Source organism: Mytilus galloprovincialis, chromosome 12 (genome assembly GCF_965363235.1).
Source record: "Mytilus galloprovincialis chromosome 12, xbMytGall1.hap1.1, whole genome shotgun sequence".
Lineage (NCBI taxonomy): Eukaryota > Metazoa > Mollusca > Bivalvia > Mytilida > Mytilidae > Mytilus > Mytilus galloprovincialis.
In genome coordinates, this window is record NC_134849.1 from 5,002,629 (window position 1) to 5,074,717 (window position 72,089).

At 33.2% G+C, this 72,089-nt stretch overlaps 4 protein-coding genes across 4 annotated transcripts; all 4 read left to right on the top strand.

Annotated features, from left to right (window-relative positions):
• Positions 1-9,485: 9,485 nt before the first annotated feature.
• Positions 9,486-11,732, top strand: LOC143053516 (uncharacterized). Its single transcript, XM_076226309.1, has one exon. The coding sequence runs from the start codon at positions 9,533-9,535 to the stop codon at positions 11,477-11,479; it is 1,947 nt and encodes a 648-aa protein (XP_076082424.1). The 5' UTR covers positions 9,486-9,532; the 3' UTR covers positions 11,480-11,732.
• A 9,389-nt stretch (positions 11,733-21,121) lies between these two features.
• Positions 21,122-23,336, top strand: LOC143054591 (uncharacterized). The gene has a single exon (XM_076227606.1). The coding sequence runs from the start codon at positions 21,142-21,144 to the stop codon at positions 23,080-23,082; it is 1,941 nt and encodes a 646-aa protein (XP_076083721.1). The 5' UTR covers positions 21,122-21,141; the 3' UTR covers positions 23,083-23,336.
• A 15,801-nt stretch (positions 23,337-39,137) lies between these two features.
• On the top strand, positions 39,138-41,390 carry LOC143054105 (uncharacterized). Its single transcript, XM_076227002.1, has one exon. It carries the CDS (start codon positions 39,144-39,146, stop codon positions 41,088-41,090), a length of 1,947 nt encoding a protein of 648 aa, XP_076083117.1. The 5' UTR covers positions 39,138-39,143; the 3' UTR covers positions 41,091-41,390.
• Positions 41,391-55,706: 14,316 nt separating this feature from the next.
• Positions 55,707-58,518, top strand: LOC143054106 (uncharacterized). Its single transcript, XM_076227003.1, has one exon. It carries the CDS (start codon positions 55,707-55,709, stop codon positions 57,633-57,635), a length of 1,929 nt encoding a protein of 642 aa, XP_076083118.1. The 3' UTR covers positions 57,636-58,518.
• The last annotated feature ends 13,571 nt before the right edge of the window (positions 58,519-72,089 follow it).

Consider the following 72,089-nt stretch of genomic DNA (forward strand, 5'->3'; position numbering starts at 1 on the left):
TCAATATTTTCAATATCAGGTATGTTTAAATTATTTTCATATGGTTGTAATTTTTACAAAGGTATACCAAGAATAGGTTCCTGCTTCATCCAATAGTTTAGTTGTGCAATATACATCATATAACAACGGATTAATTTCTTGCCATATATTTTAGTGGATATTGTGCTAACTCTGCCCTTGATGCAATGTTTACTGCTTTTTTCACTAAAACCTTTTCAAAATGTTAAATTCACCTTTTCAATAAAGCTATCAATGGATGTTAGTAAATCAAAATCTTTATCATTATTTACTGCTCTATTCTGATATCTTATTATGCTATAGTTATTGACCAAGCAAGTCGGTATATTGGATTTAATTTGCACAGCTTGTGTGACCCTGATTAACCCGAACGACGTAGACAAGACAAGACAAGACAAGACAAGACAATATTTTATTTAAGTCTCACCTCTTCATTATATAAAACATACAAACAGTTGATAAAACAACATCATAAAACATACAAGAGCCACTCTAAAAAGAGTAATGAGAGACTATCTAAAATGTATATACAATATTTACACTAAAATTAGCTATATAAAATACATTTTCTTTTCAATAAAATGTCATTGCAGATTTTGGCAGTATAAAAGTACATATTTTCATTTGTGAATAAAAATATAAATTTATCGTCATCATACAATTGCATAAAATTAACATTAAATAGAGATGCTTGATAAAACAAATAACAACGCAAATCTTCATACACAGGACAATTCATTAAAACATGTTTTTCATCTTCAATTAAAAGATTTTCATTACAAATACTGTTATAACAAATTCTATTTTCAACTAAAAGACCTTCATACCTTCCGGTCTCAAAGGAGCCGTACCACTTCTAAATTTGGCATATGCACTCCTATATTTACCAGGTATAATTTTTAATAAGTAATTTTCTTCACCAAATTCATTTTTGAACAGTCTGTAAGTACGTAGTTTACTACGCTCGTTTGACATTAAATCAATATACCACGTATGAGAACTGTGCAGTTATCTGAGGTAGTTAATGCACACCTTAGCTGTGCATTATTAAGATTATAGCACAGTAAGAACGAAGAGATTTTATCCATGTCATGTGTTAATTTTTCATAGTAGTCACCATATACCAAATTTCTGAGTTATACATTAACATTGGTTTTATTAAAGATTCAAATAGTTTTTTATGTATATTTATAGGTATATTTTCTATATTATTCAAATATTTAAACAAACTGAATAGAACTTTTGTGCTTTTTTTGATAGTTCCATATGGGATGTATGGCATATATATATATATACATAAACGAGTCTAAATTGAAAACTACGTTCAAACCTATGATTGCGTTGGATAAAAACCGCAATTTTTATACGTGTGCTTAAGATACTTTTAAGAATGTTTTTACTCTTTTGAAATTCATCATCTATTTTTGCAGTTGCTTACACTCATTTTACCCATTTTACTGTGGTATTTTTTTATTCTTGTGTTTCTCTGTCCTATATGTTCTCCCATTAATTTGTATTGTAGTCCTGTCATATAATGATGTCATTTTAATGTTATAATTAACATTGCCATAAAAGCGGGAGGCTTGGCTAGCCACAAAACCAGGTTCAACCCACCATTTGTTTTCTTAAACTGTCCTGTACCAAATTATAGGAAAATATCCATTGTTATATCATAGTTTGCTTCTGTGTGTGTTACATTTTAATGATGTGTTTCTGTTGTGTCGTGGTTCTCCTCTTGTATTTGATGTGTTGGCTATGGCAAGCCGTTCTCGTCAAAACTATGTTTAAACCATTTTTCGAAAAAATTACACACTGAGAATTACAACAAAGCACACTGAGATTTAAAAACTTCAAAACGCACACTGAGAATTGAGAATTACACACTGAGAATTGAAAATTACACACTGAGAATTAAAAATTACACACTGAGATTTCATAAAGACGAACTGAGATTACAAAAATGAAAAACGCACACTGAGAATTGAAAATTACACACTGAGAATTGAAAATTACACACTGAGTTTTTAAAAAGACACACTGAGAATAAATAAACTGAAAACACACACTGAGAATTTGAAATTACACACTGAGAATTTAAAATTACACACTGAGAATTTAAAATTACACACTGAGATTTGTGCGCACTTTTTATGCGCACATATCTAATTAGCATACTTAATCTGAATCTATTACAAGCTTAAAACAACAAGGGGACATAACTCGTTAGTCCTTCGATTTGGTTCCAAATTATTAATAAAAAAAACTTTAGAAATACAAGAACAAGAAAAATACCCACTTACTCTTATTACAAAATATAACCAAATGGTGAAAAACTTTATTAAAATTATAAGAAAACATTGGAACAATCTGCAAAAGAATGCAGTGAAATTTTTACTCAAGTGTCTATTATAGCATATAAACGTAACAAAAATATAAAAGATTAACTAGCGAAATCAGGGAAACAGTTGGAAGACTTTGAAAAGGGACACATGTTTAATTACTGGTAGTAATGATCTGAATTATAAGCAACAGACTTATGAATATGAGCGATGTTAAGTCTTGAAATTTATTACGAATGTTAGTTGAAGGAATTGCATTTCATTATAATGACAAGAGTTCTTGAGATCAAGATATAAATCTATTGAATTATTCATCTCATGAATATTCATTAGTAATTTGCATATTAATCTCAGTGCGTATTTTTGAAATCTCAGTGTGTAATTAACAATTCTCAGTGTGTGTTTTTTATTTTTTTAAATCTCAGTGTGTAATTTCGATTTCTCAGTGTGTTATTTTAGGTTTTTAATTCTCAGTGTGTATTTTTTTCGAAAAAAGGGTTTAAACATAGTTTTGACGAGAACGGCTTGCCATAGTTGGCCTCAGTTTTGGTTTGGAGCCCGGATTTTTCTCAGTCGATTTGTGAATTTCGAACAGCGGTATACTGCTGTTGCCTTTATTAACATCCATAAGTTGAAGTTGAAATAGTAATACAATTTACTAAATATACACCGAAAAGAAAATGAAAACCCCCCGAAAAGTTGCAAATAAACTCATCACAGATACCAGGACTAAAATTTTACACTTACGCCAGACGCGTGTTTCGTCTACAAAAGACTCATCAGTGACGCTCAAATCAAAAATCTTTAAAAGGCCAAATGAATTACAAACTAAGTTGAAGACCATTGAGGACCAAAAATTCCAAAAAGTTTTGCCAAATACAGCTAAGGTAATCTATGCCTGAGGTAGAAAAACCTTAGTATTTCAAAAATTCAAAGTTTTGTTAACAGTTGATTTATTATTATGAACATATCAATGATAACTCAAATCAACACAGTCTTGACTACTGGACAAATGGAGCATAAAGCTAGCCTCAATCATTGACGTTACCTTGGAATATCTATATATTTACGCACACGGACGCTGTTCCAAATCTTTTATCTGTTTGTGTTGTTCACGCATCGGTATAAATATAATGGAATTTGATGCGACTGTCATACAAGTGGGAGGTTTAGCTAACTATAAAACCAGGTTCAATCCACCATTTTCTACATAAGAAAATGCCTGTACCAAGTTGTTATCCATTCGTTTGATGTGTTTGAACTTTTGATTTTGACATTTGATTGGGGACTTTCCTTTTTATACGACCGCAAAAATTTTAATTTTTTGGTCGTATATTGCTATCACGTTGGCGTCGTCGTCGTCGTCGTCCGAATACTTTTAGTTTTCGCACTCTAACTTTAGTAAAAGTGAATAGAAATCAATGAAATTTTAACACAAGGTTTATGACCACAAAAGGAAGGTTGGGATTGATTTTGGGAGTTTTTGTCCCAATATTTTAGGAATTAGGGGCCAAAAAGGGCCCAAATAAGCATTTTCTTGGTTGTCGCACTATAACTTTAGTTTAAGTGAATAGAAATCTATGAAATTTTGACACAAGGTTTATGACCACAAAAGAACGGTTGGGATTGATTTTGGGAGTTTTGGTTCCAACAGTTTAGGAATTAAGGGCCAAAAAAGGGCCCAAATAAGCATTATTCTTGGTTTTCGCACAATAACTTTAGTATAAGTAAATAGAAATCAATGAAATTTAAACACAAGGTTTATGACCACAAAAGGAAGGTTGGGATTGATGTTTGGAGTTGAGGTCACAACAGTTTATGAATTAGGGGCCAAAAAGGGGCCCAAATAAGCATTATTTTTGGTTTTTGCACCATAACTTTAGTATAAGTAAATAGAAATCTATGAAATTTAAACACAAGGTTTATGACCATAAAAGAAGGTTGGGTTTGATTTTGGGAGTTTTGGTCCCAACAGTTTAGGAATAAGGGGCCCAAAGGGTCCAAAATTGAACTTTGTGTGATTTCATCAAAAATTGAATAATTGGGGTTCTTTGATATGCCGAATCTAACTATGTATGTATATTCTTAATTTTTGGTCCCGTTTTCAAATTGGTCTACATTAAGGTCCAAAGGGTCCAAAATTAAACTTAGTTTGATTTTAACAAAAATTGAATCTTTGGGGTTCTTTGATATGCTGAATTTAAAAATGTACTTAGATTTTTAATTATTAGCCTAGTTTTCAAGTTGGTCCAAATGGGGGTCCAAAATTAAACTTTGTTTGATTTCATCAAAAATTGAATAAATGGGTTCTTTGATATGCCAAATCTAACTCTGTGGATGTAGATTCTTAATTTTTGGTCCAGTTTTCAAATTGGTCTACATTAAGGTCCAAAGGGTCCAAAATTAAACTAAGTTTGATTTTAGCAACAATTAAATTCTTGGGCTTATTTGATATGCTTTATCTAAACATGTACTTTGATTTTTGATTATGGGCCCAGTTTTCAAGTTGGTCCAAATCAGGATTCCATATCAAGTATTGTGCAATAGCAAGAAATTTTCAATTGCACAGTATTGCACAATAGCAAGAAATATCTAATTGCACAATATTGTGCAATAGCAATTAATTTTCAATTGGAGTTATCTTTCTTTGTATAGAATAGTAGTTGATGATATATGTTGGAAATTTGCCAGACATGACTATGATGTCATTTTCTATTTTTATTTGCCAATAACTTTATGTAAATAACTTCATTGGAAATTTGCCAATATAAAATGTTGCTGATGAAGCTTTTTTTCCTTATCTTATCTAAAATGTTTTTAGATAATGTATGTTGGACATTTGCCAGACATGACTATGATGTCATTTTCTATTTTTATTTGCCAATAACTTTATGTAAATAACTTCATTGGAAATTTGCCAATATTAAATGTTGCTGATGAAGTTTTTTTTATTGTTTTATACAATAAACAATGTATATTCACTTTTACTACCAACCAATCTTTACCATTCAGTGATAACAAGCACTTTATTTTACATTTTAATATTTTATGATGTATTTAAAAGAGTAGTTATTGTTGCAAACTCCATTAGAAATTTGAATTGATATCAGTTTTGGAAAAAGGGAAACGGGGATGTGAAAAAAAAAATGGGGGGGGGGGTTAAATTTTTCTCATTTCAGATTTCATACATAAAAAGAAAATTTCTTCAAACATTTTTTTTAGAGGATTAATATTTAACAGCATAGTGAATTGCTCAAAGGCAAAAAAAAATTTTTAAGTTCATAAGACCACATTCTTTCTGTGTCAGAAACCTATGCTGTGTCAACTATTTAATTTTAGATTTAAATAAGTTTGAAGAAGAAATCTTTAATTGATTTGCAAAATCTTGACATTTGTTTTGTGTAAAAAAAACCCATGTAATGTCAAAAATTTGATCACAATCCAAATTCAGAGCTGTATCACGCTTGAATGTTTTGTCCATACTTGCCCCAACTGTTCAGGGTTCGACCTCTGCGGTCGTATAAAGCTGCGCCCTGCGGAGCACCTGGTTGAATTTTCCTTGGAGTTCAGTATTTTTGTGATTTTACTTTTTATAAACCTCTGGTGATTTTTTTCCCGCGGTGAATATAAAAAAAAATACTGAACTCCGAGACTGAAAATTCAAAAAGGAAAGTCAGTAATGAAATGACAAAATGTTTAATATAGGTGGATTGGGAATTTCCCTATGATTTTAGCCAATGATAAAGCAGAAAAGTTATATAGAAAATAACTGTTTAGTGTCTTTAAATATCAGCTGTATTTGTACTCGGCTCGAAACAGGATCGAGTAATAGCTCGCTAAAGCTCGCATTACACATGTTTCTTAACCCTGTACAAATACAGCTGATATTTAAAGACACTTAACAGTTATTGTCTTTATCCTGCAATTGATATTGTTTGTGTTTTGAAAGACACAAAAAAATCACATTTTTTGCATTTGTTTTCGATTTGAAATTACTTGAGGTCCGCGTAGTAATATTAAAATCACATATTCAGCTGAAGACGGGTTCGCAAAAACAAAAAAATTAGAATCTCAAATGGTCAACGATAATACATCTCTGAAGGTGAATTATTATCTATTTTAACATAACAACTAATTTCAACAGTAAAAACAAAAAAATAAAACATTGTCCAATTTGAAACATAAGTGCACCAGTTGTCCTACGCTTCCGACTTGACATTCACTAAACCTGCATGCTGAAATTGACATGGTTGATTTTGTTACACAATCATACACATCCAAGTTTTGAAATCGACAATTGTCGTGGTAGAAAAGACTGCTGTTCGTATGTTATCAGAACATTGATGTAATTCTTATTGCTCTAAAGAAATGATTGAAAACAAACAGAAAGTATAAAAGTAATCGTTAATTCGCATAAGGCCAACTAAAATTAATTAGTAGATTTTCATCCAAATTTTTTTTAAAAATGGGGCGGGTGGGAGGATTTTATTTTTTAAATTTTATTTCATAAGAAACCCTCTAGTGACGAGTTCTTTATACCGCAGGGGTATAAACAAGTGTAAAATAAGCTAATATATCATGTATATTGTATATACATGTATATATATATAAGGAATCGTTCATAAATTTTCAAACTCTTTAAAAATAAATATCTCTGATAGGTAACCACAATTGACTGTTTTACATGTAATTGCTACTTTAAAAACCTATTTATAGTAAACATCAAAAACATGGAGAAAATTAATGCTCTCTTCAGTTGGACTATTCCTACACCAAATTTATTTTGCTTTCTAAGCGATGGTTTGAAGTTCCCATAAAATTAAGTAAACTTGTACAAATATATGCAATACAAGTATTATGAGTACAGAATTAAATGAAAACTCCAACAATGTTGAAAGCAATAGGGTTGGTGCTAATTGCATTACAATTATGATGTAAAACATGAACTGAACTAAAAAGAAGTTGTTGTTTAATGACTATATTGAGGGTATTGGGACAGAGGGTGTTTGCAGTTTGTCAACAAAAAACAACAGCCATGGGTATTAAAGTCTAAGGAATTGCTATAATATTAATGTTTTTCGACCCTTGTTTTAGCTCAATATACGGTCATCAATCTAACAAATTCGTGCTGGTGTCAATTCCTTATAATTTCTATAATCCTGACATGTTTTTTGTACCAATGTGTTCAACGATTCTTGCGCTTTCGATATCCTTGAATTCATAGTCCAAATTTCCTGACACAAAGTCATTGTATAAATGATCATAAATAAAAAAAAAACGGTTTTAGCTTTTAGGTTTAGCTAGCTATAACACCAGGTTCAATCCACCATTTTCTACATTAGAAAATGCCTGTACCAAGTCAGGAATATGACAGTTATTATCCATTCGTTTGATGTGTTTGGACTTTTGATTTTGCCTTTTGATTTTTGATTTTCCTTTTTGAATTTTCCTCGGAGTTCAGTATTTTTGTGTTTTTACTTTTTTCTAATGTGACATATCGCGATTTGCGTTCTTGGACACAGCGTTCAACTCGTATAAACCTGAATATTTCATGCCCTTCTCGTAAACTATATCTATTCTCGGTACATGATGTTGACATCATAGAGCTGCAGAATATGTCGACTTAATCATTTTCGTTAGATAACTCGAAGAAATACAAAACCGAAATATGAAACAGGAAGTTTTGAATGAAACGAACATATCGATGTTTACCGGTAACAGACATGAACAAAATCCGGAAATCGTAATTTTTCCCCAAAAAAAAAAAAAATCGGGGCGGGACGATTTCAGAGGGGCGGGCGGGGATGAAAATCTATCAATTAATTTTAATTGGCCTAAGGTCTAACAATATGTCCACGATTGGAATGCGACTGCAATACACGTTCTGAGGTCACGCAGGTTCATACAATACTCAGTCCGGCAGTGAGCGGGGCTTTAAATCAATATCTGTATAGTATACAGATACAGCATAGCGATATCTGTAGGGCTGTATCTGTAAAGTAGGACACCCAATTGCAGGATAAAGTCATATAACATATAATATGAACATTGTAGTAGTGATTACAACATAATGATACAATTTTCGTCATAACTCATGTGATCACATCTTAAAATGCCCAGTGAAATATTTACATAATGTGATCACATCCTAAAGTGGCGATCACTCAGTGAAATATTTACATCTTATTATCGCATTCTGAAGTACCACATCCTGAATTGTCGAGTGATATATTTACATCCAGAGACATCAGAAAAGTGTTTCCGATCTAAATTGTGATCTACCAGAGACCAAACGACATGGATGGAAGTAGCAAAATAACTGTAAGTCACTGTAAAGCCTTCAATACATAATAATACTCCGAAATGCTGAAATATGATGGGTTGACGCTATTTGAATTGCCTCTTTGATCACACTGATGTGTGATAGTGGCAATGTGCCGCTATACTATTGATAGCTATACCGATGTCAGTTGGTGGTAACACTGTATAGTAGTGCGATGGATTAAATAAACTATATTTTTATTGCTTTTTATGCATGTTCTCTGGAAGACGTAGAAGTCAATATGTTTGTTAGAAGCAGGTCTTTAGGTTTATCGAAATAAGTGAATCATTTATGATTAGAGTATACAGCAGGATAAAGTTGGTCAATCTCTCATTTAGTATGAAACTGCATGCAACTCATTATATGATTATGCGCCAGTCGCATTTTAACTGTACAATTTGAAGGACTCATTAAAATCGAAGTTCAAGATCCTCAGTAAAAAAACACGAATTTTTACAGAAGAATTTCCATCATGCACTTGCACTGCACTATCATTAGAATATTAGAATAGAATGATATATAAAAGGATGAGAATAATATATTACATCAAACCAGAGTATACTGATAAAAATAATTAATATCACTACAATATTATAATTATTACGATTAGGTTGAATTCCCTGCCATTTGTTCATCATTTACACTCGAATTTGTCTATGATTTTTGTATTGTAAGAAGGCCTTATAACTATACAAATCCTTATTGCGATCTTCCACCAGAACATGAGGTCATCCGATGTTCAGTACCTCAGTACTTTGATTTAAGTAATCAACGTCACAACCAGGTAAATCAATATTATTAACTGTCTCTTTTCACACACAAGGAAGTATTAAAGTCCTAGTTTAAACTGATAATGGCGACGCCCACTAAGGATACGGAACATTTCGATGATTTGTTAACTTGCACGATTTGTTTGGAAACTTTTAAAGTTCCGAAATATCTACCATGTCTTCATACGTTCTGTGAATCGTGTATTAATACCTACATTGTGTCATCTGTCGAAAAGGGAAAGATAACCGAGGGATTTACATGTCCTGTATGTCGAAAAATCGTATCAGGAGGTGACAAACTAGAAAAGCCAGAATTATGGGCGCCATCGCTCCCAACCAATCATTTTGTTACCTCAATGTTGGACAAACGAGCAATAAAAAAGGCCGAAAAAATGTGCGATTCTTGTCTATTGAACAAAGAAAAAACAAAAGCGAAAAGCTGGTGTACAATTTGTGAGGAAGCATTCTGTAAAGAGTGCGAAAAATGTCACAAAAATTTTAAGATGTCAGCAAGACATAAACTTCTAAACCTTCAAGAAATGGAGTCAGGTAGAACACCTTTCGAAGTATGCGAGGTACAAAGCTGTGACGAGCATCCAGGAAAGATCATAGAATTTTATTGTTTGGATCATTCTCAACCTTGTTGTACGTCGTGCGCTACACTTTCACACCGTAAATGTGAAAATGTTACTTCAATCCAAAAAGCTGCTTCCGGTATCAAACAGTCAACCAAAGCGTCTGGTTTATCACAAAAACTAAGAGAGCACGTGATTCAGTTAGGTGAAATTATTGATGATCGAAATAAGAATTTAGCTGGTGTTGCGAATTCAACAGGAGAGATTAAGACAAGAGTGGCTGATATAAAAACTAAAATTTTAAAGCATTTAGATCGAATAGAAGAAACCCTGTTAACCGAGTTGACCTCAATCAAGAAGCAAGTTGGAATAGAATTAAAAGACGAAGTCGGTATGATTTCGTCTTATAGTAGCGCTGTTAAAAAATGGAAAACAGTGATAGACAGTGTTCTTGAACATGGATCCGAGCAGCAATGTCTGATGGAAATTAATAAAATCGAACCTAAAATCTCAGAACTTGAACAAGAAATTGAAGATTTGGTGAAAAATATAAAGAGTGTAAAAGTTGTTTTTAGTCCTTCCTCACCTATTACAGATTTTATCAGGAATACCAAGAGTTTTGGAAACATTAAAATTGATAAATCCTCTGTTAGTTCTTTAAGTTGTAACCTTGAGATAGACAAAGTCGACTTCCGCACTGGAAGTATTAACATTCTACAAGTTATCGACGTGTGTAATGGTGCCGGATCAACGTCTGGAATATTCGTACAAAATCTTCTACTTTTTACAGTTTGTGAGAAGAACAAAGTAGTGAAGTATAACAATGACGGACAAAGTTTGCTATCAGAATTGGCACTTTCAGGTGCACCTGCGGATATTGCTGTTGTGACACAATTCAAAGTTGCAGTATCGTCTCGTGGGCAAGGAGTATGTGTAGTAGATAGTGATAAGATGACATTGTTACAAACCTTGAATTTACCAGGTATACCAGTGTATGGAATAAGCTTTGTCAATGAAGAACTATTTATTACTTGTGATAGTTACACACTTACATGGATAAACCTTTCATCGGGAAAAACAATTAACCAAAAGAGGGCTGGTAATAATTCGTACTTTGTGTTATCATTATCGCAGACCGATTACATGTATGCCGATAGTCTCACTTCTGTCGATTATGTAGTCGGCAACACGAAAAAGTTTACTTATACAAACTCTGATTTATCTTATCCTAGAGGGATAGGAATAGACTGTATGGGAAATTTATATATTGCAGCAAATGGTTCTAGAAATATCCACCAAATAACGAATGGAGGTGAATTAATAAGAAAAATTCCGGCTTCAACCGTAGGAATCAAAAAACCATGGACAATACGTTTTGCACCAAGAAGCAACAAATTTATCGTCACATGCAATAGTTCTGGAAAAGCAGCATTGTGTGAAATTGTTAGCAAGTAATTTTACTCGAAGACAAAATATCAAATTTGCCGATATAACATGTCAATGGCGAAACTGAGGTTCGGTTCTGCAATTAATGATGGACAGTTCGTTTGCAACGACCATAAACGCTTGAGTTCTGGCAAAACAACAGTATGTGAATATGTTTAAAAACCATTTATAGATTAAAAAAGTCTTTTTTTTTTCAACTTATCACCTTTAGTACCAAACGTGTATTATATATGTGATTGACCAATAAAACGATTCAAACACATAGTTTAATGGGAACAGTCAAGTAAATCATCACATTAAGAAACGACATTAAAATAAAAACACTTTACGAACGTTTATGATAAACATATATTTACCTGAAGTGTCTTGTGAAACACTGCGGGTAAATTTTAATTAAGTTTGTTAAAGATCAAAAGAGCTGTTTATAAATATCATTTGATTATTTTTGACCTTGAATTGTCGTATTCCCACATTGCCATTTCTTCATACCCATTTTAGGGGCGTCGGTTGACGAGTTGTACAATGTACATCCACTGTATCAATATCATGTCAGTACTGAGGTTGTGAGTTAGTGACCGCAAGTGTCAGATGCGTTCGACTTCCATCTTAAATTACTAGGATTGTCAGTTTTCCTCCCGACTGTCGACAGTTCACCCTGAACATTTTAGCTTCTTCCACCTATAAAAGCTGACCACCACAATATAGTCCATAATGTTTGAATTGACGTTTAAAATAAACAATCAAGTGTTAGTTTTGATGTTATGAAGTAGAGTGCAGAGCGGAGTTTTTCTCTAGCCTCCTCATAATTTTCAAATTCCAGTAGGTAATGGTCAACTGTTTCTATTTGTCCACAGCTGCATTTGGCGATGAGTGCTGGGCATATCATTGATTTGTACGAGTTTAAATTACCATATCCTGTTCTTAAACTAGTAGTTATTCGATATATTTCAGTTGACGGCTTGTCTTTTGGAAGTGTATTTTTCACATTTTGTTGAAATGCATAATATCTTCTTCCTTTATCACTGGTGTCCCATCGGTTTTGCCATTTTAACATAACACTGTCTTGCTCCTTTTTGTATATCTTGTTTTGTAAATATTGGAATGCTTTGTATTTTTTCTGCCTCCTGTGCTGCTTTTTTAGCTAGTTGGTCTGCTAGTTCATTACCTTGTATGTCAGCGTGTCAAGGGTCCATTCAATGGAAACAATGATTCCTTCAGATTTTAGTGCCAATATACCGATTTTAATATCATGAATAGTTTTGCCGTAATTATCTGATTTCCAATTTAAAGTTAAAATTCCAATTGTTGATTGGCTGTCTGAGAAAATTTTGATGGATTCAGTGTTTTTTCTGTTGTTTGGAATTATAAGAAAATCTATTACTAGCTTGATAGCTACTAGTTCCCCTAATAAAATTGATCCTCTATTGGAAACTGGCTGTGTTAACTCCACATGTTCTGTGCTGTTTGATATTAAAATAGCTGCCTCAGCCCCGCATGGACCTGGATTTCCTTTGCAGGAGCCATCAGTGAAAGCTAATGTTGTATTCTTTTTAAGTTGATGTATTTTATCCAAAATAATCGTCTTTCCCTGAAATGCTTGTTCCTCTGATCTAGACTTTGAACTTCCGAGATTTTTCCAATACTCTGGTGGTGATTTTGAGGCTGCTTACCCTCGGAATTCAAATTGAGACTCTATACAATCAGAATCAATATGTGTTGAGCTCTTCATGTCTTCAGACTGTAATACCATTTTTCCAATTGGTGAGATTATTTTTTCAGGTTCATTTATATTTTTCCAATCTTTAAAAATTTGTTTAATAGCACGGCCGACACTCGGCTAACCGAGAGATTGGTCGGTTAATCTATATTGAGTATGAGGCTATATCGGCGGTTGGTCTGTTAATCGGGTTGGCTAAAGTCTGTTAATCAGGTGTTATCGAGAAAATCATTGAAAGTTCAGCATGTTTCATTGTATAACTTTCTAAATATATTTTCATCATAAAAAGTATTCATGTCTAACAAAACAATTCAATGTACTGAATTCAGTGGTGTAATTATTATTTTTCTAGCTTCGATGTACGATCTATAAAATGAAAAGGCGGGTTACTCATCAATAAATTTAAACACATTTTACACACATAAAATGTACACAAAATGACACATTGGTTAAATTTACTTGCATTCAACATTTTGAACATCGAAAAAACAAAGGCATTATGTTTGTTAACCATATTGATATCATTGTGTGAAAAATCTACACGAAAATCTATATTTTGGTGACATAAATCAATCTTTATTTCAAACCTGGTCTGTTAATGGGTCGGATGTATAAAACCCGGTCTGTTAATTGGTCTGTTAAGAGTTATGAATGGTAATACAAGTATAATTTTATTGCTACATGGGGTGTCATTGGATCAAATGAGTAGACTCAAGACTAAAATATACGAAAACAACACATGAGCAATGAAACAACACATGGTTAAAAATGGTTTCAAAAAGTGTAATATTAAAGTAATATTAATTTTATCCAAGAATGATCGCATATATCATGTTGATTCTGTTTAATTGTCATGGATTGACACAAATGTGTCAACTTCTTTGGTAACCAGTATATAAATCAGAGATAAACGTCGTAATGTAACTAAACACCAGTAAGTAAAATATATTGGGATGATAAAATATGAAAAATAAAGAAAGAATAAGGAGTAAGATAAATAAAATGTAGAAAAAAATGACATAACAATTTAAAGAATAAAAAAATAAATAATACCCCCAATCCGGACCCTCATAGTATACACGAGAATCTGGATGGAAACGCAGAATATAGAATAATATATAAGGACAGTAGATAGTGATACATTGCGAAAAACGAGAGAAAAATAATACGTGTTTAGGAATACACACATGAAACACCGATGGCTGTTGAAACAGTAACGGATTGCGATGTACTTATATTGGTGACAAATTTTAGAAGTTTATATGCAGACAACTATGGTGGCAGGTTAATGCCATTTTCCGTTTTAGCGCTTTAGCGTTTTCGTCATACATATTCTATATGGCGAAAACGCGAAATTGTGAAGTCGAAAACGCGAAAACGCGAAACCGATTTCTCGTTTTCGACTTCGCGATTTCGCCTTTTCGAGATGTCGCGTTTTCGCCCTGTAGAACATGAAAGGCGAAATCGCGAAAAAGCGAAATGGACTTCACCGGCCACCATAGAAAACTGTAGTTCTCCTCTGCACTTGTGTGGAAAGGAACTAAACGGAATAAAATGAATTGAAACTTAAAATAACCAAATGTAGCTGCATTCGCTCCTTTCCGTCTACTTCTTTAGAGTGATTTGTAAACAACATATGATTAAGTAATAGAAGAAAAGAACCAATTGAATGATGCTGACGAATTAGGGTTTAACGTCCAGTGACAAATATCATGTTTATATGTGAACGAGAACACGTTATATGTACCCTGTGTTGTATTAGGAAGACACTTTCAGTCGGAATTGAGAACGTACTACTTCGAACAGACACAAAAATTAAGGCTAATTGAAAACGTCAATAAAATATTCATGCATATTCCAAAGGCCAATCCATATCACGTTATATTGAAGTGACACACCCTTCAATAAAATTCAAAGAAAGTCAAAATTAAAATGCTCTTTCTAGGATAATGTGGCACCGTATTGTCATTTTTGTTTACTCAGGAACATCTCATCCTTAAATTTTTCAAAGGGAAAATATAAAGGTAGCAAAATTATTGTCGTGGCTAAATAACTCTTAACTGACATAATTTCAATTGTCCAACCCATTAACAGACTTTATTCCCATAATTTTCACTAAAACGTGGTATTATTCACGTTATTTTACAATTATGAAATATTTACTGATGTCAATTTATTTTTTAGAACCACAGTACTTTTTTTTGTCCTTTAAATGATATCTAAATTTGTTTGTTTCGCCTTTTATTAAAAATATTGCATTGCGTATAAGCATAAATACTACATACTTGCGCGACACCTTTTAGTTTTACTGAAAACTGCGCAGACTAAAAAATGTTTTTACAAGTGCAAAATGTTCTATGATAGATATCATTTTGTCAGACACTTTTCTTTTTTTGATTTGGTTCTTATAACATGCCAAAAATCTGTATATTTAATAGAGTTTAACATTAAATTAAGCGTTTTACTCTTAACAGACGTATAACCAACCCGATTAACAGACCAATCGCCCATATAGCCGCATACTCAGTATAGATTAACCGACCAATCTCTCGGTTAGCCGAGTGTCGGCCGTGAATAGGGATAGTGATTTTATATGATTTTGCAATTTGTCTTATACCGGCTTCTTCTCTTTTGAGGTTCAGTGGTAGTATTCCAGCCACTACTTCTAAGGCTTCTATACTAGCTGTTGTTGGTTGGTTGAGACATAAGGCTAGTCCTTTCCTTTGAATAGCATTTAATTTATTTATATGCGTGTTGTTGTTGATTTGCCATACACTGGTAGCAGATAACATTGTAAACAGCACTATACTTTGATATTTGTATTAAAATTTTTGTAGATACCTTTGCTATTCCCTTGATGTTTCTGATTATACCTAAGGATTTTTGGTGCTTTTTGCTCAACAGTGTCTATGTGTTTATTGAAATTACATTTTTCATCTTAAGTAAGGCCTACAATTTTGGGGTTTGGATTGTATTTTAATTCCTCTCCTTGTAACATTATCTTGATGTGCTCCTTTGTCATACCATTTCTGGAAAATACACAAAATTCTGTTTTTTCTATACTGAGGTTTATTCTCCATTTTGTTGACCATTCATGGATAGAGTTAAAATTGAGAATGGAAATGGGGAATGTGCCAAAGAGACAACAACCCGACCATAGAAAAAAACAGCAGAAGGTCACCAACAGGTCTTCAATGTAGCGAGAAATTCCCGCACCCGGAGGCGTCCTTCAACCGGCCCCTAAACAAATATATACTAGTTCAGTGATAATGAACGCCATACTAATTTCCAAATTGTACACAAGAAACTAAAATTAAAATAATACAAGACTAACAAAGGCCAGAGGCTCCTGACTTGGGACAGGCGCAAAAATGCGGCGGGGTTAAACATGTTTGTGAGATCTATTTTTGTAACTCCTTCACTAATTCATGTTTGTCTTTGCCTGTTTTCCAGATTGTCCCATCATCAGCAAATTTACATTTGTTAGAGGAAATTTTAGCAAAAATATCAATAATAAAGATGTTGAAAAGTAAGTGGGCTATTACTGATCCATGTGGAAGCCCAATTTGAGTTTTAAACCATTGTCCCTGATGCTTGTTTATATTACATCTTGCTTCTCTGTCTTTTAAAAAATTCTCTATCCATTTCCAGATGTTACCTTTAATTCCATATCCATGTAGTTTTGTTAAAAGTCCTTCTCTCCAAACACTATCATAGGCTTTTTCTAGGTTAATCATGGACTTTTTGAGAGATATTTGACCTTGAAAAAAATGGATGGAAAAGGCTGACGCGGACCGGTCTCAAATTGAAAGAAAATAAATCTATAATCTGCGTAAATTTTAGAAAATGACTTTTGATGAACTATTGAAGTCTTGTATGAAAAAAAGGGTTATGGGACAATCTATTTGACCCTCTATCGTAGGAAAAAAAAACAAGGAGCCCGAACTTCTAACACAAATTCCAAAACTTCACCTAATTATGACGGCGTCACACATTGGCGTATAGACCGGCGTGCACCAAAACGTACAGAGAAAATTGACAAAGTCGGTATACGTTAGTTGCATGCCAGAGGAACGCTTAGCAATAGTTAAACGCGCGTTGCATAAGTTTGAAGTACGTCGAAATAATAGGTATACGCTTGGTGAACGCTACAACTCGAAGTATTTTTTATGCAGCATAAAAATTTTCATCAAACTCAAGCGTGTGTCTAGCGTATACATGTACGCTACACGCACGTTATACATACGCTACAAGCGCGTTTAACGCGCTACAGATAAATTTGTGACACGTTTAAGGCACGTTGTATACGCCAGATACGTTCAAGAAACTTTTATCACTGGGTCGATGCCACTGCTGGTGGACGTTTCGTCCCCGAGGGTATCACCAGCCCAGTAGTTAGCACTTCGGTGTTGACATGAATATCAATTATATGGTCATTTCTATAAATTTTCTGTTTACCAAACTTTTAATTTTTCGAAAAACTAAGGATTTTCTTACGCCCAGGAGTAGATTACCTTAGCCGTATTTGGCACAACTTTTAGGAATTTTTAGGTCCTCAATGCTCTTCAACTTTGTATTTGTTTGACATTTTAACTGTTTTGATCTGAGCGTCACTGATGAGTCTTATGTAGACGAAACGCACGTCTGGCGTATCAAATTATAATCCTGGTACCTTTGATAACTATTTACACCACTGGGTCGATGCCACTGCTGGTGGACGTTTCGTCCCCGAGGGTATCACCAGCCCAGTAGTTAGCACTTTGGTGTTGACATGAATATCAATTATATGGTCATTTCTATAAATTTTCTGTTTACCAAACTTTTAATTTTTCGAAAAACTAAGGATTTTCTTACGCCCAGGAGTAGATTACCTTAGCCGTATTTGGCACAACTTTTAGGAATTTTTAGGTCCTCAATGCTCTTCTACTTTGTATTTGTTTGACATTTTAACTGTTTTGATCTGAGCGTCACTGATGAGTCTTATGTAGACGAAACGCACGTCTGGCCAATACACGCTTAAAGCTCGTTGTGCACACATTACAGATATGAATGACAGGTTGAATGCATCCAAAATTACTAGCGTATTGGCAGCGAACATGTTTTTTTAACACGCCCGGCGTATGCCAGAGCTATACACTGATGTGTGACGCCGGTATAAGTACATCCTTAAATACACCAATGTTTAGTCAAATGCAACATTGACAAAAAAGAGAATTTACATCTCCCTTGAAGTTGGGCAAGGGGGGTTCCCATAACAACAAAACAGTAAATTGATTTGGCTTAAAACAGATAACAAGGAATTGAAAAGGGACAATAACAGATAACAGTAAATGAAAATTTAAAATCGGCACGGTCCAGGACCAATACAGTATATCTGATTGTATAACTGGTTGTATGGATCTATCTCGGCCTTAACAGAGACATAGTTATATATATATATATATATATATATATATATATATATATATATATATATATATATATATATATATATATATATACATTTTTATTATGAATATACAGTCGTGTATATATAATGATCCTCATCAGGAATCCCTTGCCATAAGTTTCCTTTTTGTAAAATATATAAATAACTGATATGAATTTTATATGTATATAGGCATGAGGATACAAGGAATATTATCCCCATATATTCGTAAAATTAAAATTCGAACAAGTCTTAATAATACAGAAAAAGGAACATATGGATACCTGATGAGTATAAGCCTATGTCCATATGACCTGAACATACACAACTTTGATATGTTGTGTACAAGTTATAATTTTGTAAAACTTATGATTTGCACAAAAAAATATATAATGTACAATTCGACTTAAATTTACTTAAACTTGTACAATAATTTAAAGTATGGATGATGTTGAATTTCACTAAGAAAATTACAAGTTTCTGTTTTTGTTAAATGAATATTTTTAAATCAAGGGTATTGGATAAATAAGATTTTGTGGTTTTGCATTGTTTTCTAATTTTTCCAAAACAATGAAGCCAGTGGCACCTTATATTAATTTGATTTTTACAACTTTTTTTTCCACAAAAGCAATTTATAGTATTGATTTTGTTATAAAAAAAACCATTGATGCACGCTATAGAACTTTTATCCAATGACCACATAAAAAACCTTAGTTTTAAAATACAAAAAATGAAGACAGAAATCGATACATGCATGCCAGTTACATGTACAATTAATTCTGATAGTATAATATAAATTGGCTCATAGTATAATATAAATTGGCTCATAGTATAATATAAATTGGCTCAAGTGACAATTTGGATGACACCAAGTGAAACATAAATCATGTATCTTCTGTGAAGTTATTTAATATGGAGAATTTCGATACCATTACGGCATATTGGAACATCTGTAGGATTTTAAAAAGGATATTTATAAAATTGAGAATGGAAATGGGGTATGTGTCAAAGGGACAACAACCCGACCATAGAACAGACAACAGCAGAAGGTCACCAACAGGTCTTCAATGCAGCGAAAAATTCCCACACTCGGAGGCGTGCTTCAGCTGGCCCCTAAACAATTATATATACTAGTTCAGTGATAATGAACGCCATACTAAACTCCAAATTGTACACAAGAAATTAAAATTAAAAATAGTACAAGACTAACAAAGGCTAAAGGCTCCTGACTTGGGACAGGCGCAAAAAAATGCGGCGGTATTAAACATGTTTATGAGATCTCAACCCTCCCCCTATACCTCTAGCTAATGTAGAAAAGTACTCGACAATTATTTGGCGAGAAATTAAATTGAAGTTGTTCAATGATATAAATTACTTTATTGCAATATAAATCAAAACATGATCAACATATATACAAATCAAACTATCTTAAAAAATAAACAATACAACATTAAGATAACACTCTTTGCAGCAACTGTTTCTGAACTTAAACTTTCGCTATTTGAAGCAGTTAAAAAGCTTTAAGATACTGGTGGTCAGGGTTCTCTTTCATTTTTGTATTTTGTAAATAAGTATAAAAGGAGAAGTGGTATGATTGCCAATGAAACAACTCTGAAAATGAGAACAAATGATAAAGACATTTACAAATATAGCTCATCATACGGCCTTCATCAATGAATGAGCAAAGTTCACACACTCAGCAAACCCATACCGCATAATAATCTATACAAGGATCTGAAATGACAGATGTAAAACAAGATTCAAACAAGAAAACTAAAGGCCCAATTTAACTTCAAAACAATGAACACAAAACAATAGTTACACAGCCACAAACGACAACCACTGAATTACAGGCTCCTGACTTGGGACAGGCACATACAAACAGAATTTGGTTTGGTTAAACTATTTTAATTGGCGTCCAATCCTCTCCTAACATTGGATAGTGGTCGTAACAGTACAACATAAGGTCGGAGAACACCGTTATTTCGTAGTGCAGTTCTTTTCGACAATAAATGAAAATCGGGAAAAAAATCGCTCCTGCGCTTTCTGTAAAATTCTGGAAAGACCCCAATAGATGTATGAAGGTGTGATACGAGTGCTAATGAGACAACTCTCCGTCCAAGTCAAAATGTTAAACTATCTTCAATTTCTAGTGACGATTGGCTGTCAAAAATTTGTAATATTCCAATTTTCAATAACAGTTAACAGGAAATACATACTCACAATAAACAGATAACAAAAAATATAATAGTCCTATAACAGCTAATTACAAGGAATAAGACAACAACCATGACAACAGTTGACAGCAAATACATTTTCAGAATAAGAGATAACAAAGAATTAATTTAAAATTACCTCAAAATAGCATAACAGTTAAACCCTTTGCCCCCTTTCCTTTAGTAAAAACTTGTGTGGCTGTTTATCTTGTTTACCTGTCACAACTAGGTAAATACACCAAGTCAATAACTATAAATACACGCACACAAGGAAGTATATATATATAAACGGTCAAAGTTTATTTTGATAATGGCGACACCCACTAAGGATAGAGAAAACTTCGATGATTTATTAACTTGTACGATTTGTTTGGAAACTTTCAAAGTTCCGAAGTATCTACCATGTCTTCATACCTTCTGTGAATCGTGTATTAATACCTACATTGTGTCATCTGTGGAAAAGGGAAAGATAACCGAAGGATTTACATGTCCTGTTTGTCGAAAAATTGTATCAGCAGTTGAAACATTAGAAAGGCCAGAATTATGGGCGACCACGTTGCCTACAAATCATTTTGTAACATCAATGTTAGATAAACGAGCAATACAAAAGGCAGAGAAAATATGCAATTCGTGTCAGTTAAACAAAGAAAGTACAAAAGCAAAATCTTGGTGTACTATTTGCGAGGAAGCATTCTGTGAACAGTGCGAAAAATGTCACAAAACCTTTAAGATGACAGCAAGACATAAACTTCTAAAAATTCAAGAAATGCAGTCCGGTAATACACCTTTTGAAGTATGTGAGGTACAAAGCTGTGACGAGCATCCAGGAAAGATCATAGAATTTTATTGTTTGGATCATTCTCAACCTTGTTGCACGTCGTGCGCTACACTGTCACACCGTAAATGTGAAAATGTTACTTCAATCCAAAAAGCCGCTTCCGGTATCAAACAGTCAACGAAAGCGTCTGGTTTATCACAAAAACTAAGAGAGCACGTGATTCAGTTAGGTGAAATTATTGATGATCGAAGTAAGAATTTAGCTGATGTTGAGAATTCAACAGGAGAGATTAAGACAAGAGTGGCTGATATAAAAACTAAAATTTTAAAGCATTTAGATCGAATAGAAGAAACCCTGTTAACCGAGTTGACCTCAACCAAGAAGCAAGTTGGAATAGAATTAAAAGACGAAGTAGGTATTCTTTCGTCTTATAGTAGCGCTGTTAAAAAGTGGAAAACAGTGATAGACAGTGTTCTTGAACATGGATCCGAGCAGCAATGCCTGTTGCAAATTCATAAAATCGAACCTAAAATCTCAGAACTTGAACAAGAAATTGAAGATTTGGTGAAAAATATAAAGAGTGTAAAAGTTGTTTTTAGTCCTTCCTCACCTATTACAGATTTTATCAGGAATACCAAGAGTTTTGGAAACATTAAAATTGATAAATCCTCTGTTAGTTCTTTAAGTTGTAACCTTGAGATAGACAAAGTCGACTTCCGCACTGGAAGAATTAACATTCTACAAGTTTTCGACGTGTGTAATGGTGCCGGATCAACGTCTGGAATATTTGTACAAAATCTTCTACTTTTTACAGTTCGTGATAAGAACAAAGTAGTGAAGTATAACAATGACGGACAAAGTTTGCTATCAGAATTGGCACTTCCAGGTTCACCGGCGGATATTGCTGTTGTGACACAATTCAAAGTTGCAGTATCGTCTCCTGGGCAGGGAGTATATGTAGTTGATAGTGATAAGATGACATTGTTACAAACCTTGAATTTACCAGGTATACCAGTGTATGGATTATGCTTTGTGAATGAAGAAGTATTTATTACTTGTCATGGTTCCACACTTACATGGATAAACCTATCATCAGGACAACAAGTAAAACAAAAGAGGACTAGAGGTCATTCGTTCTTTGTGTCATCATTATCACAGACTGATTATATGTATGCCGGGAGTTTCAATTCTGTCGATTATGTAGTCGGCAACACGAAAAAGTTTACTTATACCAACTCTGATTTTGATTATCCTAGAGGGATAGGAGTAGACTGTATGGGCAATCTATACATTGCAGCATTTAGTTATAGCAACATCCACCAAATAACGAATGGAGGAGAATTAATAAGAAAAATTCCGGCTTCAACCGTAGGAATTGAGTATCCATGGACAATTCGTTTTGCAACAAATAGAAACAAAATGGTTGTCACATGTGGGAGTTCTGGCAAAGCAACAATATGTGAATTTGTTTAAAACCTCATTGATACAGCATCCATTTTTTCAACTTATCATCCTAACTACCATACTTGTATCATTTATGAGATTTACTTAAACTATACAAACACATCGTATCATAGGAAAAGTCAAGGAAATCAACATATGCATTCAAATTAAGAAACGACATAATAAAATATATACGGACATTTAAAGAATTATATGCTTACTCAAATTGATTTTGATTAAAATTCTTTTTCTTTATTCTATATCGCATATATATACTTTACGAATGTTTATAATAAAAAAGTTAACTACCTGATTCTTGGGGTGACACTGTAACCTGTGTGTAAGTAAAGTTATGTTATGTTTGGTAAAGTAGCGTTCAGATAGTGCCGAATATGACCCCCATTTAAGATCAGATAGCGCTAAGAAACTATATGAAGGCCTCAATATGTGAAATTATTTGAATACTATATTATTGAAAATAAATTAATATGAGAAAACTGACATGAGACATGAAGATATACATTAGGAGCTTTATAAGTTAAGAACTACTCTACAGAAAGGAAGTCACATTATGATGGTATGTGTCCTTAAGATATAAGACAATAACAATCAAAACCAAGGAGTAAACAAAGACTCACAAAACCAAAAGTCATTTACATCAACAGTTACAAATAATAAATAAGAAACAAATAAATATAATAAAAAAGAATTTTAATTTTCTAAAAAATAAGTAATGAAAATTATTTAACATGAACTGTCATGTATAGATCATTTATTACATGCATAGAGGACGCAACATACATAAAAAATGTTTCTGTTGTAGCAATTGAGAAAAGTGACTGTATTTGATACTAAATAATAATAATAAAACTGTACCAAGTAGGTGTGTCTAAAGCGTTTTTCTTTGATTAACCTTCACCAGGAACGCTAAAAACCATATATTTGAAAACCAAGGATACATAATACTTGAGGATCTACGTGACCAAACAGGAATTAATCGAACGTAAACTTGACCTAGTACCTTAGATGATTCGTAATTTATATTTTCGACAAAAAAAGAGGAGTGTGTTATAAGCAATACTCTTCTAGGACTAACAGTGAACACCAGCATCGGTTAAATCACGGTGATAAATAATTCTTGAAAATCTGACCGTCGGAAACGCTTTACCAAATTAAAATACATTTAACAGGAACTCTCGACACATATATTTACAGCCAGAGATGTATTATAACTTGAGGTACAGGATAACAAATATTTTAATAAAAACAAACCACAGAACACCGAATTATTGATTTATGGTTGCTTGACGTCTAACGACTAAGCTAAAATGCATATTCAGGATGATAACCTGTTCATGAAATATGAATTATCTTGCCTTGCTCTAGATATAGACCGTCATACCAAGTCGACTTTTAAACATGCCAATTCACAAGGCAACATCGTATTAATATCAAAAGTTTAACTGCGGTCCAATCAATCCCTAACACTGTGTGCTTGTGGGAGGAGTAGATGAGAATCGAAGGATACATTCAAACTAGAACCACCAATGCAGTAACTGCAAGAACACAATCTCTATCCATTAACGAGATTATATAGTTCACATATTTAGTATTGAAGTATACATAGCAAACTATTCATAAAAGGGTTAAAACTATTTAAAACAACGAGTCAGTATTAGTCCTCTACAAGTTTTTGATAGAACGATGACTTAGATGAGTTGTCGATTGTACTTTTGAAATTAATTCTCCTGAGAAGATCGCTAATTCGTTGTTCAATATTCTTACATTATGTTTTAAGTAAATTACAAGAAGCATTGTTTGTTTAAACATATTTATTCGTCATCATCACACATTGATTTTTCATAATACAAAACACACTGTACTAATATAATTCAGAAACATGCTGCATCTAGCTTATATTTATATGTTTCCTTACAGTAATAACTCCAATTTAAAACTTTCATAAACATAGCATGATATGTTACAAAGAAATGGAACAGGAATGAATTGAATAATTACATAACAAAGAAAGATGGAAAAATAATAAAAAAAAATTGAGAATGACAAAGATAAAAAATAACCTACTTAAAGATGTTAAGGTGGTATGGGTGTCTTGTCCTCAATCTTGGATTGTAAAAAACAGAGAACCAAAGGTCCAGATTTTCTATCAAGTTAGCAAAATTGATGCAGGAATGCAAATTTTAAATGTGAATGTTCATTTAAAAGAACCAATTTATAAGAATATAACTTATAATTATTAAATATTTTTGCAAATATTGATTATTGTTGGTTGTTGTTAATTTTTTTTTAAATTGGCATTTTAAGGGGAAGTAACTCTGAAACTGCATTTTCTGAAGGATTCTACATGAAATTTTCCTATTTTGTATTTTAGCCGGAAAAAACGTACGGTGACCCTATCTTTTTTTTGATATTCTCAAAGCATTGTCTGAAAGCTATCTTTTCCTTAAGTATTTAACAATTCTATCATTTTGTTTAGTTTCTAATAACAAAATGGTGTTTTTCCCTGTATAATCCATACTAAATGTGTCATTTTGTTACGTCCGGTAGCTTGAGAAAATGTGCGGTAACCTATCATTTTTATTATATTTTTCAACATATATCAATAGATACTACGTTTTGGCAAAGTATGAACAAATTCTATCATTTTTATTTTAGACTCCCATACCACCTTAAATACGCACAAATGTTCAGATGAAATGTAGCATTGACAAAATATAACATTTAACTTGTAAATCTCCTTTAGAAAGAAGTTTTTGTACTTTAAATTAAGTTTATCGATGTTATATTTTTAAATACTGTTTATCTAATCTACCTTTTGCAACAAGGTAAATACACCATAAATCAATAACTATGTCTACACGCACACAAGGAAGTATACATGGTATTAACGGTCACAGTTTATTTTGATAATGGCGACACCCACTAAGGATACAGAAAACTTCGATGATTTGTTAACTTGCACGATTTGTTTGGAAACTTTCAAAGTTCCGAAGTACCTACCATGTCTTCATACCTTCTGTGAATCGTGTATTAATACCTACATTGTGTCATCTGTGGAAAAGGGAAAGATAACCGAAGGATTTACATGTCCTGTTTGTCGAAAAATTGTATCAGCAGTGGAAACATTAGAAAGGCCAGAATTATGGGCGACCACGTTGCCTACAAATCATTTTGTAACATCAATGTTAGATAAACGAGCAATACAGAAGGCAGAGAAAATGTGCAATTCGTGTCATTTAAACAAAGAAAGTACAAAAGCAAAATCTTGGTGTACTATTTGCGAGGAAGCATTCTGTGAACAGTGCGAAAAATGTCACAAAAACTTTAAGATGACAGCAAGACATAAACTTCTAAACATTCAAGAAATGCAGTCCGGTAATACACCTTTTGAAGTATGTGAGGTACAAAGCTGTGACGAACACCCAGGAAAGATCATAGAATTTTATTGTTTGGATCATTCGCAACCTTGTTGTACGTCGTGCGCTACACTTTCACACCGTAAATGTGAAAATGTTACTTCAATCCAAAAAGCCGCTTCCGGTATCAAACAGTCAACGAAAGCGTCTGGTTTATCACAAAAACTACGAGAGCACGTGATTCAGATAGGTGAAATTATTGATGATCGAAATAAGAATTTAGCTGATGTTGAGAATTCAACAGAAGAGATTAAGACAAAAGTGAGTGATATAAAGACTGGAATTTTAAAGCAATTAGACCGAATAGAAGAAACTCTGATGACCGAGCTGACCTCAACCAAGAAGCAAGTTGAAATAGAAGTAAAAGACGAAGTACGCATGCTTTCGTCCCATAGTAGCGCCGTTAAAAAATGGAAAACAGTGATAGACAGTGTTCTAGAACATGGATCCGAGGAGCAATGTCTGATGGAAATTAATAAAATCGAACCTAAAATCTCAGAACTTGAACAAGAAATTGAAGATTTGGTGAAAAATATAAAGAGTGTAAAAGTTGTTTTTAGTCCTTCCTCACCTATTACAAATTTTACCAGGAATGTCCAGACTTTAGGAAGTATCAAAGTTGATAAATCCTCTGTTATTTCTTTGAGTGGTAACATTGAGATAGACAAAGTCGACTTCCGCACTGGAAGAATTAACATTCTACAAATTATTGACGTGTGTAATGGTGCCGGAACTACGTCTGGTATATTTATACAAAACCTTCTACTTTTCACAATTTGTGGGAAGAACAAGATAGTGAAGTATAACAGTGACGGACAAAGTTTGCTATCAGAATTGGCACTTCCAGGTGCACCTGCGGATATTGCTGTTGTGACACAATTCAAAGTTGCAGTATCGTCTCCTGGGCAGGGAGTATGTGTAGTTGATAGTAATAAGATGACATTGTTACAAACCTTGAATTTACCAGGTATACCAGTGTGTGGAATAAGCTTTGTCAACGAAGAACTATTTATTACTTGTCATACTTCCACACTTACATGGATAAACCTTTCATCAGGTCAACAAATTAACCAAAAGACGACTTATGGTGATTCGTTCTTTGTGTCATCATTATCACAGACCGATTATATGTATGCTAACAGTACAACATCTGTCGATTATGTAGTCGGCAACAAGAAAAAGTTTACTTATACACACTCTGAATTTTGTAATCCTAGAGGGATAGGAATTGACTGTTTAGGCAATTTATACATTGCAGCATATAGTTCTAGAAACATTCACCAAATAACGGACGAAGGAGAATTCATAAGAAAAATTCCGGCTTCAACCGTAGGAATTGTGAATCCATGGACAATTCGTTTTGCAACAAATAGTAACAAAATGGTTGTCACATGTTTGAGTACTGGTAAAGCAACAATATGTGAATTTGTTTAAAAAACACATTTATGGATAAAAAAAAAATCAATGTCTCAACTTATCACCCTAAGTACCACACGTGTATCATATATGTGATTTATTTAAACTTGGTATAATGGGAAAAGTCAAGGAAATCAACATATTCATTCACATTTTAGAAACGACATAATAAAATATATATGGACATTTAAAGAATTGTATGATATTAAATGAGTTGTCAGTTTATTTTCAATCTATGAGTTTGACTGTCCCTCTGGTATCTTTCGCCTCTCATTTGAATTGATTTTAATTAAAAATTCTTCTTCTTCTATAACATGTATAACGCAGAATACTTTACGAACGTTTATAATAAAAAGTTATCTACCTGAAGTGTTTTGTGTGACACTGTAAATAAAGTTATCTTATGTTTGGTAACGCAGCGTTCAGATAGTGCCGAATATGGCCGAGCATGGCTCCCTTTTTAGAGCAGACAGCGCTTTCATTAATGATCTTGAATGTCCTATCATTGTCTGAACGCAGTATAGTATGTTCGTAAAGGTTCCTACGGATTAGTTATTGTCTGTAAAGGTGGACCAAGAAGGGTTGCTGCTCACAAGGAAGCGTTTGAACCATGAGTTACAAGTGGTGCAATTGAAATCAACCCTTCGTAAATTTAACGGATACCATCAGGAGTTGGTTGACCGTTCTGGAATATATAAATGTTACCTCCAAAGTCCGTCCATTACGTGAATAAAAACATATCAAAAAATGTTTGACAAACTTATTGATGTCTAAAACGTTAAACCATAGACTGTATACTATAAAATACAAAGTTCATTTATCATTAAAGGAAAATATTTTTTTAGATTGCTTAAAACTGCAAAAACAAAATAACTTCTTAATTGTATCCCAGGCTTGCGTTTCACAATCAGTTGTACGATTAAAATCGACCTGTTATGAACAAATCGACACTTTCCCGTTCAAATTTAGTAGTTCGATTATTTTTGTGAAATTTAGTCCGGATCTGTCCAAGTTTTTATATATGCGATGAATGTTTGTCAAAGCAATTGATGTAAAAAAGACGTGAATCCTCAGACTTAACCTAAATATTGATAACACCGAACACAAAAGGAATCTATGACAGCTTTGTAACACCTTCAAGACTTACAAAACCGACGAAACCTTGGGGGGTCGGGGGGGGGGGGGGGGTCACTCACTATATAATGCGTTGTAGGGATGAGCCGCTGGAAAATGTCACTATTTCATGCTCCATGATATATGAAAAGTGTGAGACATTCAGATTAAATAATTATATCAATAGGTTGATATTACCACTTGATTGATTATATCATAAGTATCTGAAACTAATCGGTTGTCAGTATTTATGTTTGATACGGTTAAACCACAGTCGTAAATGCATCAGTTATTTGTCAAACCATTAAGATTAAGACAAGAGTGGCTGATATAAAAAATGAAATATCAAAGCAAATAGATCGAACAGAAGAAACCTTGATAACCGAGTTGACCTCAACCAAGAAGCAAGCTGAAATAGAAGTAAAAGACGAAGTAGGTGTTCTTTCTTCTTACAGGAGCGCCGTTAAAATATGGAAAACAGTGATAGACAATGTTCTGGAACATGGGTCCGAGGAGCAATGTCTAATGGAAATAAAAAAAATCGAACCTTAAATCTCAGAGCTTGAACAAGAAATTGAAGATTTGGTGAAAAATATAAAGAGTGTAAAAGTTGTTTTTAGTCCTTCCTCACCTATTACAGATTTAACCAGGAATGCCCAGACTTTTGGAAGTATCAAAGTTGATAAATCCTCTGTTATTTCTTTGAGTGGTAACCTTGATATAGACAAAGTCGACTTCGGCACTGGAAAAATTAACATTCTACAAATTATTGACGTGTATAATGGTGCCGGAACTACGTCTGGTATATTTATACAAAACCTTTTACTTTTCACAAATCGTGGGAAGAACAAAATAGTGAAGTATAACAGTGACGGACGAAGTTTACTATCAGAATTGGCAGTTCTATGTGCACCGGAGGACATCGCTGTAGTAAAACAATACAAAGTTGCAGTATCCATTCCCTAGCAAGGAATATGTATAATAGATAGTGATATGATGATTTTGTTACAAACTTTGATGTTACCAGGTATACCAGTGTATGGAATAAGCTTTGTCAATTAAGAACTATTTATTACTTGTCATGGTTCCATGGATAAACCTTTCGGCCGGACAAATAATTAACCAAAGGACGACTAGAGGTGATTCGTACTTTGTGTCATCATTATCACAGACCGATTATATGTATGCTAACAGTTACACTTCACTCGATTATGTAGTCGGCAACACGAAAAAATTTACTTATACAAACTCTGAATTTTATTATCCTAGAGGGATAGGAATAGACTGTATGGGCAATCTATATATTGCATCAGTTAGTTCTAGAAATATCCATCAAATAACGAACGAAGGAGAATTAATAAGGAAAATTCCGGCTTCAACCGTAGGAATTGAAAAACCATGGACAATACGTTTTGCACCAAGAAGCAACAAATTTATCGTCACATGCAATAGGTCTGGAAAAGCAGCATTGTGTGAAATTGTTAGCAAGTAATTTTTGCTCGAAGACAAAATATCACATTTGCCGATATAGCATGTCAATGGCGAAACTGCAATTAATGATGGACAGTTCGTTTGCAACGATCATAAATGTTTGAGTTCTGGTAAAACAACAGTATGTGATTATGTTTAAAAATATTTTTTTTCAACTTATCATTCTTAGTACCAAACGTGTACCATATATGTTATTTATCAATAAAACGATTCAAACATATAGTTCATGTAGTTTAATGGGAACAGTCAACTATTCATTTACATTAAGAAGCGACACTTTACGATCGTTTATGATAACAAGATATTTACCTGAAGTGTCTTGTGTAACACTGTGGGTAAATTTTAATCATGTTTGTTAAAGATTAAAAGAGCTATAGATATCATTTGATTATTTTTGACCTTGAATAGTCGTATTCCCACATTGCCACTTCTTCATACCCATTATAGGGGCGTCGGTTGACGAGTAGACTAAGGTGTACAATGTACATCCATTGTATTAATCGTGTTAATATCATGTCAGCAATGAGGTTGTGAGTTAGTAACCGCTAGTGTCAGATGCGTTCGACTTCCATCTTAATTGACTAGGATTGTCAGTTTTCCTCCCGACCGTCGACGGTTCTCCCTGCACATTTTGCTTCAATCTTAATTGACTAGGATTGCTAATTTTCTACAGATAGTCGATGGTTCTCTCCGCTCACTTTGCTTTTGCTCCACCAAAAGAAAAAGAGGGACAAAAGATACCCGATGGACGGCTAAACTCATAAATCGAAAATAAACCGACAGCGCCATGGTTACCTATCTTTTCCAAGGGTATTTCTTAACAAAATTGGGTAAAATGAAATGTAAATGAAATGAAAATAATTGTAGTTGTTTCCAACATTTGTCTTTACCTTTTTCTTATTTTAAAATTCCTCTACCCTTTAAAAAAAGTTGAGGCAATTTTCCTAGAAAAAACACCCCGAAAATTGACTACTGTTTAATCCCTAAAAATTGTGACTTTCTCAGTTTTAAATGAAAGTGGTTAACGAATGATTTATTATGACATCACTTAGGCTTCTGTTAGTAAATAGTCTATCAGTTTTGGGTAGAACGGTTATTAAGATGTGTTGTTGATCGTAGTTAATTCGGTCTGCTTAGACGACCAATATTTTGTTTTTTATATTCATTGATGGTGTTCTACGTAAAATAGCGTAACACATTCTGGTATTATCTAGTATTGTCTATTTATATAAACTGTTTATTAACGTTACATAAATAGCTGTTACTTAACGTTTCAGCTTTAACAAATGATTGTTGAATAACAGTCATTTAATTCTGTTTTTCCCGCAATGTAGAATGTTTAACTTGAATTATTACACTATTCTTTGGTTGACAAGATGTGAAATTTATACTTGCAGAATTCACTTATGCAATGCGTTTTTGTTTTGTTTCAGTTCAGTGTTTCTTATGTTTCGTTGTTTCCCTCGACTTTAATTTATAACCCGGCTTTTTGTTTCTCATTGATAAATGACTTGGTCCGTGTTGGTGAATTTTTATTTTGCATGTTGTATTTTATATACTTATGTTCGTATTCTTGTCTTTTTTGTTTCTTGTCATTGAGTTTTCAATTGATTGACTTAATCGATTAACGAGATTTGATCATTGGTTGAATACTATGGGATGCATTTGTATATTTAATTCTTACGAAATGAAGCACAAATAACACAAGTATATGAACTTGGTTAACAAGTGACATAATAACGTAACTTGTACTTGATCAGAAAAAACAGAACTGTTTTTTTCCAAAATATAAACAATACTGTATCAAGATTAAGTTAATTATATAAAGCCAGCTACTTGTACCAGGATGTTAATTTAGTACGCCAGACGCGCGTTTCGTCTACATAAGACTCATCAGTGAAGCTCATATCAAAATATTTAGAAAGCAAAACAAGTACAAAGTTGAAGAGCATTGAGGATCAAAATTCTTAAACGTTGTACCAAATACGGCTAAGGTAATCTATGCCTGGGATAAGAAAATCCTTAGTTTTTCGAAAAATTTAAAGTATTGTAAACAGGAAATTTATTAAAAATGACCACATAATTGATATTCATGTCAACACCGAAGTGTTGACTACTGGGCTGGTGATTTCCTCGGTGACGAATCGTCCACTGGCAGTGACATCGACCCAGTGGTGTAAATAGTTATAAAAGGTACCAGGATTATAGTTTAGTACGCTAGACGAGCGTTTCGTCTACATAAGACTCATCAGTGACGCTCATATGAAAATATTTATAAAGCCAAGCAAGTACAAAGTTGAAGAGCATTGATGATCAAAATTCCAAAAAAGTTGTACCAAATACGGCTACGGTAATCTATGCCTGGGATAAGAAAATCTTTAGTTTTTCGAAAAATTTAAAGTTTTGTAAACAGGCAATTTATTAAAAATAACCACATTATTGATATTCATGTCAACACCGAATTGTTGACTACTAGGCTGTCGATGCCCTCGGGGACGAATCGTCCACCAGCAGTGGCATCGACCCAGTGGGTAAATAGTTATCAAAGGTACCAGGATTATAATTTAGTACGCGTTTCGTCTACATAAGACTCATCAGTGACTCATTAATTGTCTATTAATTATTTTTCGTTTTTACTGATGACAGATATCCCAGGAAAGCCTTTTAGACTGGCATTGCTCTTATTCCTAAAAGTTTCATGCTTAACAGAGAAACAAGCAACACAAATCATTTCTAGGTCAATCAATTGACCAAGCCAGGGATCCAACCAACGAACTCCAACACTCTAGACGAAACCATTGAATAGACAACCGTGGCGGGTAATCTGAACTGTATTTGTATAGATTTAGTATTCAAATAATTATCTTTCATTCTTCGGTAAAATTATAAGTCTAGCAAAACAGTTTTTTGTATTTTGATAATTATATTCGAGACGACTAATATTATTTATTCCAAAACCAAGCGCAAATATTATGACCGCAAGATTTATTACAGTATAAATCATATTGTTTTGTTTATTATAATAGCTTATAATTTTACCTCGGTAAGCTTTAGAATTCTATTTTCCTTCGTCTAAAGTTATGTGTATATTATATCAAATTAGTCGTCGGTATACAAAACAGATATGATAAAAATATATAACTCTAGGGCAAATATAAAACCCAGGGAATTTCTAACAACCTGAAAACTGTCCTAGCTATATCTGATTTAGTCAGCACTTCTGTGTTGCCATGAGTTATCATTGTAATGATCAATATCATAAGTTAACTGTTTACAAAACTTTGTATTTTTGAAATAATTAGGCATTTTCACATCAAGATTAGACTACCTTAGCTGTATTTGGCAAAATAGTTAGAATTTTTTAGTCCACAATGCTCTCCAACTTCGTACTGTATTCGGCCTTTTTACCTTTTTGATCGAGCGTCAGTGATGAGTCTTTTGTAGAATAGCGCAAATACAAAATTTCAATCCAGGTAACCTGGTAACAATGATGAGTTTATTTTGTGCAGGCGTTGCGGAAGAAAATTGTGGATTAAACCACAGACTGTTTACAACTATTAAAAGCAAAAAACACTTAAGGTGTTAACTACGGATTTGGGAAACATCTTAAAAAGACAGTTAATAGTACTAGTACCCTAGGTTATGAATTTTTTCTTCAAAAATCCATGTACGTTTGAAAATGGTTATTGCTTTTTACAAATGTTTTACTTACCCCTTCGCTGTATTAAAATGTTAATTCCAAAGTCCATCTATCACGTACATACAAAAAAATAACAATAAATGTTTGACAAACCAGAGACTGTAGAATACAAAATACAACGCTCGTTTGTCATTAAAAGAAAATAAACTCATCATAGATACACTATGTAGATTACACTATTTAGATTATTTAAACTGCAAAAACAAAATACTTTCCAAATTGTGTTCTAGGCTTTCGTTTCACAAAAACATTGTACGACTAAAATTGACCTCAGCATGCTCAGTCATGAAAAAAAAAGATATTTCCCGGATAACCTTTAGTCGTAAACATAGGCCAAGTCTGTCCAAGTTTTGATAAATGCGACGAATGTTTGGCAATGCAACTGATGTAGATAATACGTTACTTCTCAGACTAAACCTATATGTTGATAACGTCGTAGACTCCAAAGGAATTGATGACAGCTATCTTACAGCTTTGAATTAAGACTTACGGAACCGAAGAAACATGTATATTTAATTTCGTGTATTTGTTAGTCACTTGAACATGTTGAACATCGACAATGTAACTCAATTACTAATTTTACTCCATATGACATAACAATTTTGAATAGAGTTTTTTTTATAATGTTATACATACATATGGAAAATTCAAAAAATTCAACAGAATCTAGAAAAAATATGCATTGTGTCGCTCAATTTCCATGTGTGACTTTCAATAACATATATTTCAATATTCCACTGATATCTCCTTGCCTTTTTGAGAACAAACTTAATTTGATTAACTATATTTACCTGTTTCAACCAACCTAGTAAATACAATGCAAATCTATAATTAGATAAACTAGAAGAGCACGTAATTCATCTACATGAAATTATTGATTATCGAAATAAGAATTTAGCTGATGTTGAGAATTCAACAGAAGAGATTAAGACAAGAGTGGCTGATTAAAAAACTGAAATTTTAAAGCATTTTGATCGATTAGAAGAAACCCTGATAACCGAGTTGACCTCAAAGAAGCAGCAAGTTGGAATAGAATTAAAAGATGAAGTAGGTATGCCTTCCTCTTATATTAACGCCGTTAAAATATTGAAACCAGTGATAGACCATGTTCTTGAACATGGATCCGAGCAGCAATGCCTGTTGGAAATTAACAAAATCAAACCTAAAATCTCAGAACTTGAACTAGAAATCAAAGATGTGGTGAAAAATATAAAGCATATATCAGTTGTTTTTAGTCCTTCTTCCCCTATTATTGATTTTATCAGAAATGTTCAGACTTTTGGAAGTATTCAAGTTGATAAATCCTCTATTAATGCTTTGAGTGGTAACCTTGAGATAGACAAAGTCGACTTCCGTACTAGCAATATTAACATTGTACAGTTTATCGACGTGTGTAAAGGTGCGGGAACTAGTTCTGGAATATTTATACAGAATCTTCTACTTTTTACAATTCGTACGAAGAAAAAGTAGTGACATATAACAGCGATGGACAAAATTTGCTATTAGAATTAGCACTTCAAGGTGCACCTGAGGATATTGCGGAAGTAACACAATTCAAAGTTGCAGTTTCGTCACCTAGGAACGGAATATATATACTAGATAGCGATAAGATGATATTGGTTCAAACCTTGAATTTATCAGGAATACAAGTGTATGAGATAAGCTTTGTCAATGAAGATCTATTCATTACTTGTCATAGTTCAACACTAACATGGATAAACCTTTCATCAGGACAAACAATATGAATTTGTTCATCCTAGAGGGCTAGGAGTAGACTGTATGGACAATCTATACATAGCATCACATACTTCAAAAAACATCCACCAAATAACGAAGGGAGGAGATTTCATAAGAAATATTCTGGCTTCAACCATAGGAATTGTGAATCCATGGACAATTTGTTTTGCAACGAATAGTAACAAAATGGTTGTCACATGTTCGAGTACTGGCAAAGCAACAATATGTTAATTTGTTTAAAACCTCATGGATACAGCATCTATTTTTTCAACTTACCACCCTAACTACCATACTTGTATCATTTATGAGATTTATTTAACCGATACAAACACATCGTATCATAGGAAAAGTCAAGGAAATCAACATATGCATTCACATTAAGAAACGACACATTAAAAGATATACATACATTCAAAGAATTATATGCTTACTTAAATTGATTTTGATTAAAATTCTTCTTCTTTATTCTATATCGCAAAGTACATTACGAATGTTTATAATAAAAAAGTTAACTACCTGATTGTTTGGCGTGACACTGTAACCTGTGTGAGTAAAGTTATGTTATGTTTGGTAAACAGCGTTCAGATAGTGCCGATTATGACTCCCATTTGAGATCAGATAGCGATAAAAAACTAAAACTGAAAAAGAGTGATTACTATCCTCAATAATCTTGAATGTCATATTACTATCACAATTGTCGCGTCCAAATGCACCCGAGGATATTTCTACGATAATACAATCCAAACTTGCCGTTTCGTCTACCAATATATATTGTGGATAGTGATGAAATGACATTGTTACAAACTTTGACATTTCCATTTATACAAGTATACGGATTATCCTGTTTTTACGAAACACAATTAATAATTGGTTCTAGTAACAAACTTACATGGATAATCATTCCGTCTGGAGAACAAATGGACGAAAGACAGACTAGTAGTAACTCGAACTTTGTTTTATCACTATACACACATATATATTGGACCAGTATGAATTCAGTCAATTATTCAGTCGGTTATGTGACAAAATTTACCTATACAAACAACAATCTTTCAGGTCCAAGAGGGATTGGAGTAGATATTGTTGATAATATATACATCGCTGGATATAATTCTGCAAACATCCACCAAAAAACAAACGAAGGAAATCTAATTAGAATAATTCCGGCTTTAACCGTATGAATTGAATGTCCATGGACAATACTTTTTGCACCAAGCAGCAACAAATTTATCATTACCTGTTTGACTTCTGGGAAGGCCTCAATTTGTGAAATTATTTAAATACTATTTTTTGGAAAATAAATCACAAATTTCAATGTGGGGACACTTACATGAGACATGTAAATATACATCAGGAGCTATATAAGTTAATAACTACTCTACAGAAAGGAAGTTACATTATGATGTTACGTGACGGTGTCCTTAAGATATAAGACAATAACAATCAAAACCAAGGAGTAAACAAAGACTCACAAAACCAAAAGTCATTTACATCAACTGTTACAAATAATAAATAAGAAACAAATAAATATATTAAAAAAGGATTTTAATTTTCTAAAAAATAAGTGATTATGATTATTTAACATCAACTGTCATGTATAGATTTATTACAAGATAGAAAACGCAACATATAAAAAAAATGTTTCTGTTGTAGCAATTGAGAAAAGTGACTGTATTTGATACTAGATAATAATAATAAAACTGTACCAATAAGGTGCATCTAAAACGTTGTTCTTGGATTAACCTTCACTAGGAACGCTCAAAACCATATATTTGAAAACCAAGGATACATAATACTTGAGGATCTACGTGACCAAACAGGAATTAATCGAATGTAAATTTGTCTGAGGGAGCTAGTATCTTAGATGATTCGTTATTTATATTTTTACTGAAAAAAAGAGGAGTGTTATAAACAATACTCTTCTAAGACTAACAGTGCACACCAGCATTGGTTAAAACACGGTGCTAAAAAATATCCGTTGAAAATTTGACCTTCGGAAACGCTTTTCCAAATTAACGATTATTCAACAGGAACGCTCGAAACATATATTTACAGTCAAAGATGTATTATAACTTGAGGTACATGAGATAACAAATATTTAAGTAAAAACCAGACCACAGAGTACCGAATTATTGGTTTATCGTTGCTTGACGTCCAATAACAAAGCTAAAATGAATATTGAGGATGATAACCTGTTCATGAAATATGAATGATCCTTCCTTGCTCTAGATATACGCCGTCATACTAAGTCGACCTTTTAACATACCAATTCACAAGGCAACATCGTATTAATATCAAAAGTTTTTCTACGGTCCAATCAATCTCTAACACTGTGTGCTTGTGGGAGGAGTAGATGAAAATCGAAGACTACATTCAAACTAGAACCACCAAATTGCAGTAACTGTAAGAACACAATCTCTATCCATTAACGAGATTATATAGTTCACAGATTTAGTATTGAAGTATACATAGCAAACTATACATAAAAGGTTTAAAACAATTTAAAACAACGAGTCAGAATTAGTCCTCTACCAGTTTTTGATAGAACGATGACTTAGATGAGTTGTCGATTGTACTTTTGAAATTAATTCTCTTGAGAAGATCGCTAATTTGTTTTGCAATATTCTTACATTATGTTTTTAAGTAAATTACAAGAAGCATTGTTTTTAAACATATTTATTCGTCATCATCACACATTGATTTTTCATAATACAAAACACACTGTACTAATATAATTCAGAAACATGCTGCATCTAGCTTATATTTATATGTTTCCTCACAGTAATAACTCCGATTTAAAACTTTCATAAACATAGCATGGTATGTTACAAAGACATGGAACAGGAATGAATTAAATAATTACATTACAAAGAAAGATGGAAAATATAATTTAAAAAATTTGAGAACCATGAGAATGATAAAGAAAATCCAACGAAAAACATAACCCACTTAAAGATGTTAAATACACACAAATCATTTGCAAATGTACAGATGAAATGCAGCATTGACAAAATAGAAATTATAACTTGTAAATCTCCTTTAAAGAAGTTTTTGTACTTTAAATAAGTTTGCCGATGGTATATTTTTAAATACTGTTTATTTAATCTACCTTTTGCAACAAGGTAAATACATCAAGTCAATAACTATAAATACACGCACACAAGGAAGTATATTAACGGTCAAAGTTTATTTTAATAATGGCGACACCCACTAAGGATATTGAACATTTTGATGATTTGTTAACTTGCACGATTTGTTTGGAAACTTTCAAAGTTCCGAAGTACCTACCATGTCTTCATACCTTCTGTGAATCGTGTATTAATACCTACATTGTGTCTTCTGTAGGAAAGGGAAAGATTACAGAAGGATTTACATGTCCTGTGTGTCGAAAAATGGTATCAGCAGTAGCAACATTAGAAAGGCCAGAATTATGGGCGACCACGTTGCCTACAAATCATTTTGTAACATCAATGTTAGATAAACGAGCAATACAAAAGGCAGAGAAAATGTGCGATTCGTGTCAGTTTAACGAAGAAAGTAAAAAAGCTAAATCTTGGTGTCCGATTTGTGAGGAGGCTTTCTGTGACCAATGTGAGAAATATCACAAAACTTTTAAGATGTTAGCAAGGCATAAACTTTTCAGTATTCAAGAAATGCAGTCCGGTGATACACATTTCGAAATATGTGAGGTACAAAGCTGTGACGAGCATCCAGGAAAGATCATAGAATTTTATTGTTTGGATCATTCTCAACCTTGTTGTACGTCGTGCGCTACACTTTCACACCGTAAATGTGAAAATGTTACTTCAATCCAAAAAGCCGCTTCCGGTATCAAAGAATCAACGAAAGCGTCTGGTTTATCACAAAAATTAAGAGAGCACGTGATTCAGTTAGGTAAAATTATTGATGATCGAAATAAGAATTTAGCTGATGTTGAGAATTCAACAGAAGAGATTAAGACAAGAGTGACTGATATAAAAACTGAAATTTTAAAGCATTTAGATCGAATAGAAGAAACCCTGATAGCCGAGTTGACATCAAACAAGAAGCATGTCGGAATAGAATTAAAAGACGAAGTAGGCATGCTTTCGTCTTATAGTAGCGCTGTTAAAAAATGGAAAACAGTGATAGACAGTGTTCTAGAACATGGGTCCGAGGAGCAATGCCTGATGGAAATTAATAAAATCGAACCTAAAATCTCAGAACTTGAACAAGAAATTGAAGATTTGGTGAAAAATATAAAGAGTGTAAAAGTTGTTTTTAGTCCTTCCTCACCTATTACAGATTTTATCAGGAATACCAAGAGTTTTGGAAACATTAAAATTGATAAATCCTCTGTTAGTTCTTTAAGTTGTAACCTTGAGATAGACAAAGTCGACTTTCGCACTGGAAGTATTAACATTCTACAAGTTATCGACGTGTGTAATGGTGCCGGATCAACGTCTGGAATATTTGTACAAAATCTTCTACTTTTTACAGTTTTACAGAAAAACAAAGTAGTGAAGTATAATAATGACGGACAAAGTTTGCTATCAGAATTGGCACTTCCAGGTCCACCGGCGGACATTGCTGTTGTGACACAATTCAAAGTTGCAGTATCGTCTCCTGGGCAAGTAGTATGTGTAGTAGATAGTAATAAGATGACATTGTTACAAACCTTGAATTTACCAGGTATACCAGTGTATGGGTTATGCTTTGTGAATAAAGAACTATTTATTACTTGTCATGGTTCCACACTTACATGGATAAACCTTTCATCAGGACAACAAGTAAAACAAAGAACTACCAGTGGGGAATCGTACTTTGTGTTATCATTATCACAGACGGATTATGTGTATGCTGATAGTCCAACTTCAGTCGATTATGTAGTCGGCAACACGAAAAAATTTACTTATACAAACTCTGATTTTTTTAACCCTAGAGGGCTAGGAATAGACTGTATGGGCAATTTATACATAGCAGCATATATGTCTAGCAACATCCACCAAATAACGAACGAAGGAGAATTTATAAGAATAATTTCGGCTTTAGCCGTAGGAATTGAGTATCCTTTGACAATACGTTTTGCACCTGGAAGCAACAAATTTATCGTCACATGCACTAGTTCTGGAAAAGCAGCATTATGTGAAATTGTTAGCAAGTAATTTTTGCTCGAAGACAAACTATCACATTTGCCGATATAGCATGTCAATGGCGTAACAGAGGTTCGGTTCTTCAATTAATAATGGACAGTTCGTTTGCAACGATCATAAATGTTTGAGTTCTGGTAAAAAAAACAGTATGTGATTATGTTTAAAAATAATATAGATTAAAAATTCTTTTTTGTTCAACTTATCACCCTTAGTACCAAACGTGTATCATATATGTGATTTATCAATTAAACGATTCAAACATATAGTTTATGTAGTTTAATGGGAACAGTCAACTATTCATTTACATTAAGAAGCGACAATAATAAAACACTTTACGATCGTTTATGATAATCAGATATTTACCTGAAGTGTCTTGTGTAACACTGTGGGTAAATTTTAATGTTTGTTAAAGATTAAAAGAGCTGTTTCCTATAGATATCATTTGATTATTTTTGACCTTGAATAGTCGTATTCCCACATTGCCATTTCTTCATACCCATTTTAGGGGCGTCGGTTGACGAGTAGACTAAGTTGTACATCCACTGTATTGATAGCATGTCAGCACTGAGGTTGTGAGTTAGTAACCGATAGTGTCAGATACGTTCGACTTCCATCTTAATTGACTAGGATTGTCAGTCTTCCTCCCGACCGTCGACGTTTCTCCCTGCACATTTTAGCTTCTTCCACCTCTGTTTCACTAGTATGTTAGCACTAAGGTTGTGTGTACAAAATCGCACGTGTCATGTGCGTAAAGCTTCAAACTTAATTGACTAGGATTGCTCATTTTCTACCGATAGTCGATGGTTCTCTCCGCTCACTTTGCTTTTGCTCCGCCAAAAGAAAAAGAGGGACGAATGATACCAGATGGACGGCTAAACTCATAAATAAAAATTATACCGACAGCGCCAAGGTTACCTATCTTTTCCAAGGGTATTTCTTAACAAAATTTGGTAAAATGAAATGAAAATGAAATGAAAATAATTGTAGTTGTTTCCAAACATTTGTCTTTACCTTTTTCTTATTTTAAAATTACTCTACCCTTTAAAAAAGTGTTGTGGCAATTTTCCGAAAAACACCCCGAAAATTGACTACTGTTTAATCCCTAAACATTGTGACTTTCTCATTTTTAAATGAAAGTGGTTAACGAATGATTTATTTTGACATCACTTAGGCTTCTGTTAGTAAATAGTCTATCAGTTTTGGGTAGAACGGTTATTCAGATGTGTTGTTGATCGTCGTTAATTCGGTCTGTTTAGAAGACCAATACTTTGTTTTTTATATTCATTGATGGTGTTCTACGTAAAATAGCGTAACACATTCTGGTATTATACATGCAGAATTTACTCATGTTATGCGTTTTTATTTTGTTTCAGTTCAGTGTTTCTGATGTTCCGTTGTTTCCCTCGACTATAGTTTATAACCCGGATTTTTTTCTCTCTTAATCTATTTATGACTTTTTGAAAAGCTTTATACTTCTTTTGCCTGTTAACTACATCAAATACAGATTTGTCATCTTAAATGCCATTTATCGTACCAGTCGAATCTGTAGCTCTTTGCATTCATGATCCGGAACAATAAAGCTGAAATAAGTAACGAAGAAAACTTGGTCCGTGTTGGTCAGTTTTTATTATACATGTTGTATTTTGTATACTGATCTTTGTCTTCTTGTCCTTTCGTTTCTTGCCATTGAGTTTTCAGTTGATTTATTCCTAATCGATTAACGAGATTTGAACATCGATTAACGAGATTTGAACATCGATTAACGAGATTTGAACATCGATTAACGAGATTTGAACATCGATTAACGAGATTTGAACATCGGTTAAGAGCTCTTGTATATATTTATTTTTCACGAAATTAAGCATAAACAAAACAAGTACATGCACTAGGTTAGGAAGTGACATTAAATCGTAACTTGTACTTTAGAAGAAAATATAACAGAGCTGACCTGCTTACAAAATATTGACAATACTGCTTTTTATCTGAACTGAAGATAATGAATTATTGTTTAAGCTCCAGTGTAAATTTAACATGTTGAAGGCCTTATATGGACCTATAATGGTTTACTTTTATAAATTGTTATTTGGATGGAGAGTTGTCTCATTGGCACTCACACCACAGCGTCCTATATCTATTATCAATACGAGAATAAGTTAATCTGATATGTTTATACAACTTGATATAACTCTTTACTTGTTTCATTACTCAAACATCCTTGCCTTTTAGTTATTTTGCCTTTTTCCAGATGAAGGAAATCACAGGAAAGCGATTCCGACGCATAAAATGTCAAAAGTATCATTTTCAATTTTGTTTACTTTACCGATTCAAAGAACCGATTTTAAACGCACTGGCTCATAAGGTAAAATCACACAGAAAGACGTAACACCTTATCCGGACGATAGGACGGACATATTATTACATCTCTGAACCGACCGGGGTTTGCTTTAATTCCTGGATGTCTCATTATCATGCTTAGCGGAGAAACAAGCAACACAGATAATTTCTAGGTCAATTCATTGACCCAGCCAGGGATCAAACAAACGAACTCCAACACTCTTGACGAAACCCTCAATAGATTACCGTGGCGAGTAATATAGATTTAGTATTCACAGAATTATCATATTCTTCGGTAAAAATAGAAGTCCAGCAAAACAAAAATAGGATTTCAATATGTTTGATATTTTAAAATACACACTATTTTTCCTTATTGATAAAATTTTAGTAGGTCTTCTTATATGAATGGGATTTTGAATAGATAAGCATATTCACCTGCGGAAAAGTATATTCATCGCGCAATACGTCGCGTGCCTTTACGTGCATAATGTTGGTAAAACAACTGATTGATGTACAATTGGTTTGGGTAAATAGTTGCCATTACATACATTTCTCTTGGAGTATGGAATAAAAAAATTATTGTCTTTTGCTTCGGTAAATGTATGGTTTAATTGACTTTTGAAAAACTGATAGTTGCACGTCGTGCGCTACACTTTTACACCGTAAATGTGAAAATGTCACAAAAATTAAGAGAGCACGTGATTCAATTAGGTGAAATTATTGATGATCGAAATAAGAATTTTGCTGATGTTGAGAATTCAACAGAGGAGATTAAGACAAGAGTGACTGAAATAAAAACTGGAATTTCAAAGCCTTTAGATCGAATAGAAGAAATTCTTATCACCGAGTTGACCTCAACCAAGAAGCAAGTTGAAATAGAATTAAAAGATGAAGTAGGTATTATTTCTTCTTACAGCAGCGCCGTTAAAAAAATGGAAAACAGTTATAGACAGTGTTCTGGAACACGGGTCCGAGGAGCTATGTCTGATGGAAATTAATAAAATCACACCTAAAATCTCAGAACTTGAACAAGAAATTGAAGATGTGGTGAAAAATATAAAGCATGTATCAGTTGTTTTCAGTCCTTCCTCCCCTATCACAGGTGTTATCAGGAATGTCCAGACTTTTGGAAGCATTAAAGTTGATAAATCCTCTGTTAGTTCTTTGAGTGGTAACCTTGAAATACTAGTAGACAAAGTCGACTTTTGCACAGGAAATATCAATATTCTACAAGTTATCGATTGTGTAATGGTACCGGAACTACGTCTGGAATATTTATACAAAACCTTCTACTTTTTACGATTCGTGGGATGAATAAAGTAGTGAAATATAACAGTGAAGGACATATTTTGCTATCAGAATTAGCACTTGCAGGTGCACCCACCCGAGGATATTGCTGTGGTAACCCACTTCAAAGTTGCTGTATCCATTCCTGGGCAAGGAGTATGTGTAGTTGATTGCAATAAGATGACATTGTTACAAACCTTGCATTTACCAGGTATATCAGAGTATGGGATAAGCTTTGTCAATAAAGAAGTATTTATTACTTGTCATACTTCCACACTTACATGGATAAACATTTCATCGGGACAACAAGTAAATCAAAAGAAGACTAGAGGTCAATCGTTCTTCGTGTCATCATTATCACAGACCGATTATATTTTTGCTAACAGTACACCATCTGTCGATTATGTAGTCGGCAATACGAAAAAATTTACTTATACAAACTCTGATTGTGAGTATCCTAGAGGGATAGGAATAGACTGTATGGGCAATTTATATATTGCATCATATGGTTCTAGAAACGAACGAAGGAGAATTAATAAGACAAATTCCGGTTTCAACCGTAGGAATTGAGAATCCATGGACAATTCGTTTTGCAACGAAAAGTAACAAAATGGTTGTAACGTGTGGGAATTCTGGCAAAGCAACAATATGGGAATTTGTTTAAAACCTATTTATGGATAAAACATTCATTTGTGTTTCAACTTACCTCCCTAAGTACGACACGTGTATCATATATGTGATTTATTTAACCGATACAAAACCATGGTATGATAGAAAAAGTCACGGACATTTACATATGCATTCATATTAAGAAACGACACATTAAAATATATACGGACATTTAAAGAATTATATGCTTACTTAAATTGATTTTAATTAAAATTCTTCTTCTTTATTCTATATCGCATAATACTTTACGAATTTTTATAATAAAAAGTTATCTATCTGAAGTATTTGGTGTGACACTGTAACATGTGTAAGTAAAGTTATGTTATGTTTGGTAAAGCAGCGGTCAGATAGTGCCGAATATGACTCCCATTTGAGATCAGATAGCGCTAAGAAACTAAAACTGAACAAAAGTGATTACTATCCAGACTTGGGGTAATTGTAATTGAAATCGTTAATCAGCTGTAATTAATTACAATTTTTCAAGTATTCATTGTAATCATTAATCAGCCAAAATTCTGATTACATGTAATTTGATTTAATCAAAACTTTTCAGAATACCCTGTAATCCTGATTACTTTTTGATTACATTCTGATTACAATGAAAAAAATCTAAAACTCTGTGTATGGTCAATTAATGAATCTTTAATATAATTTATTCATATAAATAAATATTTAAAATGTTAAAACAGCTTTGTTTAGTTAAAGCATGTTAATTGATTTGTATAATGCATTAAAAAAAAATGGTGTTACAGTATTAAAAGGTTATATTTAGCCTAAGCAGAGACATATAAAACAATTATGTCTCTGGCCTTAGTAAAATATATTGTACATATATTTACAATTCAAAGATGTACATACATATATTTGATAGTTACTGTTATATTCAAGTATTTTTTTCTCTTTAACCCTTAATTATAATCTTTTGTTAATATTGTATTTTTTTCATCTTTGAATTGATAGGTAAGGGACCAATTAAGGTTTGTTTTTATTGCAATTGTCAATTGTGTATAGCTGTAGGGCAATATAGATGAGAAAAGATAAATCAGACATGTGAAAATTTATCTAATGAGCACAATCTAAATAAAAAGATGGACAAATATGATGTTTAAAATAAACAAATGCTGGTATGTTTTTGGACTGGACATGTAAAATGCATTGATTTAAAAGTTTGACTGCGGTCCAATCAATCCGTAACGGGAGGAGTATATTATGAGAATCGGAGGATACCAAAGAGACATTCAAACTAGAACCACCAATGCGTTCACTGCAGGAATCTATTCTATTTTCATTTACGAGATTGTACAGTTCACATATTTAGCTATTGAAGTATTCATAGCAAACTTTACATAAAAGGTTTAAAACAATTTAAAATAACGATTCTAATCTGACGTGCTTCTTTATCTTTGTAAAGAAACCATACTTTATTATCCAATAAAATTAGTTTGCACATGCGTATATTGACTACGGCAGAAAAATTAATTTTATCAAATTGGTATGCATTTAATGTATTCCATTAATTAAGGGGGTACCCAACACTATACCCCAAAAAATTCCTGTCGTTTAATTTTTCTTAATTTTTTTTCATTGATAAACTAGGCCAACCTAAACATCTTGTTAAAATTTTAAAAGATTTGATCCATAGGTTTAAAAGATTTGGCAACTCAAATATAGCATCTTTTACATACTAGTATCGGCCAAAATTGGAAGTTTCTGAAATATGGGTATGGGGTTAAATATGTTAAAAATTTTAAAACTTAATCCTAAATTGACAATAGCATAGCTAATAATGATAGCTGAGGTGAATATTAGTTCACTGATATCCTTTTCTTGTAAGTTTTTTATTCTAGATTTAAAATTTTGCCCGAAATTTAATAGGGGGTGTCAGAATCAGCCCCGAAAAGTGAATGCTGTGCTTCTAGTATTTGAAGAAGAATTTTTTTTTTGGAAAAAAAATGTGTCGTTTAATTTTTTTTTAAAACTAAGCATTTGGAGTGCTATACTAGTCGGTTGTTCTTGCAAATTTTTTTTAAAATTTAACCGTTAGATTTTTTGGTATTTAAGTTTAAAGTACCCCCCACCCTCAAATTGGTTCATTAAATAAGGGCAAAATCTATTCAAAAAGTGCATCATGGCCATATTTGTTTTCGTCTATTGAACTAGGCCTTAGATATCTAGCATGTGGATGTATCATCACGGGGTTAAGTGTCTTGCATCATGATGACCTTATTGTGACCTTCAAATGTGACCTCAAGGTCAACGTTATGTTGTCTTTTTCTTGAAAAACACAACCATGTAGGCCATAACTTCTTCGCTCTTGACCTAGGTCTTACATCTTTGGCATGTGGATGTATCATCATGAAGTAGTGTGCCTTCTTAAAATTTTGACCTTAATGTGACCTTGAAGGTTGACCCCGATGATGATAATTGTGTTTTTTTGTAAGAAACACTTGTACGGGCCATGACTTTTATGTAGTTATGAATTTAAAACAATCATATTACACCAGCTTTAATCGACCATACAACAATATAGACACATTTTATGACATGTCAACCCATTTTATGAACACGGAATACATAATGGACATGTAGTCACATAAAATTGCATGAAAAAGGAATAGTTTCTATTGAAGCGCGCACTGTACGTACTTAACTACTCAACAGACAGCAAGGTGAAAACATCCTAGGAATCAGTAGGAGGAGTTATGCCAAATATATTCCAATAATGGGACGGATGGAAGGACAGACGGACAGGGGTAAAACAATACCCCCCCGACATTCAGTTGCAGAGGCAAAAAAAGGATGTAACTGATTTTTGATTTGACACGTCAAAAAACATATGATACATATATGTACTGTACATAGGGAAAAGTTTTTAAGTTGGCAGATGCTTTACATGATCAAGATTTTCAATTTATTGGTCTACAGATTCAAAAATATACGATTCAAATCTTAAGAACAAAACTATTCGTGCAAAGAATGACGGCTCATGAGAGATGAAATAAAGCTGACTGTGCAAAATTCTTATACTGTGAAATCAAGTTCGTTAAACATAGAACTTTTTTAGTATTTCTGCAGAGGTTATGAAAATAAGATACAACTGGTTTTTAGTTAAAAGCACGGCAGTCACAAGTTTCCCATTATTTTTTGGGCCCCTTGTTATTATAGAGAACGATTACTCTATTCAGTAATAATCTTGAATTGAGACTTGAGAAGAAAAAAATTCACTTGTCACTTGCAATAAAACAGCACACTTTCTTTTTTATATTTATTTCAAAATTGTATTTGATAAAAAAAAATCGGAAAGATACACAAACATGACAAAAGCACAATAAAAGAAAAATAAAAATTTTTGCTATCCCTACGAAATTCAAATTGATAATGCAAAAATAACATGTTCTATTTATATGATACATGTGTAGTTTCAGTTTCAACCATGATTCTAAATATAGACTTTTCTTTCCCTAAAATTGCGGACGGAATAGAAGACACCCGTTTATTTTCTTCACCTGTCAGGATAAAGGTTGAAAAAAGATACTAGAAAGATGTAGTATTTTTTTTATTCAGATGAATATGAAAGTGCATACATGTGTGTATTGTCATGTGGACTGAATCGGATGTTTTTTTTCTTCTTGTCTTTGTTCCATGACATGTTAATGATGCACTGGTGGTTGATTATCCCCCTCGGTATCTTCTTACTTTTTACATGAATATAAATCATGTAATAAAATATTCAATTGCACTTCAAAAATATATGCCAGAAATTTTAAAATTATAAATTATTCATAACCTATTTAACATTACTACGTATATTAATTACTAAGCCCATATTTTATTAAAAACTCACATGTATGGTTTTAAAAAAAGTTTACAATTTATGTAAACAATTTTAGGATAAACTTATGAAAATTGCAGGTCCCTAAAGAATAAAAATTAAAATTCAGGACAATGATGTCAGATGAGGGAGGTTAGAAGGGGTCCTGATCCCGAAATCCCGGGCTTAAAAACACGAAATCCCGAGTTTAAATAAATTTAAATCCCGCTATTCCGAAGTTCAAAAAAAGAATTCCCTTATCCCGAAATCCCGAGCTTAAAAAAAGATCATGGTGCAACCCCCCTCCCCCTTTTCCAATGATTAAAAAAATGCAAGACAACATTTTTAATTCTAGCCCCCCCCCCCCCCCCTAAAATCCAATGGTATCATCCTTAGACTTTTTTTTTACTTTTTGTGCTTTATTTTATTTTATGAAAGACCAAGGCATTGGCAAGTAAAAAACGAAAACAGTTATGGTCCTTTCTGTTTCCCTACTTTTCTAACGTCCTGGTTTTCTTTTGGTAATTTTTCTCGCTCTGAAATTTCCCTTTTATGTCTCTTTAAAGATTCATTTATTGAAAATGAGTAACTTTAAATGGATTAAAAGATTGAATGAATAACACTAGGTATACAGCTGCCTTAGCAATAATGTAAACATTCTGATCATCATCTTTTAAAAGCTTGCATATTGCACATGATTTTAAAACGTAGCAATGAATCAGACTATGAGTAAGAGTTATCTTATCTTAGGTGTTATGTACCCCCTTAAAACACTTTCAAACTCTAAAATGATACACATTTTGTTACTAATATTTTTACAAAGACAACAATGTGTTACAATTCGAAATTGACATATTTGACCTAGATACCGCAACGTCCATGTTGGCTGTTCCAACTTCAAAACACCTCCCTCTGAAAAACACGTTTCATCTATCGTCTGCTTGTTTACAAAATAAAATGGAGTATGCGAGAACAATCCCCTTAAAAATTGGACTTAAGGTAGAACATAAAGGACAGAACTACAGCATTATTGACCACTATAAACATGAACAATCTGTTTTACAGTATATTATTAGGAGTATCTCAACAGGACAAACAAAAAAGAGTCTTCAGACATCCAATTTGTGATGCATCAGTTACGTCAATGTTTTCCAGACTAACTGATGCCACAATATACCAGTTCGGGCTTGAGAGCTCGCAATCAGACGACGAACGTTTTGCTGAAGGAGTTTCTGAACCAGTAAAATAACCACAACCAAGGTTAGAACCAGAACAAGCTTTAGAACCAGAACAAGCTTCAGAACCTGAACTAGCTTTAGAACCAGAACCAGCTTTAGAACCAGAACCACCCCTTAAGAAACCAAGGGTCAAAGAAATGCCAAGCAGAGAGCACATAGATATGTTGGCTCAGGCCAGAGTGGAAGAGACAACTAAGCAACAAACTGATTGAGGAGTGCGCCTTTTCAGAGGTAAATAAACTGACTCACATCACAACAATTAACTATCATTTAACGATAAAATATAAAATATATTATAGGTTATTATTACTGTTGAAGAGGCATGTATATAATAATTTCATTGAAACATATGATCTAACGATAAAATATAAAATAAATTATAAGTTATTATTAGGCTACTGTTGTACTGAAATGACAAAATTGTTTCATATTTATGATAAAATGGATTGACCCTAGCAGGGAATCGAACCCCATTCTCCTATAAAAAAAATAGGCGTAATTACCAATATACCACCAAGGTTTCCAATCCATTTACAAATGCAACAAGATTGTCACTCAGTTTGAATTTTAATCATCATGAGAAAAGCAAAATTCATCAGCAAAAAATGTACGGTATGCATTTCGTGTGACGTACATGTATGATGAACTGCGAGTCGCGACAAGACTATTTACAAATTAGTAAACCAATAAAATAAAGAATAAATGCCTTAAAACATCATATTGTGACATATACATTTCCAAATTTGCATATATTACAAAAGTGAACAATTACTTATACAACTTTAAAATTTTGATGGATTCAGTCGAGGATTATGCCAGGCAATGGGCTAAACGTGAAAAGGAAGACGTAGACACTCTATCCGAATGGATTAAGGCAGTGAGGTCGTTAATACAAATCAGAATTAAGAAACTGAATGGGTCCATCAATGCCCATGCTACGTCAATCTTTAAAGACCCAAATGTTGCTAAACAATTATCCGACCTCCATGATAAATATGTTGTTGTCCCCGCAAACAAAGCCCCAAATAACATCGTTTTTGTCTGTAAAAGTCACTACATTAATTGCTTGATAAACGAATTAGGTATAGACAATTCACTTGGAAACTCAACATATACCCTCACGACACTTACCAAAGAGGAAATCCTGGATAATCATAGGTCTGTTCTGTGTTCCTTTGGTATTTCAACCAAAGATGAAGAACTGGATCTTCCATCACTGTATTGGATACCAAACTACATAAGTGTCCTTACAAACAACGGTATATTGCTGGGTCTTCCAAGTGCTCCACGAAACCTCTTTCTAAATTATTAACATCTATTTTATCAGCAATCAAAGACGGGCTTCAAAGTTATTGTGAAACTGCCTATTCTAGAGGTGGCGTGAATCAGATGTGGATACTTAAAAATTCCAAAGATCTTTTAGAGTACATACAATCTAACTCTCTTTCATCTTGTAACAGTATTAAAACATTTGACTTTTCTACTCTTTACACAAGTATTCCACATTCCAAACTAAAAGACAAATTGAAAGAGTTGGTATTACTTTGCTTCATAAAAAAGAATGGCCAACGTAGATACAAGTATCTTGTCTTAGGGAGGGATAAATCATACTTTGTAAAGATTCACTCTGATTCAAACAAAAAATTCTCTGAAACCGATATTATCAAGATGCTAGATTTCTTGATTGACAACATATTTGTAACGTTCGGAGGACGTGTTTTTCAACAGACTGTCGGCATCCCAATGGGAACAAACTGTGCCCCTCTACTTGCCGACTTGTTTCTTTATTATTATGAGGCTGACTTCATGCAGGAACTTCTTAGGAAGAAAGATAAGAAGTTAGCAATATCCTTTAACTCTACTTTCCGCTATATAGATGACGTTCTTTCACTACACAATTCAAAATTTGGTGACTATGTGGAACGCATCTATCCCATCGAATTGGAGATAAAGGATACTACAGATACAGTTAAGTCGGCTTCATATCTTGACTTACATCTAAAAATTGACAATGAGGGTCGGTTGAAAACAAAACTTTACGACAAAAGAGATGATTTCAGCTTTCCAATTGTGAACTTTCCATTTCTAAGTAGCAACATTCCAGCAGCACCTGCATACGGGGTATATATCTCCCAATTTATACGATATTCCCGTGCTTGCATTTCCTATCATGATTTTCTAGATAAAGGATTACTGCTCACAAGGAAGCTATTAAACCAAGAGTTCCAAATGGTGAAGTTGAAATCATCCCTTCGTAAATTTCACGGACGCCATCACGAGTTGGTTGACCGTTATGGAATAACCGTTTCACCAATGATATCGGATATGTTCCTTACGTCGTAACTACAATTCCATTCCCTTTCATGAATGTGACCTACCGAATTAAACTTTTTACCGGATTTGTAATCACATAAGCAACACGACGGGTGCCACATGTGGGGCAGGATCTGCTTACCCTTCCGGAGCACCTGAGATCACCCCTAGTTTTTGGTGGGGTTTGTGTTGTTTATTCTTTAGTTTTCCATGTTGTGTCATGTGTACTATTGTTTGTCTGTTTGTCTTTTTCATTTTTAGCCATGGAGTTGTCAGTTTGTTTTAGATTTATGAGTTTGACTGTCCCTTTTGTATCTTTCGTCCCTCTTTTAAACTTGATAACATAATTTAAAAATATTAATTTAAATTTCAGGATGGTTGACGGAAAACCAATACAGTGATAAGTTTGAGGAACTTGAAAGTCTTCCATATTAAACGACAGATTATGCTTTTTCTATCCAAGCCTGCAAACAAAGAAAGGAACAGAATACTCTAAATCAGCATTAGTTGGAATACGTGCAGCAATATCCCGTCATCTCATATCTCCACCATACAACCGTAATGTTAATTTAATGAAAGATAATGCTTTCATGACATCAAATCATGTTATAACGGGAATGATAAAAACCCTCAAGAGAGCCGGCAAAGATGTTACGGTACACAAAAAATCTGTAGCTGAAGGAGACATACAGCGTTTATATTCAAGTGGGTTTTTTAACACAGATTCACCAGCAACACTACAAAACAAAGCATTCTGGGACTTAATGTTGAATTTTGGAAGACGAGGCCAGGAAGGGTTAAATAGTTTGACAAAGTCATCTTTTGGTAAGTTCAAAGATGACAGGGACCATACATATTATAAAATGACAGACATGATGCCAAGGATTTCAAATGAAGCAGGCCTTTCCTACAGATACACCAACCTTTGTATAAAAGCTACCGTTGGTACTGGGCTGAAACGCGCCGTCGCTGACGTCGATGATTTAACTATCATATCAGTATCAGAAATATTAAATCGTTAGAAAGTTACGTTGCTGGACCGTCAGATGCACAAAGGCGTGCCCTTTCATCAACTTTACAGGGTGTAGCTACCGCAAGTAACAGTAATGAATCTGTGTTAACTTTACAGGGTGTAGCTACCGCAAGTAACAGTAATGAATCTGTGTCAAAGGGCCCTCCTGCCAAGTCTCCAATGTCAGCACAACTTTATCGAGGAATCCTCTATCAGATATGAGCATATTTACCAATGCTACAATAACCGGTGGAACATTTACGATCAATTTAGTAAATAAAGACTTACCCGATTCTCCTTGTGCGTCCACCGCCATTGACAACTAACTTGAAAATGTGCGTGTCAGAAATTGACCTCAAACATGTCAAAGGAAAAGACGTTGAAATATAACTTTTCTGTTATATTGTGACACAAATATTGTTTTAGTTAATAAATTTGTTTATTTCTGTTTCAATTAAGAATTTTGAAATTAATACAACTTTGTGAAATTAAACTGGTTTGAACTAGTTGGATAAAAATCAACAGGGAGGTTGATGGAACAGCATACACAAATACCGTACTCTTATACACAGCGAACATAGAAATTACCGTAATTGTCCTTATCAGAATCGAAATAATTGATGCCAGCTATACTTTATTGTAGTTTTAACATGGGTAGGCATTATTCGTATTATTTTAGCCCTCGCTATCGTTCTGGCAAAAATAACCACGAATATAATGCCTACCCATGTTGAAACTACAATAAAGTATAGCTGGCATTAATTATTTCTTAAGTCACAATTAGTCCTCTACAAGTTTTGGATAGAGCGATTATTTAGATGAGTTGTCAATTGTACTTTTGAAATTCATTCTCTTGAGAAGATCATTTATTTGTTGTCTTACATTCTTGGAATATGTTTTAAGAAAAGGATTAGAACAGTAAAACTACAACTCCGAGGTTAATTAAAAACGGAAAGTCCCTAATCAAATGGCAAAATCATAGGATGGTTTGTGAAAACATATATATTCGTCATCATTACACATTTATCATAATATAAAACCGTTTTATACTATTAGGATTCAGAAACACGCTGTACATAGTTAATAAATCAAATTAACTCATTTATTAACATAGCATGCTATGTTACAAAGACATCGAACATGAATAAAATTGAAAATGGAAATGGGGAATGTGTCAAAGAGACAACAACCCGACCATAGAGCATGCAATAGCCGAAGGCCATAGTGGGTCTTCAATACATCGAAAAACTCCTGCACCCTGATGCATGCTTCAGCTGACACCTAAACACATGTTTACTAGTTCAGAGATAATTGATGGACGTTATACTAAACTCTGAATTACTCCGAAATATACACAAGAAACTACAAATAAAAATCATACAAGACTAACAAAGGTCGTAGTACCTGACCTTGGACAAAAATGCGGCGGGGTTAAACATATTTTTGGAGATTGTAACCCTCCCCCTAATCCTCTAACCAATGTAGAAAAAACAAACGCATAACAATACGCACAGTAAAATTCAGTTTAAGAGAAGTCAGAGTCCGATGTCAGAATAGATAACAAAAGGAAAATAAATAAAATGACAGTAATACACAAATAACACCAGACTACTAGCAGTTACTGACATGCAAGCTCCAGACCTAAATTAAACTGATTGAAAGGCATATATTATGAATGAACGATAAGCAAAAAAGAATTAAAAAAAAAAATGAAAGAGAAAGCACAACGAAAAAAATAACCCCCTTAAATACTTCCAAATGTTCAGATAAATTGCAGAAATAGCACAATGGAGAATTCAACTTGTAAATCTTCTCATTGTTACAACTTTTGTACGTTAAAAATAAGTTTGCCGATTGTATCTTTTTAAATACTGTTTATCTAATCTACCTGTTGTAACTAAGTAAATACACTTTAAATCAATAACTACACAAAGAAGTATTAATAGTCACAGTTTATTTTGATAATGGCGACACCCACTAAGGATACTGAAAATTTCGATGATTTGTTAACTTGCACGATTTGTTTGGAAACATTCAAAGTTCCGAAGTATTTACCATGTCTTCATACCTTCTGTGAAACATGTATTAATACCTACATTGTGTCTTCTGTAGAAAAGGGAAAGATAACCGAAGGATTTACATGTCCTGTTTGTCGAAAAATTGTATCAGCAGGAGCAACATTAGAAAGGCCAGAATTATGGGCGCCATCGCTCCCAAGCAATCATTTTGTTACCTCAATGTTAGATAAACGAGCAATACAAAAGGCAGAAAAAATGTGCAATTCGTGTCTATTGAACAAAGAAAAAACAAAAGCGAAAAGCTGGTGTACGATATGTGAAGAGGCTTTCTGTGAACAATGCGAAAAATGTCACAAAAATTTTAAGATGTCAGCAAGACATAAACTTCTAAACATTGAAGAAATGCAGTCGGGTGTTACTCCATTCAAAGTATGTGAGGTACAAAGCTGTGAAGAGCATCCAGGGAAGACCGTCGAATTTTATTGTTTGGATCATTCTCAATCTTGTTGCACGTCGTGCGCTACACTTTCACACCGTAAATGTGAAAATGTCACTTCAATACAAGAAGCCGCTTCCGGTAGCAAACAGTCAAAAGCGGCTAATGACTTATCCGAGAAACTGACAGAACACTTTGGTCAGCTTAATGAAATTATTGAAAATCGGAACACAAATTTAGCCAATGTAGAGAATTCAATAGAAGAGATTGAGATAAGAGTCTCTAATATGAAAACGGAAATATTAAAGCATATTGACAAATTGGAAGAAACCATGAAAGTAGAGTTGACTTCAACCAAGAAGCAAGTTGGTATCAAATTAAAAGACGAAATAGACGTTTGTGTATCGTACAAAAGTGCCGTTAAAAATTGGAAAGACATGTTCGATAGTGTTCTTAACCACGGATCCGAACAGCAATGTCTGATGGAAATCAACAAAATCGAACCGAAAATATCTGACCTAGAACGAGAAATGATAGATTTAAAGAAAAATATTAAAAAAATATCGGTTGTTTTCAGTCCATCATCACCAATTGCTGATTTGAAGACCTTTGGATGTATCAAAGTTGACGAGTCACCTGATAGTAAGGTGACAGGTATGCTTGAGATATCCAACATAGACTTCCGAACCGGAAATATCAAAATTCTGCAAGTTATCGACGTATGCAAAAGTAGCGGTACTTCCAGTGGCATTTTCATACAAAACTATTTACTATTTACAATTCGTCAACAGAACAAAGTAGTAAAATACAACTTCGATGGGAAAAGCTTACTGTCACAATTGTTGCTTCCAAATGCACCTGAGGATATTGCCACGCTAGTACAATTCAAAGTTGCCGTTTCGTCTACCAGGAAGGAAGTATATATTGTGGATAGTGATAAAATGACATTGTTACAAACTTTTACTTTTAAATTTATACAAGTATATGGATTATCCTGTGTCAACGAAAAACAATTTATAATTGGTTCTAGTGACAAACTTACATGGATAAACATTCCATCTGGAGAAAAAATGGACGAAAGAAAGACAAGTAGTGACTCGAACTTTGTTTTATCACTAGGCAAACATGACTACATATATGGTACCAATAGGAATTCAGTTAATTATTCAGTCGGTTGTAGTACAAAGTTTACCTATACAAACAACAAACTTGCACTTCCACGAGGAATAGGAGTCGACATTGTTGGCAATTTATACATCGCTGGATGTAATTCTGCAAATATCCACCAAATAACAAACGAAGGGAATCTAATAAGAATAATTCCGGCTACAACCGTGGGTATTGAGAATCCATGGACAATACGTTTTGCACCAAGCAGCAACAAATTTATCGTTACAAGTTTGATTTCTGGGAAGGCCTCAATATGTGAAATTATTTGAATACTATATTATTGAAAATAAATTAATATGAGGAAACTTACATACACGAGACATGAAAACATACATTTGGAGCTATACAAGTTAAGAATTACTCTACAGTAAGGAAGTCACATTATGATGTCATGTGTCCTTAAAATATAAAAAGGATCTTATTTTTTTTTAAATAAATGATGATAATTGTCAAGTTGTACTGTCATGTCTAGATAAAGGCAACAGTAGTACACCGCTGTTCGAAAGAAAGTCATAAATCGATTAAGAGAAAACAAATCCATGATACAAACTTATACCGAGTGAAACACATCAACTAAAGAGGAAAACAACGAAACAACAGAAACACTAAAGTGCAACAAAAAACCAAGATAATTTATTACATTGAGAACGCAAGATATAAAAAACTTGTTTCTCTTATAGCATTTGAGAAAAGTCAATGTATTTGATACTAAATAATTATAATAAAACTCTGTACTACATTAGGTGTGTTTAGAGCGCTTTTCTGGATGAACCCTTACCAGGAACGCTCAAAACCATATTTATTTGAATCCATAAATACATTATACTTGAGGATCTACGTGACCAAACAGGAATTAATCGAAGGTAAACTTGTCTAAGGGAGCTAGTACCTTAGATGATTCGTTATTTATATTTTTACAGAAAAAAAGAGGAGTGTGTTATCAACATTACTCTTCTGAGACTAACAGTGAACACCAGCATCGGTTATAACACGATGCTAAAAAATATTCGTTGAAAATTTGACCGTCGGAAACGCTTTCCCAAATTAATGTATATTCAACAGGAACTCTCAATACATATATTTACAGCCATAGATTTATATCAACTTGAGGTACATGATGACAAATATTTCAGTAAAAACAAACCACAGAACACCGAATTATTGATTTATGGTTGCTTGACGTCACGTCTAACGACTAAGCTAAAATGCATATTGAGGATGATAACATGTTCATAAAATATGAATGATATATCCTTCCTTGCTCTAGATACAGACCGTCATACTAAGTCGACCTTTTAACATACCAATCAATTCACAAGGCAACATCGTATTTATATCAAAAGTTTTACTGTGGTCCAATCAATCCCTAACACTGTGTGCTTATGGGAGGAGTAGATGAGAATCGAAGGAGACATTCAAACTAGAACCACCAATGCGTTAACTGCAAGAACACAATCTCTATCCATTAACGAGATTGTACAGTTCACATATTTAGCTATTGAAGTATACATAGCAAACTTTACATAAAGGTTTAAAACAATTTAAAATAACGAATCACAATTAGTCCTCTACAAATTTTGGATAGAGCGATTATTTAGATGAGTTGTCAATTGTACTTTTGAAATTCATTCTCTTGAGAAGATCACTTATTTGTTGTCTTACATTCTTGGAATATGTTTTAAGAACAGGATTAAGAAAGTAAAACTACAACTCCGAGGAAAATTAAAAACGGAAAGTCCCTAATCAAATGGCAAAATCATAGGATGGTTTGTTAAACATATATATTCGTCATCATCACACATTTATAATAATACAAAACCGTTTTATACTATTAGGATTCAGAAACACGCTGTACATAGCTAATATTATATGTTTCTTTACAGTAATAAATCAAATTAACTCATTTATTAACATAGCATGCTATGTTACAAAGACATCGAACATGAATAAAATTGAAAATGGAAATGGGGAATGTGTCAAGGAGACAACAACCCGATCATAGAGCAAGCAATAGCCGAAGGCCACAGTGGGTCTTCAATACATCGAAAAACTCCTGCACCCGGAGGCATCCTTCAGGTAACACCTAAACACATGTTTATTAGTTCAGAGATAATGGATGGACATCATACTAAACTCTGAATTACTCCGAAATATACACATGAAACTACAATTAAAAATCACACAAGACTAACAAAGGTCGTAGTACCTGACTTTGGACAAAAATGCGGCGGGGTTAAACATTTTTTTGGAGATCGTAACCCTTCCCCTATTCTTCTAACCAATGTAGAAAAAACAAACGCATAACAATACGCACAGTAAAACTCAGTTTAAGAAAAGTCAGAGTCCGATGTCAGAATAGATAACAAAAGGAAAATAAATAAAATGACAGTAATACACGAATAACACCAGACTACTACAAAAACAGAACAATGCAATTGAAGGGAGATATTGGTGCCATAGGATTAACCAAAGATCACTTTTAGACAAATTGATGGTAGCTGGACCAGGAGTCAGTATACTAGAATATGAATTTGAAAGATCTAGTGGTTTGGGTCATTCTACAACAGACGAACGACATAATGAAGACTCTACGAAAACACAAAAAGATTTCTTTAAACAGCTTCAAAGGATTTGCAAAGTGATGAACGAGTCTGGAAATTATTTCTAGAAGAGTCGTCAGATTTGTCAAAAAATATATTTAGGAAATTGTTGATTCGTAAACAGGAAAGATATGTAAATAAACTCCAAGATATTGGTTCAAACAATACGAAGATCTTTTGAAGTAAATGCAAAACGTCTTTGTCAAAAACAAAGCTAGAGAACCTTTAAAATGATTGCGATATCTTTTCTAGACTTTTCATTTCTTGTCACAGTAAACAGTTTTACTTGGAATATTTCTTTATCCATAAAAAAACTGCTCCTCCGTCTTTATCTCAGGATTTCACTTGAAATAGTGGTATTAAATCGCTGCAAATGGGTTTACTTGAAACATTCTGCGATTTGCTGATCCATTTCGGACGCATTTATCGTTGGTGGGGTAGCAATGGTTAATTCCAGGTCACAAAGTTGGGCAAAATATTTGATGATTATACTAATGATGTCATACTGCCTTATATAACATCTTGCATCGATAAATATTCAAAAGTAGACATGATGTTTACTAAAGGTTCTTGTGGAAGATGGAAAGGTGTTGGTTCTGGTAGAACACCAAGGGTTTGTAGTAGTGAAGATGACAATGAAACAAAATTGTTCAAGTTTCTTGATGACAAAATTGCTTCTTAAGAAACTAAAACAAATATGTATGTTACTCATGGTGAAAATATTCTTTGCAATTTCAATAAAGATACTTCATATCTATCCCCTTGTTATCATGAAGAAGCAGATACACGAATGTTTGTCCATGTTCGACATGATTAGGAAAATTGTTGTAAAATGTCATTTTAGGTAGTACTGACACATATGTAATAGTATCAATAATTGCAGCAATCGGAAAACTAGGTAGAACAAATTGTGGATAGGTTATGGAAGGAATAACGACTTTTGATGGTTTTCTGTACGTGACATATTAAATGCGTTTGGTCCTTGTGAAGCTGCTCTTACTGTCGTCCATGCATTCAGTGGATGTGGCACTTTGTCGAATTGTCGTGAGAAAGGGAAGAGGTCAGCTTGGTTAACAATGAATTTTTTTCAGATGTAAAGGACTTTTTTTTTGGCTTAAGTATGAAGCGAAGCACGATGTGAATTGTTTGCCAGGAGGCAGCGGCATTGTGATAGAATTCCGTCTGCAAGAGGTTCTTTTCCAGAACATACCAAAAAGAGAAGTATATCAAGAAGAAGTTCTTTGGTCTTAGTCTGATTCATGTATTCGACAGGTACATGTACCAAGTCATAAACATTGGTATTGGATGAAAGAAAGAATCAATGACATTTGGAAACCAAAAATGGACTTCTTTGACTGCCGTTGCATCCTCGTGTTATGAAATTTGGAAATGCGGAGGCGAAAATCCAGCTGTGTTGGTAACTGTACATTCTAAAATGATTTTTTTTTCTGGCAAGCAGCGGATTTTTTTTAAGTATAATTTAGTCAACCTTTATACCAAATTTCATGCTTGTATCACGATTTGCACAATTATGTCCATAATATCTCCCACTATATACTAGCAGTTACTGACATGCAAGCTCCAGACCTAAATTAAACTGATTGAAAGGCATAGATTATGAATGAACGAAAAGCAAAGAAAGAATAAAAAAAAATGATAAAGAAAGTACAACGGAAAAAAATAACCCCCTTAAATACTTCCAAATGCTCAGATAAATTGCAACATTAACACAATAGAGAATTTAACTTGTAAATCTTCTCATTGTTACAACTTTAAGTTTGCCGATTGTATCTTTTTAGATACTGTTTATCTAATCTACCGGTTGTAACTAAGTAAATACACTTTAAATCAATAACTATTTCTATACGTACACAAAGAAGTATTAATAGTCACAGTTTATTTTGATAATGGCGACACCCATTAAGGATACTGAACATTTCGATGATTTGTTAACTTCCACGATTTGTTTGGAAACATTCAAAGTTCCTAAGTATTTGCCATGTCTTCATACCTTCTGTGAATCGTGTATTAATACCTTCATTGTGTCATCTGTAGAAAAGGGAAAGATGACAGAAGGATTTACATGTCCTGTTTGTCGAAAAATTGTATCAGCAGGAGCAACATTAGAAAGGCCAGAATTATGGGCGTCATCGCTCCCAACCAATCATTTTGTTTCCTTAATGTTAGATAAACGAGCGAGAAGGTTATTTCGATGAAACAAGCTGCATCCGGTATCAAACAGTCACGGAAAGCATTAGGTTTATCAGAAAAACTAAAAGACCACTTTTAAGTGAAATGATTGAAAATCGTAATACAAATTTAGCTGATGTTGATAATTCAATAGAAATGATTGCAACACGAGAGACTGCTATCAAAACGGAACATTTACATCATATAGAAAGAATAGAAGAAACACTGAAAGATGAGTTAACATCAACCAAGAAGCAAGTTAACATTAAAATAAAAGATGAAGTAGATATATTATCTTCCTATAAAAACGCTGTTAAAAACTGGAAAGCAGTGATTGATAATGTTCTTGAACATGGGTCCGAGCAGCAGTGCCTGATTGAAATCGATAAAATCGAACCCGAAGTCTCTAAACTAGAAGGAAAAAAATATAAAGACAGTATCAGTATTATTTAGTCCGTCGTCTAGCATAGATGATTTTATCGAGAATACCAAGACCTTAGGAGGCTTTAAAGTTGACGAAGCACCAAATAATTTATTTGGTAGTAATGTCGACTTCCGGACCGGAAATATCAGGATAGTAAAAATTATCGACGTTTGTAATGGTGGAGGCTGTAGTAGTGGGATTTTTGCGGGAAATGTTTACTCTTCACAGTTCGTTCAAAGAAAAATGGCGATGGTAAAAGCTTGCTTTCAGAATTGGCTCTTCAGTGTGAACCTCAGGATATTGCTATGCTAACGATAATAAAAGTTGCAGTATCATCTTCGAAGAATGTTGTATATATAGTGGACAAAGATAAGATGACATTGTTACAAACTTTGACATTACCAGAGCTACCAGTATATGGATTATGTGTTGTGAATGAAGACCAATTCATAACTGGTAGTGGTTAAACGTATCATCGGGACAAAAAGTGAATCAAAGAAAGACAAATGGTCAATCGTTTTTTGTGTTATCAATTAAGCAGTATGATTATATTCATGCTGACAGTGCAAAAATAAATTATGTAGTTGGTAATACAACAAAATTTACATATAAACACGATAAACGTGTATCCCCAAGAGGAATTGGAATGGATTTTGTAGGAAATATATACATTGCTGGATATAGTTCTAAGAACATCCACCAAATTACGAACGAGGGACAGTTAATAAGAATAATTCCGGCAAAGACCGTGGGGTTAGTAAATCCGTGGACAATTCGTTTTGCTCCGCACAGTTACAAGTTCATCGTTACATGTAACCCATCTGGTAAAGCTGTTCTTTGTGAAATTGCTGAATTACATTGGCGAAAAGGGAAAGACAGAATCTGCATCTAACAATTGTTGTCAGTAGATCAACATCAGGACATATTAACACAAACTCAATCAAATGCCGGTGGTGAATTTAATACCCGAAATGGAGTTCAGTCCTCCTCCTCATGTGCCAACCGTCGTGTTTCATTATGGAGGTAAAACTAAGAGAAGTCTCATCCAGTGATGTCATAGACGAGATGTTGGTGACGAGAATTAGAACATAACCGATGCCACCTGTGATACCATAACATAATTGTCAACAAACTCGTGGTGGCGTTCGTAAAGCTTCTGAAAGGACATCTTTAACTCTACCACGTGAAATTCTTAGTTTCTTTGTTATCATTCATCCTCTATCAAAGAAATCATGATGAGAAATGCAATCTTTAGAATACAGTATCAACATAGAGATATGTACTCCTTATTCAATTGATTGGAGTATATATTAATTGAAAGTTCCCAATTGGGAAATCGAAATAATCCCTTTCTCGTACATGTTTATTCCAACCGACTTCATTGTCAATTCCTATATGTAATTAAAAAATAAGAAGATATGGTATGATTGCCAATGACAACTATCCACACAAACCAAATCACATATCTTTATCAACTGAAGTTCACTTTAAAGTAGAATATGAGACAGACGTGATACGTTGTATTATTTTTGTCAAGGTCGATTAGATGTGTTCAGCATAGTAACCAAATTTTGTATTATGCAGATAGAGCATCCGTATAGTGGAGGTGAAGTTGAAGGATTTGAAATTTTATTTTGGTAGGACTTGAATGTATATCTTTTTTTTCAAATTCTCTAGTGATCCTCCATGCCAAAATGGATGACTTACCTCTCTATGCCACTGAAATTGATGGGTTTAAAACGGACAAACGCATAGACACATTCAGACCTTAGATTTTGCTACATAAAATTCAAAACGGAAAGTCCTTAATCAAATGGCAAAATCATAAGCTCAAACACATCAAACGAATAGATAACAACTGTCATATTCCTGACTTGGTACGGGCATTTTTGTATGCAGAAAATGGTTGATTGAACCTGGTTTTATAGCGCTACACCTCTCACTAGTATGACAGTTGCATCAAATTCCCCATTATATTGACAATGTGTTTCAAACAAATAAGGAGAAAAACATGGATAGATGTGAAATTTTAAAACACCAATTTTATGAAAAATACACATGAAGTAGTCATGTATTGATTGTGCTTTGATTGTGCAATAACCCATGATCAATGCATTACACATTTTATAAATAATGTGCATTCGAAGGGCTTGTCTGAATTCGCCATATTACGTATGTTATATATGATCGTAAGATACCAGCATAGCCGTCTGACCTAACTATGACCATTTGTCTCCTAGTACTGGTTGTGATTATTCTGATCAAAGTACATGTGTAATAACAAAAATACCAAATTCCATGCAAAACTCAAAGCGGAAAGTCCATAATAAAATAGAAAAATCAAGAGCTCAAAAGCAATAAACGAATGAAAAACAAATGTCAAATTCCTGACTTGGTACAGGCATTTCTTATAATCTAGATAAACATTGTGTGTTATGTAATAGATAAATGGCCTACATGATTTTTTAGTTCATGTGATTACCGAGGGTTTAGTTGTTTTACTAGTTTATATAATCATTTAGACACTATCACTTCTAAAATGTTTTCGAGTTAGAAAAACTCTATCGGTGGAAATATTACAATGATAAAAGACATGACGTATTATTTGATGAATAGATTGTAATGGAATAATTATGCAGAAGTTTTTCTTTATTTCAACATTTTGATAATTGTGTCATTAAAAAACTGATTAATTCAAGTAAAGTTGCACAATGAAGTCTCTATTCTAATCAATGTGTGAAGAAAGATGAAATGAAACATTAATGACATTATCCACAAGAGACTAAACGACTTGAAATTTAACAACTTTAGGTCATCGTATAAAATTATCAGGTATATTCAGAATCCTTCTTTAAAATGCTGTATTTCATGACGAAACAACCTCCCTAGTTTAGGGGGATTTTGTGTTTTTAAGCCCGGGATTCGGGATCAGGATTCCTCCTACCCCCTCCTAGTTACAACAATTCTAGAAAGGTTAGACAAATTTATCAATGTCTTAAATTTGCAACTGATAATATGATTGGCTTCAAGCTACCCATATATCGTAATTTCTTCTTCTTGCTATGTTTTGTTTAGTTTAAAAGCAAGCAAATACGAATACACTCATAAAACTTAGCTACCTGAAGGAATAAATATATACGACCGTCTGATGTCCGCTCTCTGTCAATATTGCCATAGTAAGTGTGAATAAATAATCTTTAGAAGAAAATGATACGTTTATTAAACTTCTAGAACAGCCAATATATTTCCATACATGAGCAATATTCTTACAAAAATATAAATTACATACGCGGAGGAGCTACTAAAATAACATTCTTGTATTTTTTGTATGGACCGAATGGTATTGTCTTAACTTCAACGACCCTTACTCATAAAATATATCCCCGGGATCCTGGCTGTAAGCCACATGTAAACACAGCAAAGACTGACGAACTTGATGTTGCACTGGTATCTATTTTAAATTACCGGAAATAAACATTCTGAGCAGGAAGAAGAACACACCGTCAAAAATTACAGAAAAATATAGGAGTCCTCGAAAATGCTTATAATAATACAATATTGTGACTAAACCGATCTAGACATATTAATTCTTCCAGATAAGAACTCATACGTGTACACTTTTTGCCATTTGATTAGGGACTTTCCGGTTTGAATTTTCCTCGGCGTTTAGTATTTTTGTGATTTTAAGTTTTGTTTTCGCGTTTAGAATTAGACCCAACGGTAACGTTCTGAACAATTCATGAAAGGTATATGATTGTTAACACCCCACTCATGCCCATCCGGATATATAAACCCTGAATCGGTCAGCATATTTTGATGCAAATTTAGTGGTGCCATCAGACCCTACAGCTATATTACCACCTGATGATTGTATCTCTGCCTTCAAATGAACGAGCGCTACGCTCCTAGCCTCCAACAACATGTACTTGGCAAATATAGAAGATAGAGAGAACGTAAACAGACTAAATGATCAGCAATACAAGATCAACGAAAAAAGAGATTTTTGTCATGAATTTTATTTTCGTCTACGATGTTTGAGGGTGTCCTTTGTTGCATATGCACATAGACCAACAGTTATCAAAGGTACTAGGCTTATAATTTTATATGCCAGACGCGCGTTTCGTATACATAAGACTCATCACTGACGCTCAGATAAAAATATTTAGAAAGCCAATTAAGTACAAAGTTGAAGAGCATTGAGGACCCATAATTCCAAAAAGTTGTGCCAAATACGGCTAAGGTAATCTATGCCAAGGATGAGAAAATCCTTAGTATTTCGAATAATTCATATTTTGCAAACAGTAAATTTATAAAAATGATATATACTTGATATTCATGTGAACATCGAAGTGCTAACAACTAGGCTGGTGATACCCATGGTGAGCGGCACAGGCTCTCTAGATGGAATAATCAGAACAATAAGTTAAATAACTTAAACCTCTCACTTGTTTGACACATGCATCAAATACACTCAAGCCCTTCATTATGTTACAAAAGGGAAATTTTATTATTATATATATTCATAGATATGTAATTTTGCAATCAATTAAAACAAAAATGCTGAAACTATATGCATTTTGTACTAAAACAGAGAAAAATCACTAATTTACAAAATTTATTGACAGCATGGGAAATATGACATGAAAAAGCCTCAAAATATGAATAAACTTATTTATATTAACACTTACCTACAGTTTTCTTAAGTTAAATCTGGTCCCCTTTATCTTTATTGAAAATACGAAAAAAAAATGTTGGATAGTGATTTTGTTACGATAATAGCCCAAAAATATGTAAAAATTGATGAAAATTGTAAAATAATCTAAATTGGTTACTTTCAAAGGGCCGTTGCAAAAGAGAAGTGTGCCACTATAAGAGATCATAAGATTTTTTTCACCACAAAATCAGGTTAAGAAAAAAGTTTAATTCTAGAAAATGGTTTGCTCCTCAGAGGTGTACATCCTTAACTCATATACTTTTTTGTGATATTACAAAAAATAAAAAAAAAGATTTTAATAAAATGTTAGTATCCAAAAAAGGGTGTGCGGGAGATTCTATAAAAAAAAGCTATGACAATTATTTGAATTTTTTACCCATCACTAGTCGAGAAAATTTAGAGATGATCTTTTGCTTACACCATTTTCCATTTTTTTTTAATTGGATAAGTAAACTTTCTTTGTTAACAGTTCCACAACTTGTGATAACAAATGATTTTAACACAAACTTTTATCTAGTTTTCATATTTTCTCAAGTATTATTTGATGACTTTTGATCTAAATAACATATTTTAAAAGTGATTTTATTTCCAGTAGATGACATTTTAAAATTCAGTTATTATGTAACAAATTTATTTTTATTTAAATGAGTAAATGTCTTTTATTTACTCGCATTTATATTTCAGGCATTAAGCTTAATGCCTGTACACATTTTTCAGGATTTAAGCTTAAATCCTAGGATTTAAGACTAATGCCTAACATTATTTAGGCAATAGACTTACTGCCTAGGCGTTAGCTTATTGCCTAGGATTTAAGCTTAATGCCTAATTTCACTTATTGCCACTAACATATATACTAGTATATAATAATAATTTTCCTTATTGATACATATTGAATTACAAATTTGTTTTAATCATAGTAAATCTTGGGAAATGAATGAAATATCCGGACTCAAGAGAAAACTACTTGTTAATTTCCGAGTGTTTAATATAGTTTGAAGAAATATAGTTATAAACATCAAATGTTTATTGATTAGTTGAAAAGTTGGAGTTTAGATTGGAAGAGAATAATACGTGTATATGATGGCCAAATTATGCTCTAACCTTGATGGAAATATCTGTTCATCAGAAACAATTGTTGATAAAAACCAAACGTATGAACCTTTGTTGCCAGAGAACTTGGTAATATCGAAGAGCAATTATGATATCTTGCAAAACGTTCAAAATACTAACAACACTTATAAAAACACGACCAGGGGAAGAATAGAACAAAGGGATTGTACAAAGGAGCACAATCAAACTTCTGAAAGATTTACTAGTTTGGACAATAACCAAGCGAAAGTGGAACAGGATGATTATTATACGGAAATACAAACCCAGACGTCTTGTAACTCTGATGTATATGAGAGTATAGATGCCAAAGAACTGAACCCTACTCATTGCGCTTCAACACATTTGACCAGAAGTTGTAACAAACGTTTTACTTTCAAAGGCCGGCGAAGAAAATGTTTGGCTTGTTTTATATTTTGGGTTCTTTTGGCGCTTGTCATAGCCGGTGTGACTGTGTTTCTGTTACTGAAAAACAATTCGCTGGATCCCGACAAGCAAAACACCCAGGCTCAAGGTATTTATCAATTTTGATAACATATTTTTTTTTAATCATTCTCTACTTACATACATATTTTATAGATCTTTAGAGAAATGTATTCCCATAACCATCTATTACTTGCCTTTCGTACTCTTACAAGGTTAAATGAAAAAACTACATTATTAAAAATAAAAACAATTTACTTGATTGCTTAATCTATACTGATTCGTTTTCTTTGTATATACCCTAATACTCTTTGGAGTAACTATTCACCATATACAGTCGGCAATAAATTACGTCTCCCGAAAACAATGTTCTGATATCAAATTTCTTAATTTTTACACTGATAATTTAACAATTAAACAAAACTAAGTCTTTCTGAGCAGAACAATTTCTACAGGAATAATATATATATATATATATATATATATATATATAGTTTAACAATATAATATAGATAGACAAACTACCGGTGACAAGTACAAAGTTAAGAAACAAAAGTTGTGCTAAATATGGCTAAGTTAATCTATGCCTGGGATAAGAAAATATATCTATCTTTGAACGCGGTTACTGCAAATACTTCTTCAAAAATGTTTTTTTTTCAAAAGGTGTATAAGAATTCAAGGAACCAACACATCTATTAACGATATATCCTAGGATTTTAATCTTATGATTGTACTCCAATAATACTATTTTATTATTTCTAGAAACAGCATGCAACAGTTCACCTTGTTTGAATAGGGGAACATGCAAGCCCACTGGTAGTAGTTTTGTTTGTTCCTGTCCAACTGGATACAGTGGAAAACAATGTCAAAGTGTGTATGCTTAACATATAGGTTAACTTCATGGTTTTGTTTTAATTAATGATGGCACAATACATAATTTTTTTTTTAAATAAATGAAATTTTATGACTGCTTTACACAATTTCATTGTTTCCATTGAAAAAAAGAATAAGTTTGTTATTAAAAAAAATCTTTTCATTTACCTCTACATATAACAACAATCGGAAAAAGTTACAACCAGTACGTAAAAAATGAAATATTAATACAAAGTTTCATGTGCAAGACATTTAAAAAACATCAGAAAAACGTAGAAAGAAACCAGGCGGAAATACCAAACGAAAATCGACGAAAGACAGAAAATATAAACTAATTAAAACAAAAAATGTATAACAAACAATACAACTTACAACTTATATTACCTGGATAACAACATACTTTTGAACAACTAAAACTAGTTGGGTGACATACGTTATGTTAGCATGCTAGGGAATATTACTTAAACGAACAGTTCAACAGAAAAAAAATAATAAAATAAAACTGGTTGTGTCTACATTGACACATGCCTATCAATGTTTCATTCCACAAATGAACACACAGAAATTTAATAACGTAGAGCATTACGAAATCATTGCGTTTGACACAAAATAGCTTTGTGATATCTCTTATTGTTGATAAAAACTACGTTCTCTGAATCATTCTCTGATTCGTCGATAATCCCGTTTTTTCGGTCTTAATTCTTAATTAATCATATTTTACAGGTCGAAATTTATGTCCATCTGGCTGGAAGATGAATGAAAACATTTGTTACTATTTCAGCAGTACGAGCATAGATTGGTTAAGTGCCAAGGTTGCAAAGATTTGTCTACTTTAAGTATTTACAATTTGTCTTACAACTTGTGTATGATAATGGCAAACTATTCAATAATCATAATAAAAAACAACACTAAATAAAATTGAAGTTTGGCAAATGTCAACGAACTAGTATTCATTGAAACTGAATCAATTTTTTCAAATATGAAAACATTGAAGGGCAAGCAGCATATAAATTCTCAAAACGACAATTTGGCTAACCATATAATAATGATAAATTATGCAACACACAGCAAATCGTTTTTCTCATGGTTAGATAGTGTTTTTGTGTTCTTTTAGTTCAAGTCAATCAATGAACAACTCACAAAAAGCATTTGATTGTATATCATTCAATTATAGGCGTGACTGCCAATAATACAACACAAAAATTTAAACGTAATTCGCTCATGTCTTTAAAAATCAAAGTAAGTTAACTCTTGTTTTGTAATTAATACTCTCAATTAATTGAATTTCTTCGATACTTAATGGTGACATTAAGTAGATAAAGAGTAGAATTTAGGAATCCATAAATTACAGTAGGCTCTGGACTTTTTAAAGAAACATTTATTATATTATAATATCAAAGGTACCAAAGCTAATAATTTGATACACAAGATGACCGTTTTGTCTACATAAGTCGACTCATCAGTGATGCTCCGATTAAAATAATTAGAAAGCTTAACAAGTATAAAGTTGACGAGCATTGAAGACCCAAAACTATCCAAACTATGTGCCAAACACGGCTAAAGTAATTATACCACGCAAACCTTTTGATATTTGTCCTATAGAGAAAGTTAAGAAAAAAAAATATTTTAAAAAGCGCAATTTCCTAACGGGGTTTCAACTCTCTCAGGAAATGTCGATCTTAAACGAACTTGCTTTACTCTTATGTTCCTTTAATTGTAAAGTAATCCAATATTCGATGTAGTTCTTTATCTATTCATCTGGCTTTGAAATAGTTGGCTTTAGCGAGCATTTTTAAATTTAAAAAATTTACTGTTGAGAGTCGAGTAAGGATTTTCGCTACTCTGTTTTAAAATAACGAGCTTTTTAAAAGGCTGTTATACAGTAATAGTTTATAGATATAGAAACTTAAAAAGCAGAGGAAAAAAAAATGGTTAATCAATATATATATATACATATTATTTTCTGTGACTGTATCTTACATTAATTTGTAGGATCCTTTACTATAGATAATTTAGCTGGTCTGTAACAATAACATCTTCATGCCTTATATATCATGTACTGCAGTACACCGCTAGATTAAAACTGACGTGGAAAGGTAACACATGGCTAGCGAAAGCTCTTTTTTAAGAGCCCAGGTGGTCGTGTGGTCTACCGGGACGGCTGCAGTGCAGGCGATTTGGTGTCACGATATCACAGTAGCATGGGTTCGAATCCCGGCGAGGGAAGAACCAAAAATTTGCGAAAGCAAAAACCTTTCCACGTCAGTTTTAATCTAGCGGCGTACTGCAGTACATGATATATAAGGCATGAAGATGTTATTGTTACAGACCAGCTAAATTATCTATAGTAAAGGATCCTACAAATTAATGTAAGATACAGTCACAGAAAATA

Bases quoted from the DNA above. Each gene is read 5' to 3' on its own strand.
- LOC143053516 (XM_076226309.1), top strand. From the start codon at position 9,533: ATGGCGACGCCCACTAAGGATACGGAACATTTCGATGATTTGTTAACT.
- LOC143054591 (XM_076227606.1), top strand. From the start codon at position 21,142: ATGGCGACACCCACTAAGGATAGAGAAAACTTCGATGATTTATTAACT.
- LOC143054105 (XM_076227002.1), top strand. From the start codon at position 39,144: ATGGCGACACCCACTAAGGATATTGAACATTTTGATGATTTGTTAACT.
- LOC143054106 (XM_076227003.1), top strand. From the start codon at position 55,707: ATGGCGACACCCACTAAGGATACTGAAAATTTCGATGATTTGTTAACT.